Source organism: Eucalyptus grandis, chromosome 5, assembly GCF_016545825.1.
Source record: "Eucalyptus grandis isolate ANBG69807.140 chromosome 5, ASM1654582v1, whole genome shotgun sequence".
In the NCBI taxonomy this organism is placed as follows: domain Eukaryota; kingdom Viridiplantae; phylum Streptophyta; class Magnoliopsida; order Myrtales; family Myrtaceae; genus Eucalyptus; species Eucalyptus grandis.
The window spans coordinates 24,356,294-24,428,382 of NC_052616.1; the positions used below are offsets into that span (position 1 = coordinate 24,356,294).

Sequence of the window (72,089 nt, forward strand, 5' to 3'; positions counted from 1 at the left end):
CCAACCGGCCATAAGAACCGGTCCGTAATTGGGTTCCTGCAATTTCCAGTTCCAAAAAAAGTGGATCAGTACTGTGCGGTTCAATTCCTAGTTTTTAGGTAAGAATTAAATCAAGGAAAATTATATAAAAAGTTCTAAATCTATTACGCTTTTGCCAATTGATCTTATTTCTTTCAATTTTACTAATTGAGTCATCAACATTTTCATGTTTTGCTAATTAAGTCCGTCTAACCAATTTTGGCCGGAATTTATTGATATGGACGTCAACTATATTACGTGACACAGCTGGTGTTGATGTAAACAAATTTTTTTTTTTTATGATATTTTAACAACTTTTCTATTTTTTTAGTTTTTAATCTTTAATTTTATTTTTCCCTTATCTTTTCTTTTCCTTCTTCATTTTTTTTACTAAGGTCAGCGAAGGTCATTGGGGCCAAGAGCCCTCGCCAGCCGTTTTCAAGGGCCGCAGTGCGTGCCGACCATGATGGAAGGAACTAGAAAATCAACTTGGATACATAATTAAAGGAACCACCAAAATCGATCTCACGTTGAAGGATGATGACTTAGAAGCCAAGAGCAACGAAATTCCTCTTGGGACACGAAGCAAGAGAAATCACCATTCGAGTAAGGTCATCGCACAAGTAAAGCGACGAGTTCATTGCCAACTGAATCTACTGAACCGAACTCAAGGGCCTATGGATAAAAGTCCTCTAAACCCGAGGGGTTGAAAACACCGGAGCCCACGTCCCTGTACAACCCACGTTTGGTCGTCCGGATTTCTAATCAGGATAGGACTGGATAAGATAGGAGATGAAATCCTGGGATGTTTTTATATCATGTTCATTGTTTGGTAAATTGTAGTATTAAAGTCGGATATACACATCATATCATGTATATTTTTTTGATATAAACGGCATATCATTATAAAGGTATATAAATGAACCTAAATGTTCATAAATGGAGATAGTGAAAATATCTCGTAACACTATTCCTTAATTTATTTTTATTTCTATTTCTATTTTATTTTTCCTCTTTTTTATATTATTTTCTTTATTATTTTTTCCCCTTTCATCATTCTTTAATAAAAATTTATCAAATAGTAAATTGTACTAACATACCTAAAATATAAAAATACCTAAAATATTTAATAAATATAAATTTATAGATTGAATGTTTATTATAAGATAGAATTAAAGTTGAATATATAAATTAAAATAAGATTAATTAAAAATAAATTTAATTTTTAATTTTTAGTTTCTTAAATTAGAATTCAAATATGATTTATATTGAAATATAATTTTAATTTTGTTAATTTAATAAGTTTGTTATTCGAGAAAAATAACTTTCCTATTATAGACATTAGAAATCCTATCCACATTTATCCCACCTCCCCATGGGATAATTTTATTTTGCCTATATCCCCCTTATATCCAACTTTATCATGTCCCCGAGAGAAGCACCAAACGTAGGATATGATAAATTATATCATATCCTGAATTTTATCCCGACCACCAAACGTAACCTTTGTTTCCCCATAACCTACCTTTGAAGTCCCTACTTCTACAAAACTAGCAAATCTGGGCAAGGAGCGGTTGGTGTGGTCGGGAGGGCTCAAGGCCCTTGCATATGGTTGGCGACCTTGCTGTCCAGGATATGGGGAAAAAAAGGAAGAAAAGAAAAGAAAAGAAAAGGAAAGGAAAGAAAAAGAAAACAATAAATAATTCAAATTCAATTTTTTTAAATATTATTAAAAATTATCCACCTTAGTGCCGATCGTGTCATGTAAGATAGCTGGCATCCATATCAGCAAATTCCGGCCAAAATTCGATGAATTGACTTAATTGACAAAATATGAAAATGTGTGGGACTCGATTAGGAAAAACATAAGGTTTATGACTCTCTTTTGATAAAAGTGTAATAAGTTTATGACTGTTTTAGATAATTTTCCCATCAAATCAAGAACCAAAGAACCGGATCGAGAATTGGGAACCAATTAACTAGAGATTGTATATTGTAAGTGATGTATATATCTTTTTATATTGTAAATCCTTTGTATTTCTAATGAGTGGATGTTTTATTTAATTTTTTCTAATGAGGAGATCATTATCGGTAAAGAGAGTTTATGAGCTAAAGTGTAATGAATATATGTGGTAAGAATTCCTACTAATAAATTTAACTTAATTAATAGTAATTTTAATTTAAAACTAATATCAAGTGATTGATTATGTTTGTTGTTTCTTTTGATTTCACATGGTTAGAATTTGAAGCAATTTTTTATGGATGATTGAGGGCAGAAGTTCTATAATTTAGGTTTTGTGTTACATATTTAAATTTTTTTATTGTTTATTTTATTTTACATGTTCATCTTTTATGAATTGTTGCTATTTACAAATGGAAATTTTTGTTATTGCGTTCACTTTCATTTTGTTTAACTAAAAATGAAACAAGAAAAAAGGAATAAATTGGCCGGTTCTTGGGTAGACTTTGGAATCGACTAGCAAGGTCAGTTCCTGATTCTAGAATATGCATAGTATGTTCCAAGTTCTAAAAACTGGGGAATTGATTCTAATAATGTAAGTTTCAAGTGGAACTTGGACCAACCGTAAAACCATTTATCCCTAATTTCATGTGCCGTAAAATATTAACAACAATTACTATTCAAGTGTCAATTACTATCAAACAACTTTCTATTTCTATTTGCGCACTCAAAAATAAGTATTGAAATTTTCGGAATTTAAATAAATTGTAAAGCTTTGTTATCTCCCTCTCTCTTTTCTCTATCATCGTCTTCAACTTTCAGCTAATGAGAATGGTTTGAGCTAGACTCACATTACCCTCCCTCTCTTGTTGATTTTGTTTGTGTTCTTTTTTTGTTCTTTTTCCTTCTGATCTTCCGATTTAATTCTAGATTTGAGAGTTTGCACTCTCCTAATCTAGTTTTAGATTTGGGAACTATTCTCTTTCGATCTAAATCCCATAGCATAATAAATATGCTTTTGTGATTTGATTCCCATAAATAGGATTATCAAATGGGTGGGTTGGGTCGAAATGATTCGACTCAAATTGACCAATTTAAACCATTCTGACCCATTTATATAAGTATAAATTCAGTGACCCATACCTAATCGACTTGCACCCAATCCATATCTAACCCATCCAACATTACTAAAACACATAAATATATAAAAATAAGAGCTTTTAAACTATGCATGTAGTGTGTAAAAGATAAATTTTTTTACTTGTTTTATAAGGTTCCAAATAAGATCTTCAATTTATTTGTGACTTTTTTTACTGCAAATTTTAGAGTTTCACAATGAAATATATTGCATCTCTTAAAATTAATAAGTCAATAAATATTGATATGTAAAATCATATACTAATTTTCATGATTTTCTAAAACTTGAGAGATCATAATTCTTTTACAATTTTTGAATTTTGCAAAAAAGAAAAGAAAAGGAAAGATCATAAATATAAGATGAAAATGGAAAATTAGTTTCCCCACTTGAAAACCTTCAATTGAAGCCTAAAGACAAGTGAAGAGGTAGTGCTGGTGGATTGGGCTTTAGACCAATTAAAAACCCACATTTTATTGGACTTTATTACTCAAGCCCATATCAACTTGTTTAGCAAAGTCTAGCTAACTCATATATGACCCAACCAATCATATATGGGTTAGTAAATGGGTCTTAAACCCATTTTGACAAATTTACCCTTATGCTCTATCCGTGTACAAGTTTTTTCCTCTAGCTTCAATAGTGATCCCATGAGCTCAAGTGTCTAGCTAAACCATGAAGATTGCTCTCCCAAATTTTAGATGTGTATTTGTTCAACTTGTTTTGATTGTCTCGCATGGTGATGATTTAAAGGAAGCTGAATCTAGATGCGCACCACTAGAGTTACTAGAGGAAGAATTTCTAGAGTGCGTTTATCACTAATGAAGATCTATTTTGCTTGATAGATTTGTTATTGTGGAACGAGCATGTGTTTAACCTTGTTGGTGCGCTGTTAATTTTCCGTTTCTTGAATTTGGATGTTTATTGTGGTATTTTGGACTTTACTCTATTCGATTCGCTTTGTTATGAAGTTTATGTACTTTTGATGTGTTCTTTTGAGTAATGAATAAACTTACTTTTTCAGTTTTATCAAATGAGCCCCTTTTTTCCTAAATTGAATGAGCTGAATTGAAAAAAAAAAAAAAAATTGAATTTTCAAGACCCTGATAGTGCTACATATATTATCTATATCTTTTATATGAAGATTGACAATTAAGACTACAACTTGTGCACGGGCATGAGGTCTAATTTAATTAATGTGAAGGTCAGTAGATAATTGAAGCCAAACTAAACTTACAAAAGGAAAAAAAAGCGCCGTCGTGCATCTTGCCAGCTATCACATCTTTAAAAAAAGACCTGGAGTTTACTTGATAAAGTCATAAGCTCCTAGTCCATTGACCGGCAAAAGCGTAGACTTCCAGCTATGTGCATTTTCGACCTTCGCAGAAAGCAAATATTCTAAGTTGACTGCAGATAGGCCCACATAATATCTTACAATTGAATTAGACATAACAGATTATGCTTTTAATCAACACATTATGGAGCACCCATGCGAGAACCGAATACATATGATTGGACATTTTAATGTTGACTTAAAGTTCACTAAGAAAATTGTCCAAAAAATTTAAACCTATTGCATGACCGTCAGTTCAATCATAAATTCTTTAATTGTGCTAATTTAGTAATAAACATTTTGACAATTTGCCAATGTAGTCATAAACAATTTTGATCGTGCCTATTTCGTTCTAAATCTTTTAATAATTTTTCAATTTAGTCTTAAACCTTTTAATAATTTATTAATTTAGTCATTCCAGCTAATTTTGACTAGAAACCGTTGACACGATGGTTTAGTCAATGCCGACCATCCTACATTGCACGATCGGCACTGACATGAAAATTTTTTGCAGTTTTTTTTTTTTTTTTACATTTTATGATATTTCTTTTTTACTTTTTTTTTTCTTTTTTCCCCTCATTGGCCATCATCGAATCTACTAGCCTTAGGCAAGGTTCGCCTTGGCTTGAGGCTGGCAATTGCTGACCATCGACGAGGCCCAACAGAGGGAAAAAGGGAAAAATAAAAATAAAAAAAGAAGAGAAAAAAGAAAAGAAAAGAAAAGGATAAAAATCATAAAATTACAAAAATTGTCTACGTCAGTATTGGTTGTTCTATGCTGTGTCACGTAAAATGGCCAACATTGATTAGACTGTTACGTTAGTGATTTTCAGTTAAAATTTGTCTAAAGAACTAAATTGATAAATTGTCAAATTGTTTAGGATTAGATTGATAAGTTGTCAAAATATTTAGGATTAAATTGACATAATTGAAAGGTTAAGAATTGAATTGGCTGTTGTACAATAAATTTAGAACTTTTTAGACAATTTTCCTAAATTTGGCTTTTAATTACCCTTGTCCCGTTAAACATTGCGATATTGTGGTTATTAGAGATCATCGATTTCAGCGTCAAAGGCTCTTGCCAACCCTCTGTTCGTGGTTGTCATCTTCATCATCTTCTTCTTCTCTTCTCTGTATCTCTTCCAAGTACATACAGTTACAAGCCTTACTTCTTTGCACAGCAGAGAAGGCTGAGTTGAGTGCAAGTCTCGCCTGCATTCAACTGAGATGGCTGCTTCCGAGGTGGCCATTTCACTCGTGATCAACAATTCGCTACATGTGCTCTCCGAGAGGAAACTTCTCTCTCGTGGATTATGCGATTGAATTAATGCGGCTATTAATGATCTCCAGAAAATCTTAATCACCTTGAGGTTACTGGAATCCGGCGTCGACAATGAGCAGCAAAGCAGTGACCATGGACTGCGCCTCCTGGAACGAGCTCGAGATGCTGGGGACTTTGCCGATGAGTTCCTCTTGGAAGCATTACAGCACTTGATGTCACACAAGGGCCGCTTCGCAAAAATTCGTGCATTAGTCCACTTCATGTCGCTCAGGATGCGCGCATGGGCCACTGAAAAGATGGCCCTCCGTTTCATCACCAGTCTTGAGGACTTGTCCACTCACCTTTCCCCAGTGCAAGATCTACCTCCTTGTGATCTGCTTAATCTTGATGAAAATGCTTCATCGAGGAATGTGCATCTAGGGAATGTACGTTGGAATGGAAATGTCGAGTCGGACATTGTGGGCCGTGAAGATGGAGAGCGTGAGCTCCTAGCTAGGTTGACCGTGCAAGATAATGATCAGGACACGTTGAGACTTCGCTTTGTTTCGGTGGTGGGAGAAGAAGCCATTGGCAAGACGGCTCTTGTGAGGAGTGTGTTCAACAGACTCGATATAGATCATAGCTTCCAATGTCGCGTCTGGGTTCATGTTCCCGAAGAATTCACCTTGAAAGATCTCTTGGTGCGGATACTCAAGCAAACACCTCAGCAAGAACTGAAGGATCTAGAGCACATAAAAGAAGAAAACCTAAAAGAGATCCTTCATAAGTCCTTGATGGAATTGAGGTATCTCATCGTGTTTGACAATTTGCATGAGGCCAATGTCATGGACGAGCTCATGATCCTCCTTGTAGACTCGAAGAATGGAAGCCGAGTCGTCATCACTACTCCAGTTCCTGAAATTCCATCCCTTATAGACCCCTGGGCTTCTCCTCTCAAATTGAACAAATTAGATGCAGACCAGAGCAAGCGCTTGTTGAGGCAATGTGGCCCTGTTGCCGAAGATCCAGGGCTCATGGCAGGGATTCTGAGCAAGTGCAGTGGCTCACCTCTGAGCATTTTGCTGCTTGGAGGAATCGCAGCGGCAAGCAATGATTCTTCTCCTGTCATGGAGGACCAGCACGCTGATAATCACACGCTCCATGATATCGTGTCCTTGAGCTACCACAAATTGCCTTCCCTGGTCAAGCCCTGTTTGCTTTCCTTGTGCCTCTTTCCCAAAGACATGGAGATCCCAACAAGGAGGCTCTTCCGGCTATGGCTAGCCAAAGGATTGGTTGAAGCGGTCGGGTTCACGGCCATAGCATGCTTTGAAGAATTGGTCGGTCGAAACTTGGTTCAGGTGGCGAGGCGTAGGAAGCTCAGTGGAAGGCCCAAATCGTGCCGCGTGCCTAGTTTCCTGCACGATTTCTTGTGCAAGATGGCAACGCAACTCAGACTTCTTCAAATCCATTCCGACACCCAGTGCACCAATCACAGCGAGGAATCCAAGGTTGTTAATGGATGCTCATCATGGATTGTGAAGTACCAAGATGATTATTATCACCAAGGATTTCAGAAGAGTGCTGAGACAGAGGATCATCAGCACAGCGGCATCCACCTCCAACACCTCCGTTCCTACGTGTCCTTCAAAACTCAGAAGCATGGTACGCGCTCGAGGGAAGTGGAAGAGTTGCTCCGGCCCTTGATTGCAAAGGCAGACTGTTGTCTGCTCAGGGTGCTTGATCTGGAGGGGGTTTACAAGCCATCGCTCCCGGCTGGACTTGGCAATGTACTGCTGAACTTGAGGTACTTGGGATTGCGATGGGCGGTCCTTGATTCGATCCCTGAATCAGTTGGGAACATGTCCCGCCTCGAGACGTTGGATCTGAAGCACACTAACGTTAGGAATTTGCCAAGTTCGATTTGGAAGGCGAAGTCCCTCCAGCACCTGTACATGAACGAGGTATGCTTCAATAAGTCCACCAATCATCGTGCACCGTTGGCAGAGTACCCGAACAATCTCCAAACCTTATGGGGGTTATATGTTGGAGCTGCTAAGAGTCCCATGCTCGACGTGCCTAGTAAATTGAGCAGTCTCGAGAAATTGGGACTGACCTGTAATTCTCCAGCGGTGAAGGAAGCCACCGAGTGCATGTTGAGGCTCACCATGCTTCGATCCCTGAAGCTGAGATCCAGGGATCTCTTCGGTCAGCCCTCGGATCTCAACTTAAGCAACATGACGGGACTCGAGTGGATTTCAGAGCTGTACTTGCTCGGGGGCTTGCCTGAAGCCAGCTTGGGGCACCTTCCTCGGAAGCTGAAAATCCTTACCTTGTCCCTGTCCGGACTAGATGTTGATCCGATGATGGTCCTAGGAAAGTTTGAGAGCTTGGAAATTCTCAACTTATTCGCGGGGTCTTATAACGGTCGAGTATTGGGGTGCTCTGCATCCTCGTTCCCACGCCTTCGCATCTTGAAATTGTGGAAGTTAGAGGGAGTGAAAGAAGCTTATGTAGACGAAACCGCTCTTTGCTGCCTGGAAGAGCTGGAGATCAAGAAATGTGGACGCCTAACTTCGATTCATTCATTGGATCATATTGAATCCCTGAAACAAATTCGTTTGATTGAAGTGAAGGAAAAATTGGCGAAGAACATCAAAGACGGATTGCCCCGACGAGTATTCATCAAAGAGGACCAATTGGTGATCTCTCGTTCGTCTGCGCAGGTAGTAGTATTTCATTGCTTTTAGGCTTTGCTTTTCGCATGCATTTCCTCGTTTACAAGCTCCGTTTTCGGTACCTAATCAAGTTTATCAAGAGGTAATTTTGCGACGTAGATGTGTAGGCGGATTGATAAATAAGAGACCGGAGAGAAATGAGAGACAGAGGATGCCCATGAAATGTCGCATATTCGATATTAACGTGACTATTCTTTTTCTTCAAAGTTAAGACGAATTTTCTATCCAAATATGCAGGCAACGCAAGATAATTGACGAAGAATGGACGTGGATCAGGATTGATCCTCTTTTCCAGGCATTGTTGTATTTACTTGGTATTTATATCCATTATGTGTCGTCGTGTATTGCAAATTAAGTTCGATATTTGAAGCGTTCCAAATTCTATAGTAGACACGTTCTATGTAAATTTTATTTACACAAGCTGTTTTAGATTAATGTTATTTATGAATTTGAATTCACAGCTGATTCTGCTTTCAAATGTATCTTAAGGATAAACATCACCTATATTCAAGGCAGCCTCTGCCAATCAAATTGTACACTAGCCATACAGGGGAGAAGTGTTAAAAAGTCCTAGACATTTTGCATTTGTGCCAATTTACTCAAAAACTTTTTTTTTTTTTTTTTGGTGCCAATTTATTAATTTCCAACCAATTTTGGCCGGATTTTGCTGATTGGACGCCGGTCGGCTAGAAAAGCCTCATCAGCGCTGACGTGGACAACTTTTAATAATATTTTAATATATTTGAATTTCTCTCTCTCTCTCTCTCTCTCCTTCCTCCAACCGAGTGCCGGACGGCCAGAGGTGATGGCCGGTGAGGTCGAGGTCGAGGTTGACCTCACCGGCCACCTTGCTAGTGGCCGCAAGGGTGGCCTCATGTTGCGTGGCGAGGCTCGCCCGGCCGGCGCTGCCATGGGCAAGGCTCGACCCTCGCCTGCCCGGGCCTCGAGGGCGGCCTCGCGCCGGCGGGCGAGGCTCACCATCGTCGGATCTGGTGAGGGCAAGCCTCGTCACCCAGTGCGAGGCCGCCCTCGCGGCCATTGGCGAGGTGGCCGATCGCCGAGGTCTGGCGACTGGCTGGAGGAAGGAGGAGAAGGAAAAAAGAAAAAGAAAAAAAGAAAAAAAGAAAAAAAATATTTAAATATTATTAAAAGTTGTCCACGTTAGTACCAATGAGGCCACGTCAACCGATCGGCATCTAATTAGCAAAATCCATCCAAAATTGGCCGAAAGGATTAAATTGGCACACTGTAAAAATATTTAGGACTAAATTGGCATAAAAAAAAGTTAGGACTAAATTGACACAAATACAAAAGGTTTAGGACTTTTTTTAACACTTTTACCTCCATACAAGTATGATTCATTTGCATGATTTAATAAGGCAATCCTTCATTGAAGCAATTAAGGTAGGCTACCAATATCACCTAGAGGGTGGTAAATACGTCATTTAAAAAAATCATTTGCGAAAATTAAGTATCATCGAACCTGATGTTACAACAATATTCACCCACAAAAAGCTCAAATATCTGAACATATTGCTACAAGATGGTTACACGTTGATATTGATGTCGACGACTTCATCCCATATAATTGGCATTTGCTATTGATAACTCCATAGATTGTTGATGCTCTTCAAGTTGTTGACATTTATCTAAAAGAGCTTAAATATCCACAAATATTGCTACTCATCAGGTTGTTGATTGTTCTTTTTGTTGATGACTTCTGCTATACACTAAATTCTACTCTCATCGACTAAGTTTATCACTTACTCGTAACAATGAAAAGGTGGTCATTTTTCTTGACATAACAGTAACACAAGTCTACATCAAAGCAAAAGTAGCCATGATGCATAAGCTAAGCCCAGTAGGCCCAAACATTAAAGGAAAACATGTTATCAAGTTAAAAATCAAGACCACTACTACTTTAGCTTTAAAAGTCATTATCTCCATCTTATCTTTTTCTATTCCTATAATTGATTGTTCTTTTACTTATTTAAAAAAATTTAGACTATTCAAAAAGCAATGCGATTTATGATATACTTGTTAGGAAAATGTCCCTATGAATTTTGATGATTACCAAATTGTCTCGGGTACTAATTTTTCAAGATGCATACAAATGGTAACTTTGAGTTATTAGTGGTTATTTTCCATCAGTAAAGATTAGAATCAAGCCTATAACTATTTAAGTGAACAAACACTGATTACCGACCAAAAAAAACAAAGAACAAGCACCGATTAGAATGGTTGGTCGGAGGTACTTCTATTGAGGAAAGTATTCTTGGAAGTCTTTGGATATTGATAGAAACAAAAGGATCAGTGGACCTGTCGAGACACGCCACTTTGGTTGTTATCATCATTGAAGATGTTCAACCAAGTCACTCACAATCTACACTTGCTGATGGTGAGGTATCGGATTGCGATGTTTGATGTATTGGCTTGATGATGGTAAGATAGACATAGAAGATGACTGTAGATAGTCCCGAAGATAGTTGTTGCGGTCTTGAATTGCGCAGTTGAAAACCAGGTAAAGCATAAGAAAAGCAGTTGACATTTTTTTTTTTTGGCGTAAAAGATAAGACAGGTCCAGTAGAAACCATTTTGAGAGACTTGTGTCGATCAGAGGAAGCGATTGTAGGATTAATCCTAATTCTAATCAAGCACTCCGATGACTCTCAAACGGCTAGATGATTGTTCTTGAAGGTTTCCAATGGATAAATTGAAGACCTCTGTATATAAAGAGTAGTGAAGCTGTGAAGAGGGTTAGCCATGAGTAATATTATTATTGTACTTTGAGCTTTAACATCATTTCTGATCTTGTTCAGAGTGTCTCTCTGAAGTTTTTAAGCAGTGTAATAATATCTAGGCAAGTGTACAAGTGTGAGTGCAAGTGTGTGTGTCTTAGTAGTGCGATCAATTGTGTTAAGTGAACAACACTAGTCAGTTGTAACTTGATTTGCTAATTATCAGTAGAATCCAACTGCTGTTAAGGCTATTAGTTGGAAATGGCCTAGCTTTATATATAAAGCCGAACCACTACATATCATTATATAATCTATCATTTTTACTCTGATTTACTTACTAGCATCACACATGTCGATCTATTTTTGTTGCCATCTAGAGTGCTCATACTTTGATATTCCACAAAAGTTTTTAAAATCCTCACTCGATCTATTCAACTTTCCCATTTAGAGTGCCTTGTTAGTCTCAACAATTAGTATCAAGGCTTCATTGCTTGTTTGTTGAAGTGCTATACTTCTAAGCATAAATATATGTTAATATGGCAAATCTTGGTATTTTCCTTGCTCCCGATTATCATGCTCCCAAGCCAACAAGTCTCTATATTTTGATGGAACCTTTGAGCAACTTGTGCTATGTTGTCTAGTTGTGATATATCTCGTATATAGAGGCTTTTTTATTAGTAGAACATTGGTGAAGCTGTGGTAACGGGCTTGTCAATATTGAACCTTTGGATCCCGAATGGTGTAGGGTAGCTATGACTCAAAATTGGGAGCCCTAAAGTTCAGAGGGAGTATTAATAAAAAAGAAAAGAAGAAAAAAAGCATCCATTCTCAACCGCCATTCAGGGACCAAGCACATTTACTTGTTGAATCTCGCGCCCACTTTGGGGCCACAATTCGGAAAGGCATTTGAAATTCACAGAACTACATGGCAACCTCCTTCAATTAAATTGTCGTGCCAACTTCCACGTCCTTTGTTAATGACCAAGACTTCACTCCTTTTTAAATATCAATCTACAATTTAGTTAGTGATCAATAATTTGGCAAAATGTTTATCTACGCGCACTTTAGCCCATGCATCAAAGAGCCTGCTCTTGATTCCGTGTTGACTTAGTTTAAATATAAGAAAATTACAGAAACAAATGAATTTTAAAAGCATGTGACACAACATGTAAAAATATATTGACTTAAAGTTGCCGTTGTTGTATAGCGACGACCTTACAATGTGCAACAATCAAGTTATAAACTTTCATTATTACGACTCTCAGTCATTAAAAATGATTGACTTCATCGGTCTCCTTTTTTGATATTCCTTTTGGTGAATTCATTATGTTTCCACTGGGCAACTAGACAGAGACAGAACTTATTTATGTGCATAAATTATACTTTCTCATGGAGCGTTCCTAGCCCTCAATATCTAACCTTTTGTCGCATACCTCAATATCATTCCTCTCTAACCCTCCTCCATAATCTCTCTCTCTCTCTCTCTCTCTCTCTCTCAAATGCACTAGAGATTCTTGTCCAACAGGAGACTGATGTTTCATTAAACCTTTGGAGCAACATTTTCACATCGAGTCATGATATTGCCAGTTATCGGTAAGTAAAGGACACTCGTTTCATCTCGGCTGCAGTGAACTTCGAGCTACATATAGTTTGTCATCGGTTGTGGATGTCCAAGTTTTTATTGGGCGTAGTAGACTTACACTCTGAGCAAAAGCAGATAACATCAAAAAGTAGGGGAAAAGAAGAAGAGAAAAACAACTGAATGTAGAATGAATGCGAGAATTTCCTTTTGTTCTCAAACGTATCAACTTAAGAAACTACATAACTTGTTAGGAGGCAAATATTCTAACGCAGCAAGCAAAGATCAATGGAGTTAATTGGATTTTCGAGGGCAACCGTTTAATTAGGTAACATCATTCATCATTTTTGCCCAATGCGCATTCAATGATGTTATTCTCTTTTTATAAGAGATGTACTTTCACAATTCTTTTGCTAATACAAGTGTTGCATCTCAGCTGCTCTAAGCAGTGGCATCGTCGTGAAGCAGATGAAGGTGATGCAGGTCTTCTCTTTGCGTTTCAAAGAGCTATGGGAAGAATGGGAGCTCCGCGGTGTCGTTTTCCTCAGCCTCACCCTCCAAATCCTGCTCATTTGTACAGGCAATCGCCGCAAATACATAAGCTTTGCCTCGTTCTGGGGGATCGTTTGGCTGGCCTACCTTATGGCTGATCCAATCGCTATCTATGCACTGGGCATAATCACAAACAAGCTCACGAAAATAAACAGCCAAAGTGTGGACGCAAACACTGAGCTGAATGCCTTCTGGGCGCCATTTCTCTTGTTACATTTAGGAGGCCCGGACACCATCACGGCATATGCCCTAGAAGACAATGAGCTCTGGTTGAGGCATCTGTTGTCACTAATTGTTAGGGAAATCCCTTATGATGTTTTGAAGATGACAAAATAAATCAAAGGCTACTAACATGTTTAATGGTTGAGTAATAGACCATGCAGATAATAGAACATGTAAAGGATATTATCAAAGTCAGAAGACGACCAGAAGACTGAACGAAACACATGTCCAAAGTATATTCTGAAGACTGCCAGACTTTAGTGTCAAAGTCTGTTCTACATCAGAAGTCTGCTCACTCTGACAAATTCCAAACTGAACGTGAATGCTGAACCGAGAAGACAGACTCTATGCTGAAGCTGAACTGGTACAGACCTTAAAGCTAAATCTGTTCAGAAGCAGATATGTTCAGACCCAGATTGTAAAGTCTACAGACTCAGATTGTAAAGTCTATTGCTCTCAGACTTTACATCCAGATTTAATGAATCGTAACTCAAGCCCAATCATATAACGGCTAGTGATCTGGTTTGGATTCCACATCAAGATTGATTTGATTGATTCAATCTATTTGATTGACGATTGGATCTTGAAGACAAGAACTTTCTATACGAAGAAGCTTTACTTATGGAAACCAAGATTTCGTTTGTATGGGCGATCGGAATCAATTTGGGATTTTACCTTTGTCACTCAACGGCTACCAAATCTTCTAGATACAGAGCTGTTCAATGGGTATATTGGAAGACGATTCTCGGGATACTGTCCAACGGGTAGTTTGGAAGTGGAGGAGTATTTAAGGAGATCATGGACCGATGAGCAAGTAAGAGACGGAGCGTAGAATTTATAATTCCAAAGTCTGAGCGACTTTAGATCATATACTTGTCTCTTGAGAGCTTAAACGTTTGTAATCGTGAGAGAAATACCAAAAGAGTGACTTAGTGAGATAGTGCGATCTACTACTAAGTGTTTGCACTCGAAGTTGTAATCTCTTGTTGATTGCATAGTGGAATCCAGCCAAGAAGGCTGTTATCGTGGGAGAGTGGACGTAGGCTTGGATTAAGCCGAACCACTATAAATCTTGTGTTCTTATTCTCTTCCCTAACTCCTTTATTTTGTTCATACTAGCACTCTCACTAATCACCCAAGCAGGAGTAACATTTTATATCTTCCTGATGGCGGGGACTGGCCTGAATATATCCATCTTTGCCATCGTGATGATTCTTGACGGGCTCGTCAAGTATGGCGAAAGGGTTTATGTGCTCTGGGCTGCCAGCAGTGAGCAGTTCAGGGACTCCATACCCGACCCACCTTCTAATTATTCGAAGATATTGGAGCAACATAAGTTGATGGAGGCTGAAGGCTACGACGTCATACCGCATGAAGTGATTGAGGTCCGTGATGTGATCGTGGAAAACAACGTGGATGGTGCTGATCTTTCGTCTCTGGAGGAAACACTTGATCCGGCGAAGCTTTATAAGCGTGGGCAAGGAGAATTACTTGCAGCCAGAGGCTTGGTCAAAATATTCCAACGCCTTTTGCAGATCTCCTGCTGAGTTTCGAGGATCGCGACACAAGTCGGTCAGTGCTCAAGGATAAGAATTTCCACGTGGCCTTCAAGATCATCGAGATTGAATTGGGAATGATGTATGATTTGCTCTACACGAAGGCCATGGCAATCCATACCAGTTGGGGCTTCGCTCGCCGCATAATTGGATTGGTTTCGACCTGCATCATATTGGTACTCTTCATCCTGATCAAGGATCAGCGATACTCAATAGCCGATCTTTGTATGACCTTTGTACTCCTAGGAGTGGCCATATTCCTGGAGATTTATGCTTTGGCTGTTCTTCTTTTCTCTGACAAGACGGCATGTTGGTTGATCAAGGAAAAGAAATTCGCTGTCTTGGATATCATCAATTGGTTGAAACCTCTGACTAAACGGCGCCGATGGTCGGATCACATGGCTCAATACAACCTACTGAGCTTTGCGCTCAAAGAGAAGCACCTCTTTTGCCATCGACTCCTCGGATATCTGCACATTGACGAGAAGGTCGAGAAGCTCCTTTACAAACATCACAAGAAAGTGACCAAAGATCTAAAGAGACTTCTAATGTCACATTTCACGGAAATGCAATCCCTGTGGACCACCAGAGGAAGCAGGGTGCTCCAAAAGTTCAACAGAATGGAGAGTTTGAAATGGAGCATTGAGTTGGAGTTCGACCAAAGCATCCTTATTTGGCATATCGCGACCGAATTGTGTTGCCACCCGGAAGACAAAGACAGTTTGAAAAATCCGCCTTACGACGAACCACATGTCAGAGAAAACATCACATCGAGATCCAAGATCGGCAAGTGCTTGTCTCGATACATGCTGTATATCCTTGTCATGTACCCTGTGATGCTGCCGACTGGGATTGGACGCATCAAGTTTCAAGAAACGTATGTCGAGGCCATGAAATTCTTCAATGAGTTCCGCGAGCCCAATGAAGAAAATGTTCGAGGTTATATGAAGTACGTGATGAAATGTGCAGGATTCTGCGCAAGTGCTTGGCAACATATCAAGAGAAGGAAGAAGCGCAAATTCGATATAACTGGTGCCTGCAACCAGCTGCGGGAGCAGGTGAAGACAAAGCTGAATTTGACGGTTGCAAAGGGAGACCGGAGCAAGTACGTGCTGTTCCATGGGTGTCGGCTCGCGTCGCAGCTGGACAAGATCGAGAGTCAAGAGGAGAAGTGGGAAATAATAAGCGAGGTGTGGGCTGAGATGTTGTGCTATGCAGCGAGCAAGTGCAAAGGGAGTTATCATGCACAGCAACTGAGGAGAGGAGGAGAGCTTCTGACTCATGTCTGGCTCATGGCTCATTTCGGCTTGACCGATCACTTCCAGATTCCACATGCCCCAGCTATAGCTGAGTTGATTATGAAGTAGGACAACACTTTCGGACGTCTTTTGGTTCCAATTTAGATGTAAAGAATTGTTGATGTCATTGTTTCCCCATGTTTCCATTGTAACACAAATTCGATGTTTGTCTATAAGATCCACATAGCGGCAACCGAGGAGCATATTTGTGCAACAACTCGTCTTATGGAATTAATAACATACATCAAATTTCCTTAAGGAATTACTCAAATTACTTATCATGTCGTTCTCGCGATGTTTGAGCGAAAATTTCCAAATACATCTTCACACACTCTTTCACGGCTTCGCTCGTGACGTGCCTGCCACTACCAGCGAGATCAAATGTAAATCCAAGCGTCTCGTGACCCGAGACATGGCCAGGGGCGAGTAGACTTCTAAAGTTTATCAGACTGTCAAGGTCTTGGCGGATGGCTCCAAAACTCGAACACCGCTGTGAAGGATTGCATTGAACGAGACTCCATAGGCGTGAAAATGATCCTCTCCAGCCGCATGTCCCACCAGGCGTGCCAAAATAAAGTTGTTGAACATAGATCTGCAAGTGCACTCAAAGACAAGTTGGTGGAAATTGACGTGCGCCGAGGCGAACCGACTTTAGATGTTTGGTGAGCAATTGAGATCGCTCCATGGATCCACACTAGCGTGCAAAGTGCATGGGACTTGGATGGAGTGACAAGTGTATGATTCTACGCCGCAACGGAAAGTGAAGTGTATTGGAATTGAGATTACGCAAAAACAAAGTACATTCAAACAAAATGTAAGACTGAAATTGAAATTACATTAAATATAACAAGTCTCTCCCAATTACTGTCATTCACTTTTTCTAGTTAAAGTTTTCACAGTGTACTTAAAAAAGTCACAAACCTATTGCATCTGTACTAATTCAATCATAAAATTTTTAATTGACCAATTTAGTCCTAGAATTTTTGACAACTTGCCAATGTAGTATTAAAATTTTCAATTGTGTCAATTTAGTCATAAACATATTCACGATTTACCAATTTAGTATTAAATATTTTAAATATTTATGACTAAATTGACATAATTGAAAGGTTTAGGACTGAACGGCAAATCGTCAAAAGGTTTAGAATTAAATTGGTTAAATTAAAACGTTTATGATTGAATTGACATAAGTCCAATAGGTATAAGGATGCGACCAAAAAAAAAAAAAATACCGTTTTTTTTTTTTGGTAATTTTCTCAGATAAAAAGTCTCTCCCAATTCCTGTCATTTTATTTTTATAGTTTACGTTCTTGCAGTGTACTTTATTTTTCCTCCGTGTTCGTTCGACTTTGAAGAACCCTCAACCCACGTTTGGCTCTTTTCATGGCCATGGATCGTCTGATCACTACAAGTACAACGATATTCGTTCATCCGATGACCTGCAGCACAATTTTGTGCGAACACCACCGTGGTGTGATGGTAGACAAGTATTTTTACAAACTCATACATTTTAGTCAAACATAGCAACATCTAGATAAGATAAACCAGAAAATTCATTCAGAGAAATTGGATCGACCAAGCACTTTCATCTTGATCAACAACAGAAACTTATTAAGTGTCAATCAATTCACTAGACAACACCTCTCGCTTTATCTTTTTCTCCAAGTGATGTTGCATACCCAAACTTTTTGACAGATTTGATTTCTAATCTTTCGGTCGAAGGACGACACCTTTGATGAGGAGTCCGGACTTGCAATGACCACCCGTTTCGGAGAAGGAAAAGCTTATCTCACCAACATTCTTCGGATTCGTCATGAATGTACCAGCGAGGATGTCTATCCATCCACCCTTCTGTTTCTCCTCCAAATTCTCGATACGTCCCTGCGCGGTTCCATCCGGTAGGGTGAGACTTAGGTTCACCGGAGCACGCCACCCTCCACTCTTTTCGTTCATTTTCACAACGAATGCGACCTCATATGTAGTCTTCGGAGAGAGCACGATTGTCTTAAACTTGCCCCGAATACTTAGCCAGCATACTTCCAACAGCTTTGCCGCGGGTATGTCTACTTCGCCGCTAAAACTGAGAGTCCAAATTTGAAACAATTTGCTCATTAATGATGAAACCTGTAGATAATTTTTCTTTTCCTTTTGTTCATAGAAAAAAGTCTTGGAAAAAATTAGTCATAATGGATGGAGCGCAAATAGAATTCGAATTCGATTACACGTCGGTAACTTCTATTCTCATCGTAATACATTATATAGTTATATATAGCTATGTATATTGGAGTTTGGAATATTAGGGGACTTGGTAGCCATCTCAAACAAGCTGAAATCAGAAACTTTGTTAGATCTCATAATCTATGTTGTGTTGGTATTGTGGAAACAAAGATTTCCCAGGGTGCCTTTAGTGCGATCTCTGCTGTTTTGTTGCCGGGTTGGAAGTGGGAAAACAACTATAATCATTCCTCGAAAGGAAGAATTTGGGTGGGGTGGAACCCCCGTGAAGTCTTGTTTGTTACGAACTCTTCTTCGGATCAAGCTATTCATGGAAAGTTATCTTGCTTAAATTCTGGTAAGGTTCTCTTCCTTACGGTGGTCTATGCTGAGCATAGTTTTGTGGCTAGACGTCCTCTTTGGGCTGACATTATTCAGACTAGCTCTCTCCTTTCGGGTTTCCCTTGGATACTAGCAGGAGACTTTAATGCAATTCGTGACCCTTCGGATAGATTGGGTGGTTCTAATGGTTGGATCCCAGCTTTTGATGAGCTGCGTGAGTGCCTCATACAAGCTGGTCTTGACGATCTCAGGTATACCGGGAATAGATTTACTTGGGCTACTTCCATGGGTGCCAACCGTAAGCAAAGAAAGATTGATCGTGTTCTCGTTAATTCTTGTTGGACTGCTGAATTTTCCTTTTCTGAGGCCTCTTTCTTGGCCTCTGGCATTTCAGATCATTCTCCAATGATTATTAAGATTATGCCTGCCCCTAAGTCTTGCAAGCCTTTCAAGTTCTTCAATTTCTGGTTTTCTCATCCGGATTTTACTGATGTGGTTTTGCAAGCTTGGAGTTCTCCCTTTGTGGGTTCTCCAATGTTTATTCTTTGCTCCAGGCTTCGGCTTCTCAAATGTAAGTTGAAACAGATCAACAAGGAGTCCTTCTCGGACTTGTCCTCTAGAACGGCTGAAGCAAGATGTGCATTGCTCCAAACCCAAGATGCTCTTCAGAATGACTATTCGAATATTCAACTTGCTGAATTGGAAAAACAACAGCTCCAATCCTACTCGAATTTGCGCCTTCAAGAGGAATCATTTTATAGACAAAAGTCTCGGGTGCGGTGGTTGAAAGAAGGTGATCTTAATACTAAATTTTTCCATAACTCGGTAAACAAGAGACAACTTCACAATAGAATTATCTCGCTCTCCGATGGGATTGTTTCTACCTCAAATCCCTCTGAAGTTCAAAACCTGTTTGTTGACCACTTCCGGGAGTTATTGGCCTTCTCTCCCCCTGCCGCGAGGCCTTCGGTGGAGGAAATGCGTGCGGTGTTGAAGCACACCCTTGATGTGGATCAGGTTTGCTTTATTTCTAGCCCAATCTCGGAGACTGAAATTAAAGATACTCTATTCTCTCTTGCGGTGGGTAAGGCCCCTGGCCCTGATGGATACAATGTGGAATTTTTTAAACATTCTTGGGAGATTGTTGGACCTTCTGTTATTCTGGCAGTGAAAGATTTCATTGAGACGGGCATATTGTTGCGGGAAATTAACACAACTATTTTGACCCTGGTCCCCAAAGTCCCGAATGCTTCCAATGTGAATGATTTTCGGCCAATTGCTTGCTGTAACACATTATACAAGTGTATTACCAAGCTTATTGCTAATCGGCTCTCTCAGGTGCTACCTTCTATCATTAGTCTGCCTCAAAATTCCTTTGTAAAAGGTAGACACATCAGTGACAATATTTTACTTGCTCAGGAGCTGTTTTGTGGTTTTCACAATGATCCTTACCGGCCTAAATGTGTTATTAAAGTTGATTTTAGGAAGGCCTACGATACGGTGGATTGGAGGTTTATTGAATTGTGTCTGCAGGCTTTTGGTTTCCCCCAGGAGTTCATTGCCCAGGTTATGATTTGCATTCGTACCCCCAAGTTCTCGGTTGCAATTAATGGGGAACTCCATGGGTTCTTTTCAAGTGGGAGGGGTATTCGTCAGGGTGATCCCATGTCGCCGTATATTTTTACTCTTGTGATGGAAGTCTTTACAAGTATTCTGGACATTCAAACTTCACATCCGGACTTTGGTTTTTTCTGGCGTTGCAAGCCCACCCGACTTTCTCATCTTTTCTTTGCTGATGATGTACTACTCTTTGCTGAAGCTAACTTATCGTCTATTGATCTTCTCAAGAATGGTATCGAGAAATTTTCTAGCTGGAGTGGGCTGATTCGAATCTTCGGAAGAGTGAAGTTTTCCTTTCGGAGGCTCCTCGACCTTCATGAGGATATCCTCAATAAGCTGGGCTATCAGTTGGGCACCTTTCCTTTCCGCTATCTAGGAGTACCGGTTATTTCAGCTAGATTAAGGAAAGCTGACTGTGTCTCCTTGGTTAATTCAATCACGGCTCGTGTTCAATCTTGGACCAATAGATTCCTCTCCTTTGCGGGGCGTCTTCAACTTATAAGGTCAGTGCTTTATTCTATACAAGTCTTTTGGGCTAATGTGTTCTTTCTGCCATGTTCAGTTCTAAATCGAATTGAGCAAATTTTCCGCCAATTCTTGTGGAGAGGCCCTGAGATGGGTGCAAGTGGTGCTAAAGTCTCGTGGTGTAATGTTTGCCTTCCCAAAAATGAAGGGGGCTTAGGTATTCGTACTCTAAGGGAGAACAACATTGCGTCCATGCTCAAACATATTTGGATTCTTTTCTCGGATAAAGAATCCATGTGGTGTAAGTGGATTCATTCCAATTTCCTGAAGCGGAAAATTTTTTGGGTGGTTCCTTGCCCTACTCATTGCTCTTGGGCCTAGAGGAAGTTATTAGATCTTCGTGATCAATTTCAGCAATATTTCAGATGGGACATTGGAAATGGGAGGTCGGTCTCCTTTTGGTTCGACCCTTGGCACCCAAATGGTCCTTTATACAAGATCTTTTCTAATCAGGATATTTATCGCTCGGGTATATCCCGCTCTGCTTCGGTTGCTGATGGTTTTGCTACTCCTATGGGCTGGTATATCATTAACATCATGGCTAATTGGTGGAATCCCCTTCCGGTATTCAACCAAGAGGAGGATCGGTTTTGGTGGCTTCCGCACCCATCCGGTCGCTTCTCCATTGCTTCGCCCGGGATTTGATCCGTCCGAAGCATAATGTCATCTCGTGGGCTTCTTTTGTTTGGAATACTGCCTTGCCTCCAAGATATCAAACGCATCTTTGGCTTATTTCGCGCAATCGGCTGCCAACTCAGGTTTTGCTCATCTCTTATGGTAGGATCCCCCCTACAAATTGCCCCCTTTGTTCATGCGGACTGATTCTATAGATCATTTGTTCTTTGCGTGCCGTGCTTTGGATAGTCTTATTTCATTTTGGGCGGCAAGATTCAACCTAGTGTGGCGAAACAAGCGTTAGGTGGATAATTTGGCACAGGCTTCCAAGCGGTTTATGGGGAAGAGTTTTATCGGATCTGGCTCGGTTTAGTTTTGGTGCAATGTGTTATATCATTTGGAAAGAGCGGAACAATGTGCTTTTTCGGAATCAGACTATCTTTCTTCCAGCGATGAAAATGCATCTTCAGAAGGCTATCAAAGATAAGGCTATGACCTTTAAGCATGTTCCCGATGTGCCCATGAATAGAAGACTTCAACGAAGCTGGAACATCCATCCTTCTATTTTTGATTGATGGAGGTTTTCTAGTTTTTGTTGTCCTTTGTTTCCTTTTGTTGTTGTTGCTCCTTTTTCTTGGAACCATGGCACCCTTACACTCGCTCTAGACTTTTGTCTTCTTGAGTGTCTGTTTTTGTTGGTGCCAGGCCTCCCTCTTGTCTTCTTTCTTGCAAAATCAATTTATTACTTACCTTTACCAAAAAAAAATAAAAATAGAATTCGATTATTCCGATTCAATTTGGTTTATTACTATGTTCTAATAGAGGTAATGTTTTCTGCTGGCTCTATCGATGTAAATCAGGTCTATCCGAGACTTTCAAAGACAAAAGTTGATTCTGTTATTTACATTTGGGTAGACAAAATTATTCATTGATCTTTCATATAATGGGAAAAGGACATCACAAGAATTACAACTTTCTTATGATACTTGAGTGCTATAATTTTCAGTTGATCACTTCAATTTCATAATTTTTAAAAACATTTATCCAAGTGCCGAATATCCTATATAACATGAGACTTCTGATAAATATTTAAGTAATCGATTGAAAAATTATATAATAATGAAAGACTTCTGATAAATATTTAAGTGATCGATTGAAAAGTTATATAATAATGAAATTATTTATAAAAAAAAAGTCATGGTGCTTAGTGAGTGTCATACATAATTTACTTTTCTCTCAATATTACACTTTCTTGTCTTTGGGCAAAACGTCCATATCAATCCAAAACTGAAACAACTCAATAAATTCGAAGTAAACCAAGTAGCGAAGAATACCTTTTCAGATGAAACTATGAATTGATATCAGTCATTGTTTTCTTCTATCGCTCATTTTTACAATACAAACACGCATTTCAAGAAATACTGAGATCCACGGTGGATGCTACTAAAACAAACAAGTACCGACAGGATTTCGACCATGTAAATGATTCTGCGTTCACAATGAAGAGCAAGTATAGTTACCATTTTTCCTTCTGGTCGATCCAACCCCAATATTGCTCATTGTCGATCCAAGAGATGGATAACTCTTGAGCAAGCAACAAGAAGCAGTGCTTTTCGAGATCTTGGTCGACCCAGAACTTCTACAGTTTTACACCAAAAGTGAATGGAATATTTATTTCATAGATTCAAATCTGCTACACGTTTCTTACGTCTAAATTAAATAATTATAAAAGTCACAGTTTCTACAATATTTGTTTTTCCTGATAAAAAAAAAAAAAATCATTCAGAGAGTTGAATTACCAGTTTGTTAGGATTCATGAACACCCCACCGTAGATCCGATTGCACAATTCTTCGATGCCGATAGTGGAATCCGAGTTCGCCGCTTTTCTAACAAAAGTTAGGGCGAGGAGAGGAGGCCTTCTCTCCCCTCTTCTCTCTTCTTGCGTGGCTTCTGCATCTGGCCTCATCGAAACTTCCCTTCCTTCCTGTATATCTTCCGCCCTTTGTTTTCTCTTCCATGTTCTCCCCATTGAGTTTCTTGCAGCGGACTTCACCTGTTTCAATTCAAGAAGATGTCTCGACACTCACAATATTGTGAGAAAGGATGAGAAGAGAAGGGATGCCTGTCGAAGGTAGACTTTGCGGTCTTTCATTATGGGTGGTTGACTTTTCAGTCTTAAATAAAAACCACAGGGTGTTCATTTTATTTTAATTTGCGAATGCACACTAGAATGAGTTAGGTAAAATCCTGCTGCCGGTTTCCAATCAACCAAAATCATGATCTAATGAATTGCAAGACCAAATCGATACTAGTCTCATTCATTTCCCTAATAATTTTCCCTAGCTTCTTTATTTGAATACAGTATAAAAAGTATATAAAAACCAATCTCTTAATTGTGTATGCGTGACTTTTTCTTAATTAAATTGTTATATAACTAGTTTTTAATCCGTGGTAACAGATTTTATATGACAAAACATGTTATAAAGAAACTCATTTAGAGACTCTAAATTTAACTATGTACAATTAAAATGAAAATTTCTTTGTAATCTCGTGGCACGTGAAGAGTTTGAGAAATCCAACAATGAAAGCTGTTTTTTTTTTTTTTTTTTTTGGTCGAAAAAGCGGACTGATTTCATTAACAAAGTAAAGAAGTGAGGCCCGGAAGATGGGCGTCATTACATAACAGATCTAGCAAAGTTGTAGGAGGAGATGCGGCCCAATTCAGAGGCAAATAGCCATGTTTATGGGCTTTAACTACCCAATCTGCTACTTGGTTGGCTTCTCTAAGGCAATGGACTATCTGCACATGTCTGAAGGCCCGCATTTTATCTTTGCACTTACTGACAAGAGATTGAGTTTCCCAACTCAACACTTCCTAACTATTTATCGCTTGTACCAGTTGTAAGCTGTCTGACTCAATGATCATCTGTTCGTGTCTTCTAGAAAAGAAAACATTTAAGGCCTCCCATAGAGCTAGGGTTTCAGCCATTAAAGGGGAAGATGCTCGGATTGAAACAGCTGCTCCTCCAACCATTCTTCCTCCCGAGTCCCTGCATATGCAAGCTGCGAAATTTTCCTTTGAACCAGGTGTGTATGATCCATCTATATTCAACTTGTATGCTCCTTTCGGCGGAGGGTTCCAGATCTGGGGAGATTCAGCATCTGTATTTTGATTTCTTTCATCTTCAGCAAGCTCCAGTCGTCCAGATCTACCCCTTTCATGGACATACAAGCGTTCAGCGGACCGAAGGAGAGGTTTTTTGTTCCGAGCTCGCTGAACATCCTTTTCAGATCTGCTGCGCAACCCATCCTCTGCTTCGGCTACCGGCGATTTTTTGAACAATGAAAGCTGTTAATCACAGAAAAAAAGAAAGATTAAGAGAACTTACTCATCTAGGAAAAATCTGAAAGCATCCCATAGTACAAATCACAGCGATAGGTTCTCGTAATCCATCGCCAAACACTGAATTGAAAGCTCAAGCTATCCACCATTCGACAATTCAAATGAACGAAACTGAAACCCCTATATAATCACGACGATTACCCCCACTGCACCGCGAGGGACTCGTAATCCCAATACTCCTCGGGCCCGATCACGTTGACGTCGGCGTAAACCCGGGCTTTGGACATGCTTCCGAGGTCGCTCCGGCGCGAGATCTTGTGATCGCAGCGGCCGCCGTGGCGAGGGGCAGGGATGGAGCCGCCGCCGGCGGGGGTGCCCTCGACGGGGAGGTGCACGACCGGCGCACGCAGGGCGATGAGGGTGAGTGCGCGCAGGAGGTGGAGGTGGAAGGAGACGGCGCGCGGTGGCGGGATGCTCTCATGAACCGATGGACCACCGCCGGGAGCCCATTCGCCTGCGACTTCTCGGAACGTCCTTATGCTCCTTCCGCTTCGCGACGAGGGCAGGAAGATCGACGACGACGCTGTCGAGACTTTAGGATTTGATGTCAATATGAATTGAATTAAAAAATTACCTTATTAATTTTAGATCTCTTTTATTTCGCCAAAAAAATAAATATTTTAAAAAGATATTTTTAAAATAGTTCATATAATTTATAAAAATAAATGAATAAAAAATATTTTCATAATCTACTAAATTATTTAAATATATCGACTAATTATCTCGATACAAAAATTATTTTTAAAAAATTGTATTCAAATATTTTATTAATTTTCCTCCTATCTAATCATATAGTGCATTTTTAATATGTACATGCAAGTGTTTATTCTATTTTCACAATAGAACGATTATTCACTTCTTTTTCTCCTTTTCATCATAACTCAATCAAAATGTATCAAATTCTCTTAATCTTTAGGACGTATTCCTTGATTCTTCGATAACCCTTCAAAAAATAGAGAAAAATAGATGAAAGATGAAAAACACGAAAAAAATTGGGTGGGGGTGATAGGGATTTTATCTATCTATTTCACCCTGTAAAGCCAATTCTTTTGCCAATGCTATTTCCTTACTGGAAGGAACAATTTCTTCTCAGATTTTGGAAATATTTCGTAACATTCCATTTCATGATTGTCGCAAGACAATCACCAAGCTTTTCACATGCGCATAACATCTGCAAAAACACTAATCATTATATAATAACTCTCCTTACAAATGCCAATATCTTTGTTGCAAGAACTAGAAAAAGTGCATTGCGTGTATGCAAAAAAAATTACGATAAAAAAAAATTGCAATGTCAACTTATTAAGCAATATTTAGATTGTTAGTCGACGAGAAAGATACTACGAACTTTTCTGGTAAGGTTACTTTATAAGATAGAAAATATTCAAAATTTGAAATTATGATACATGAAAGAAAATATTTAAGTTATTAATTTACACATTCGTCCATTCGTCAATCAATTTGCATAATTAAATGAGGATAACGTGACAAGGAAAAAAATTGCATTTCTCTAAAAGTAAGCCGTCCTCTTTGCTTTATCTAATAGTGTGATGATCATTAAAAAGTTATTCTTGTTGCGAGAATATTTATCAATTTATGTGAATTCAAAGTATGAAATTTGGAAAAGTGATTAGGAAACAAAAATGATTTATGGGAAAAGCTCAAATTTTTTGAAGGTGCCATGATGTCACATCAAGTTTTTGGCAACCTAATGAGGCATCCTAAGTGGATAGTACTAGTAAATTATCCTAATTTGGGTCATTCACTCCAATCTCTCCCGGTATGTATGGCTTATATGAATAATTATCTATACTCAATCAGTTTATGATGAAACAACTATTTTTTTTTTTTAACAAATTACACTTCGAATAATTAAAGTATAATTTATAATAGAAGTAATAAATTTTAGAGAATATGAATATGTTAAAAAAGTATATAAACTTGTACTTAATTAATAAAACAAGATATTGAATACAGATATCATTGATATTTAATTCTATCTAATCAGACACGCACTGCCAGCCTTCAAATTTGGTTCTACTCGCAAAAGTCCATAATAGTCTAGACAATTATTGGTCTTTTCAGGCAAGAAAAGGAATTACCTATGATGCTTTTAATAGAAGAGAATAACAAAATGGCAATTTCTATTGCTTTGAGGGGAATGGGGATTGTAGGGGTTTGGTTTTGATCTGTTATTATCCTAAAGAAAAACACTAACAACCTGAACCGGCGAACTACTTGAAACCCTTTACCTATTTTTCCTTACAAATAGACTCACTTCACTCTTGACGAAGGTGATGCACCATAAAATAGATGAAATTATTTATAATAGCTCTACTTCCTGTCGAAAGATGAAGATCTACTAAAAATGAGGTCTGTCCTATTTTTTATGAATGCGATTTGTGAAAAATAAGCTCTTTGACCAGCTGCTTGAAATTAATGACCTCATAAGCCCCCTCTCGTGCCGTACATCCTCAGCACAGTCTTGGACAACCAAATCGAGCATTCTAGAAGTGAGTCCCCATTAGCTGCTGCGATTATTAGCTACGTTCTCCATGGAGACGAACTATGATTGGTTTGGAAGATACGTACAATGTGATTGCAGCCATGGTGCCTCTCTACGTCGCCCTGATGCTTGGGTACGGCTCTGTGAAGTGGTGGAGCATGTTCAGACCGCCTGGTCTACTATTTCATAATCCCCTTTTCATCTTTGGATTCACGGCCGCACATGCCAATCTCTCCGAGATGAATTACTCCATCATAGGGGCGAACGTTATCTCGACATTCCTTGCTTTCCTGATGCTTGTGTTGTGTGCCGAATGCAGCAGCAAAGTGGACTTTAGCAGAAGCATCACCACCTTTTCCTCGCTTACCTTGGCTAATCTCCTAGTTACTGGGATACCGATAGTGAGAACAATGCATGATCAGGTAGGTGTGGATCTTGGGGTTCAATCATCGGTTGTACAAGTCACTCTGTGGGTTCCGCTTCTGTTATGTTTTCTCGAGTTTTGGAACATAGGGATAAACTTTTCTCCAACGAGCGCGAGAAAGGGTGATTCAGTGCCGATCGAGAAAGATGCTGAGGGATTGGCCGAGGCCGTGGAGAGCAAGAACATGAAACCGAGACTGTGGATCGCCGTCAAAATCGGACTGGCTTTGAATCCTAGCGTGCATGCTTGCGTTCTTGGCGTCGCTTGGGCAGTAATAGCTCACAGGTTTGGAATTCAAGAGAAGCCTTTTGATTTAGCGAGCAATGTCAGATTGTCACCGAAGGTCCATCAACTCACATAACTATTTCTCTTTTAAGGTTCAAAGTGAAAATGCCGGGCATTATAGAAGGATCCATACAGATTCTATCTCGAGCTGGGTAAGGAACTGCTATGTTCAACTGCGGTAAGTAAGGATATAGCTTGAATTAGAAACATGAGTAGGCAAGTTACAAGAAGGTTTGGTCCACGTCTAGGAGAAACTATACCGAGTAACTTTCATTTAAAAGAGCAGAATTTTATATTTGCTTATTTCATTTGGGTGCAGGTACATTCATGGTAATGCAGTTAAAGGTGATGGCTTGAGGCATGAAAAAGACATTTTTGGGAATCATCTTGAGGTTTATTGCTGGACCAGCTCTAGTGGCCGTGAGTTCCCTCGTCATGGGATTGTGCGGCGACGTTCTCAAAATCGTTGTCATACAGGTAATGAGATTAAGTCCATTGCGCATCTTCAACCACGTGATTCTATTAGATTCATTTCACATTATGAACTCAAACAATCAATAGCTCATATTCTAAACCCACCAACATAGACCTCTATTAAGCCTAGTCATACGATTTTCAAACTATAGCTCTGCTCCTTATTAAATGTATTTAACTACTATTGATCAAGAAAAGTGATTTGCAATTTCCCTTTTGCAAACAGAACTGCAACAGCTGCCTACAACTTTCGTCTTTGCGAAAGAATACGAATTACATCCCAAGTGTTCTCAGCACCTTGTCTGTTCTCTGAATTCATTCAATTGAGTTCCATTCATAATGGTCACCAATATAAACTTTCAATTGTCTAAGGAAGTCATCTACACTTAATTATTGTAGGGTGGTATATGGTACATTGGCATCCCTTCCACTGTTGATAGCCTATTATGCTGCTTTAGAGGTCATATGAAAGCTGACCCACATCCAAAGATTAGGCAAGAATCATTTAAAGAGAGGGAATAAATGATCCATGCAAGTGCAATCGAGAAAATTTGGTGGTGATTATCTCATGATTTTTGTAACATCATGAGCAAAATACAACTCAATGATGATTTACGCCCGAAATTCCCTTAGATCATAGACAACAATCACACGAGAAAAGAAATTTCATAGGGAATTTAATTGTAAACTCAACCAAAATCAAATGTGGGCAATGTCCATATTGAAACTTACCAAGTTCAGGAATTGAAATGTGCTCTTTCAATGCTTTGATCAGGAATATTGCAGAATCCAGGCTTAATCTGTTCTACGTACCTTATTGCAATTTGAGCTACGAGGTCCATGTTGTATCTCATAGCTCCTGGTTTTATCCATGTTCCTTTTTTCAGCTGTAATCAATGCCAGGCTAACCTGAGTCAGGCCTCTGACCAAAAAAACAAAAACCTGAGTCAGGCCGGGCTCTTCAATATGCACCACTTTTACTAGTGTACCCACATTGAGGCCCAATTAACTTAAGAGTCCTCACAAGCGAATCTATCACTAAGATAATAACGGGGGCTCCCTTCGAGGTCCTTATTTTTCTTTCAAGTATAAAAAAAATTTCCTTTTTGTGAAAAGAGATGAGTGTTTCCATCTATAAATGTTAGAGACAAGAGCATTTCAAAAGTTCTTATACTTGCAATAGTGAATAGAGGTGGTTCACTTCTTAGGTGCGCAGCAACTTCGTAGCTGTAGAAGCTCCCCTTCTAATTTATGATACCTTACTGCAACCATGTGTATTCCTATATATCTTGGTAAACATACAATCTAGCATAGTAACACAAATTATGACCCAGGAATATGATCCGATCTTAACGATTCAGAACATCTAAGGGTAGGCTTTTATGGTCCGCTGACCGTACCTCATCATAAGGTAAGGGAATTTACATCAAATAGCAGCTCGAAAGGTTTTTTTTTTTTTTTTGAAATTTTTGTAACAAATCATATCAAAAGTAAACTAGACCTAATTTTTAGGAGATCGTCTTTCAAAAAGAAAATGAAAATTCTTGTGTAAAAAAATATAGTCATTATAAGAAACTTCATTTATTTTGTGACATTTCACCTCTATAAAGTAGTTTGTTCATAACTTTCTAAAAGAGTTAGTGTCAAATACATATTGTTAAAACAAGTTATCCATCACCTGATTTCGCAGTATTTTGTTGGTAACTTACCAACAATTTTATTAAATGTGATTCATATATAAATCAACAATGAAAGACAATGTGATATATGACAAGTTATCCATCTCCTGAAGAGAAGTTATGGCTTCAAACCTAGTTCGAATAGGAGAAGAACACCATGCTAATGTGCCTTGAATGATCCAAGTCTCAAGATCAAGTTTGTCACTGAGTGAATATAAATACTTCATTTCCAGTTCAAACAAGCTTAATTTCGTATACGATTGCCTTTTATGTCAATAAACAAGGTTCATGAGCCAAAAATAGCTCATATTGGAGTCTATTTGTAGCAAAAAAATTTCCCTCACAATTAGTCATACATGTCATTGTAGCACCTTGAACTTGCAAACTGGGCTTCGCCAGCTAGTAGCACCTAGGCTCCTGGCATCTTCCTATACCTAGATTCAGGTAATCTAGGGGACACAAAATTGATCATGAAGTTAAATATCATATTAGAGACCAATAATAAGTTCAGAAGAACAAAGTCGATTGGATACCTAAGGGATTAAGCAGTGATGAGAAAGTCGACGACCTAAATACATTGAAGGAAACCGGTCTACAAAAGAAATTAGATCTTAGGTTCGGAGGTTTGGTTACGTGTGGGACGAATTAACATTACACGACGCCCTCTTGGTATCAATGCCCATTCTTTTTTCCCCAGGTCATTCATCATCCGAGGCGTTTTTGCAGATGGTATCCTTCCCTCTGTTGCAGATGGTTGTGCGGTGCTAGCAGGAGTGGATCCTCCAGTTTCTTTGACTTGTTGGGTTAGAGAACGCTTTCACTTGCTGACGCCTCAGGAAGTTGAGTAAGATCAACTTCATATGGCCCTTTTGGAGAGCAAGAAAGAATAGTGGCAGTTCGTGTTGATTTGTATACTCCAGTTACCTTAAGAGTACTTCGTGATGCTTTGGGAGCCATTACTCTCAGAGGATGAAGAAGGAGATGACGATTGAGAATCTGATATCGAGAGAGATCCATCGATTGAGCTTACTTAAACGGACGAGAACATTATCAAATTCTATGCCAAGATTTTTTGTTTTTGTTTGAACAGACGAATCAAGAAATTTTTATTCACTGTTTCTATATATCCTTAAACTTCATCCTTTAGATGTGTTCTTGTCTAGACAAATTGGTGGACTTTCATGGATACAAGTCGTTAAAAAAAGAAGAAGAAGAAGAAGAAGAGAACTATCAATAAGAGAAGATTTGATGTAACAAGTCTCTCATGGTTCCTATCAATCACTTTTTGTAGTTCACGTTTCTTAGGGTCCGTTTGATAATACTTATGTTTTGGGAAATAATTTCTTTTTAGAAATAGTCTCTTTCTATTTTTATTCATCGGAACAATTTTTGAGTAAAAAACGTTTTTTTGTAACTACACAAAAATTTTATTCTCAAAATGGAAAAAGTACATGAATGTGTTTGGTACCACTGACCGTTGCAGTTTTCGTCGCCATCGCCACAGGCCAATTGTAGTAGTCGGCAACGGTCGGCGATCGGTAGTCATTGGCAGCCGGCGATCAATGGTCGGTGGTCAACGGCGGCCAGCAAGGGGCAGCGGCGGCCAAGGAAGAAGAAAGAAAAAAAAAACTTATTTCTAGAAATTGTTTCCGAGAACAAGAAATTACTTTTTTCTACTTCTTATTTATGTTTCAAATCTATTAACCGCCATTTTTTATTCCGGAGAATAGAAAAATTAATTGACGTTATCAAACGGATTTCCATTATTTTCTATTCCGGAGAAAAAAAACAAACAGAAAAACAAAAGGATAAAAACGTTAACAAACAGCCCTCAGTCGTTAGTTCAACCTCAGAGAACCCAAAGGGCCACAGCTCAAGTTTGGTTCTTTTCCGGGACGTAGATCGTTTGATGACAATCTGTGCGAACGACAGCATGTTGTGGCGGCAGACAAATATTTCTACGTAACTCACACTCCTCAGTCAAGCATAGCTACAGTTAGATAAGACAAACCAGAACATTCATTTATCAGAGAAATCGCTTCCACCAAGCACTTCATCTTGATGAAACAAAAGAAACATGTGGAGTACTAAAGAGTTCACTAGACAACACACCTTTCGTTGTTTTCTCTTTTCCAAGGAATGTTGCATATCCAAGCTTTTTGACGGATTCGATGCTTAATCTTGTGGTCGAAGGACAACACCTTTGACAAGGAGTCCGGACTTCCAATGGTCATCCGTTTCGGAGAAGGAAAATCTTATCTCGCCAACATTCTCCGGAGAAGTCATGAATGTACCAACAGGGATGTCTATCCATTCACCCTTCGGCTTCACCAACAAATTCTCAATGCGTCCCTGCGTGGTTTTATCCGGTAGAGTGAGGTTTAAGTTCACCGGAACGTTCCACCCACTGCTATCTACACTCCTTTTCACCACGAAGGCAACCTCATATGTGGTCTTTGGAGAGAGCTTGACTGTCCTAAACGTGCCTGAAATTTGTAGCCAGCATACACTCAACAGCTTCGCCACGGGTATGTCTTCTTCGCCATTGTAACTGAAAGTCCAAATTTGGAACAATATGCTAGTTAATGATGACATGAAAACTGAAGATAATTTTTCTTCTCTCTTCATGGAGCGCAGGTAGAATTTCGTTATTCGGATCCAATTTGGTCTATTAGTATGTTCTATAGAAGTAATGTTTTCTGCAAGTTCTATCTAAGTAAATCAAGTCGATCTGATACTTCAAAGAGCAAAGGTTGATTCTGTTTTTCACATTCAACTAGAGTATAGTTGATTGATCATCCATATCATATCGGCTGCTTTTTGCGACCAAATCGTCCATATCAATCGAAGACTTCAAAACAAACCAATTAACTCCAAGTAAATCAAGCAGCGATGAGTACCCTTTTAAACGAAATTACGAAGACATAATCATCATTGCTTTTTTGTATTGCTAATTCTACTGGACAAACACACGTTTCAAGAAGTTACCATTAAAACAAACAAGTACCCGCGTTTTCTTCCTTGTAATAGCCTAATGTGTCCACAATTGAAGAGTGAATATAGTTACCATTCTTCCGCCTCGTTGATCCAACCCCAGTATTGCTTATTTTCGATCCAAATGATGGATAACTTTTTAGCAAGCAACAAGAAGCAATTCTTTTGGAGAACTTCGTCGACCCAGAACTTCTACAATTTCAAACCAAAAGTGAATGGGACATTCATATCATCGATTCAAGTTTGCTACACATTTCTCGTGTCTAAATTAAATAATTACAAAGTGGAATACCTGTTTGTAATCCTGTTTTTTATTCTTTATGATCACTCCACCGTAGACCCGATTGCACAACTCTTCGACGCCGATCGAGGAATCCGCGTTCGTCACTCTTCGAACAAGCGTTACGGCGAGGAGAGGAGGCCTTCTCGCTTCAGCTGGTCTTACTGGTGCTGAGCCTTCCTTAGTTTTCTCTTCCATTTTTTCACCATTGAGTGTCTCGCAGCAGGCTGTTCCAATTGAAAAGAAGTCTCGACACTCAAAATTTTGGGAGGAAGGATGGGAAGAGAAGGGGTGACTGTAGTTGGCTTTCCGGTCTTAACTAATAATCAAAAGGTCTTTTTTTTTTAAAATATTAATCTGCGAATGCACCCGGAATTGAGTTAGGTAAAACCCTGCTGCCGGTTTCAGAAGATCAACATATTAAGCCACGAAATCAGGATCAATATAAGCCGCATAACCCTTGCGCTTTTTCTCAATTCAGGGCTTTTCTTTTTCCTTTCATGCGTTTCGATTCTGATTATTTCATAAGCAAATGTGAACCAAAAAAAAAAAAAAATAGCTTGAACTGTAAAATCGGGCTTTTTTCGGCTTTGAGCTTGTTTGGTTTAATTAATCAAGGAAAAACATGATCTAATAAATCGAAAGGCCAAACTGAACCAATAAGTCCAATTGAAAGCCCTCCCTCGGAGCAGTTGTCTCATACCTTTTCTTAGGAAGGATTTTTCTCCTGTTTTATTTTACGATAGCTCCCAGCTTCTTAGTCTATTTTGTCAAAGAACTAGAAAAAAATCCCGGAGATCTCAAGGATAATTTCGGGATATGAAATTATTTTGTTTCCATTTATTTTATTTCTGAATCCTTGGAATTAGGAAGTAAATCGCTTGAAGTAGGACGTAGGAAATCTGTTCCCATCTCTTGCTATTTTCTAGTAATCCTAGGCTTTATTTATATTTTATGTTCTATGTAATAATATATGCAATAAAAAAAAAAATAGGTTCTTCTTTGAAATCCACATAGTTTATATATTGGAATGGTCCTCTAACCCTTTTGCCTGATGAAAATGAATGGCATTACTGATCCCTTGCTTAATTACCATCACTATATTTTTTAGTGATTTACATCCGTGGGAAACACTAATGCACAACTAATCAAATATAGTGATGGTAATTAAGCAAGGGATTCTCTCTTTTGGATGGGGCCTACTCATCAATTTACACACTCCAGTACCAACAATAAATGTGCCTTTTCTTTCGTGACTATGATTACCATAGGTGAAGCTTACATGTGCTGCAGACACATCCTTTGAAAGGAAAATCTCACCCTGCTCTTCTCTATCATGTGCAAGACCGTGCAGTAAGCAATGGGAAAGCCAACCAATGATGTAAATCCACCTCAACCGTTCGCCCGGGACAATCACGACTTTTTGCTCGGCAAAGTCATAGGGATGTAAACTCATTCGTGTTACTTTCGACCAAAAAAAAAAAAAACTTAATTGGTGTTACTTTCTTGTCTCGTCCTCTTCGAAAGATCATGTCACGTGACTTTTCTCCCAACAATTTATGGAGGTTTATTGTCGTTTGCTTAATCTTCGCTTCTCTTTAGCTCAATAATTCCTCTTAAACTTTTTACGTGTCGAACTTTTGCCCCATCTTTTTAAGTTACTAATTTTGCTTACTTTGATAAGATTTATATTCCTCACCTTTACTTAGCCCAGGCCAGGCTCCTTCCGAGAAGGCATGGCCCTTCTCGCCTGGCCCCAAATTTTTGGGCCTTAACAAATGCAGAAAAGAAGGGTGCTAATAGGCATTTCGAGTAGCCTCAGGATGAGGCGGGTTTGCCTTGTTTTGAGACTCACGCACCTCGAGTTGAGACCCGCTCTTTCCGAACCTATATCTTCTCCATCCAAGATCCAATTTGTGTCACATTTGCTTTGTTGAAACGTTCACATCGAGAGCCCTCCAACAAGACCTATATCACTAGGTAGAATTATAAATCACAGGCCTGATATATAACTTAGAAATTCAGAAAGTTTCGTTCCATTCCAAGACCTCTAGGGATGATTCTGGACTCTGGGATCTTTCTTTCGGCATCAAAGTGTTTGGCCCCTCATTAATCCCTTCTTCAATATTGGTTCAACTTGATTTTGGTCGGGCTGGGATTCTTGCAAAATCGAGAAATCGCAAACTGCTTGCACTGTGAAATACAGGGGACCAGTCCTTAATCAATCAGAGTCATCGACGAGCATAGCCATAAACACAAGTTACTTGCAATCAGTATGGCCATTGATAAAGGCTTTGGTACTAGTGTCTCGCCAATGGTCACATTTTGAATCGGTATTATGCTGATAACTTAACTAAATTTTGGTGTAAACAAACTCATCTTTTAATTTAAAGTATTCATTGGGCCTCATATCCCGCCGGTCAATCCTTGATCAATTTTAGATTAAACTTAATGATTTTACAAAAATGAGAGCATAATTTGAAGCGACTACACCCATAACACTAATGTCAAGTGAAGAAATATCGATAAACTAGGCTATGATAGATTTGTTTTTGTTACACAAATAAAAAAATTGTAATTTCTATCTTATTCAAGGGCTAAATTCCACGAAACCAACATTTTATTCCGCAAAAAGTACTACAGCTCTCACAGATTTAATTGGCCTCACGTTCACGGGAGCGTACGTGTTCTCTTTAATTGCGTAGCAGTCCCTGCCCAACAGAGAGAAAATCATCTGCGTTCACGTGGGAATGTCGGATTCATATTGAGAAGTTGATTTCGTGCGGAAAAGTATGTACTTTCACATGGGATTGTCGGATTCATACCGAGAAGTTGTTTGGTGAGGAAAAATGACACAAATAAGCAATGAATAAATTTTTAATTTATTTAATACGATACTGGTATAAAACTATTTAAGACTATCATAAAATTTGAATTAATTTTAAGATAATATTAAAATTTATATAATTTAAGGATTAAAGTGAATATGTATAAAAATCCCGAAAATATATCACATGAATAAAATTAAAAATTATATTAAATAAATTAAAAATTTAAATATGATATTATCTATTAAATTAAATTTTAAAGATTATTAATATCATCATTGCCTTTCGCTCTTCTCTAATGTGAATCTATTTTTCTTTTGGAAAGTATGGCATCGTGTCATATCGCATCAATCCTCGAGAAAACGTACGTTACAGAGTGTCTAATCAACCAGAAAAGTAAAACTTGTAGCAGCTGTGCCCCATTTCCTTATCATAGATGGTCGTTTTGAAAGTATGGCATCGTGTCATATCACATCAATTCTTGAGAAAACGTAAGTTGCAGAGTGTCTAATCAACCAGAAAAGTAAAACATGTGGCAGCTGTGCCTCATTTCCTTATCATTGATGGTCGTTTTGAAAGTATGGCATTGTGTCATATCACATTAATTCTTGAGAAAACGTACCTTGCAGAGTGTCTAATCAACCAGAAAAGTAAAACTTGTGGCGGCTGTGCCCCATTTCCTTATCATTGATGGTCATTTTGAAAGTATGGCATCGTGTCATATCACATCAATTCTTGAGAAAACGTACCTTGCAGAGTGTCTAATCAACCAGAAAAGTAAAACTTGTGGCGGCTGTGCCCCATTTCCTTATCATTGATGGTCATTTTGAAAGTATGGCATCGTGTCATATCACATCAATTCTTGAGAAAACGTACCTTGCAGAGTGTCTAATCAACCAGAAAAGTAAAACATGTGGCAGTTGTGCCTCATTTCCTTATCATTGATGATCGTTTTGAAAGTATGGCATCGTGTCATATCACATAAATTCTTGAGAAAACGTACCTTGCAGAGTGTCTAATCAACCAGAAAAGTAAAACTTGTGGCGGCTGTGCCCCATTTCCTTATCATTGATGGTCATTTTGAAAGTATGGCATCATGTCATATCACATCAATTCTTGAGAAAACGTATATTGCAGAGTGTCTAATCAACCAGAAAAGTAAAACATGTGGCAGCTGTGCCTCATTTCCTTATCATTGATGATCATTTTGAAAGTATGGCATCGTGTCATATCACATCAATTCTTGAGAAAACATACGTTGCAGAGTGTCTAATCAACCAGAAAAGTAAAACTTGTGGCAACTGTGCCCCATTTCCTTATCATTGATGGTCATTTTGAAAGTATGGCATCGTGTCATATCACATCAATTCTTGAGAAAACATACGTTGCAGAGTGTCTAATCAACCAGAAAAGTAAAACATGTGGCAACTGTGCCTCATTTCCTTATCATTGACGGTCGTTTTGAAAGTATGGCATCGTGTCATATCACATCAATTATTGAGAAAACGTACATTGCAGTGTCTAATCAACCAGAAAAGTAAAACTTGTAGCAGCTGTGCCTCATTTCCTTATCATTGATGGTCATTTTGAAAGTATGGTATCGTGTCATATCACATCAATTCTTGAGAAAACGTACATTGCAGAGTGTCTAATCAACCAGAAAAGTAAAACATGTGGCAGTTGTGCCCCATTTCCTTATCATTGATGGTCGTTTTGAAAGTATGGCATCGTGTCATATCACATCAATTCTTGAGAAAACGTACGTTGCAGAGTGTCTAACCAACTAGAAAAGTAAAACTTGTGGCAGTTGTGCTCCATTTCCTTATCATTGATGGTCGTTTTGAAAGTATGGCATCGTGTCATATCACATCAATTCTTGAGAAAACGTACGTTGCAGAGTGTCTAATCAACCAGAAAAGTAAAACTTGTGGCAGCTGTGCCCTATTTCCTTATCATTGATGGTCGTTTTGAAAGTATGGCATCGTGTCATATCACATCAATTCTTGAGAAAACGTATGTTGGGGAGTGTCTAATCAACCAGAAAAGTAAAACTTGTGGTAGTTGTGCCTCATTTCCTTATCATTGATGGTCGTTTTGAAAGTATGGCATCGTGTCATATCACATAAATTCTTGAGAAAACGTATGTTGCGAAGTGTCTAATCAACCAGGAAAGTAAAACATGTGGTAGTTGTGCCTCATTTCCTTATCATTGATGGTCATTTTGAAAATATGGCATCGTGTCATATCACATAAATTCTTGAGAAAACGTACGTTGCGAGTGTTTAATCAACCAGAAAAGTAAAACTTGTGGCAGCTGTGCCCATTTCCTTATCATTGATGGTTGTTTTGAAAGTATGGTATCGTGTCATATCACATCAATTCTTGAGAAAACGTATGTTGATGCCTTAATTTTATTTAGGTTTTATTTTATTAATTAAGTTTTCGAATAATAAAAAAAACAAACAAAAAAACAAAAACAAAAAGAAAAGCGAAAGCAAAGCAGCCTTTTGGGCTGGGTCAACAAGCCCACCCCTTCCTTTTATTTTCTCTCGCGCAGGCCCCCACCGGCCTAGCCCGCGCGACTTAGCCCAGCCCCTTCTCCTATTTGTCTTCTTCTTCCTGCTGTCGTCTTCTCCAATTGGATAAGCAGCACGCGCCGGAGACGAGGACTCGTGCGACGCCGGAATAGAGAGGGAGATGGCAACGTACAATGGAGTGGACACATCTTCAATGCAAGGCGGCCTAGCTAGAGCCACCTTGGCGGATGGGACGCCAGTTCGGCCGGTGGAAGCCGTTCGGTGTGCGAAGACCGGCGGTCGAAGCTCCATTGACCGGCCGCTCCCTCGCCTATAAATAGGCTTCTCCTGACGATCGCAAAGCACGACGAACTCAGAGATTTCCCTTGAGAGACTTCAGGGGAGATCAAAGAGTGAGCACGCGAGAGAAATCGCGTCGCGAGTTCGAATGACCTCCCTCCGAGAGATTTCGGGGAGGCCGGAGGCAAGCGAGCCCGAAGGGGGAGAGATCTGACGTAGGGGTTAAGCGAGAGAGAAAGCAAAGAAGGAGGTCAGATCTGGAACTCTAAGAGAAGGAGAGGCCGTCTGGACGTCAGATCTGGAAGGGGGAGACTTGCGGTCGCCGTGCCGGACTCCCGCTGCGTCGCCACAGCCTAGCGAGCGAATCGCTGCAGCCGGGCCAAGTCGTGCCCCGACGCCGCTGCTGCCCCAGATCCCGCCGTGCTTCCGCTATGAAGCCCTCTGGTTCGACACCTCGCCGCTGCTGTTCCCTCAACACTGCTGCTGCTGTTCCCAGACGTCCTACCGCAACCCCCCAACGCCGTTCTCGACGACTCACCGAGACCCCCTGCCGTGTTGGGTCGCCGTCACTGTCACGCCCCGAACCCCGAGACACGTGAACAACCCGCCATGGTCATGCAAATGCGACATTCCCAGGTAGTGTCGCCGACCCCAATTTACCATTTTAAAGCGCAAGCGGAACGTACTAAGAAACCCCTTACAAAAGCGTACGGGATAGGACAGCAGGAACATAAACTCAAAATCAAACAACATACTTTCATATATCATCAACAATCCAGGGCTTACATACATCAACCGGATCCAGGGCCTATACACCAAAAATGGGTCAGAGTCTATGTGCATCAAAAGAGGGTTAGCCTACACAACAAGGATCAGCCCACCAAAAAGAAGAACGGTCCGGTAATTACTAATTGGACTCGTTCGACGATCCCACATCCTCCATGTCTGACGGCGCAGGGTCCGGAGATGATGGGTTGTCCACCCTACCATCGGGAAGGTCAGCCACACCCTCTCCTAGAAGAGCATCCATCACAACCGGGGAAGGTCAAAAGCGTCAAGCGGACCAATCCTAAAACCATTGGCCCCAAAACGGAACCAAGCCCTATACCTATGGGGCACCCTAACATCTTCAGTCTCCTGGATCCACACGGTAGCCCTGATCAGCTCATAAACCCAATGGCTCCCAGGATCAAGGGCGCTGCGCACCTACTCGATGATCTGCATTGGGAGGCCATTCTTCTCTGGGGGTCCCGCCATCTACGGTCCTGTAATGTTTTTCCCCAAACCGGGATGAGACTTTGTCTCGGCAAGTTCACCCCTCCTAAACCCCTATTAGAAAGTAAATACGCCCGAAGTAGCTTAGCCACAACATCAAGAAGACTTACCTCGGCTTAGCCCTCATCGCGGAGTTAGCACAATTTATATAATTCAACCACGTGAAATTTTAGTAACTCAACAACGAAGGCACAATCACATCATCATAACAATTCAACCACTTGGATCGTCTCAGCGATCAATCGACTCGGCCGATTACATGTCATTCTAGCAAATCAATCATTGCTCTCAATCCCGGCCTTATAGGAAGGTTTAACAATCAGTGGCAATCACGGCCCCACTCGGCACGACCTGTAATCAGGTGGTAATTCACGGCCTCATCAAGCACGACCTCTAATAGGTGGTTTATCACGGCCTCACTGGGCACGACCTCTCATAGGTGGTTTATCACGGCCTCACCGGGCACGACCTCTCATAGGTGGTTTATCACGGCCTCACTGGGCACGACCTCTCATAGGTAGTTTCTCACGGCCTCATCGGGCACGACCTTTTCTAGGTGGTACATCACGGCCTCACTGGGCACGACCTCTAATAGGTGGTCAATCACAGCCAAACTCCCATCAATTTCTACACTTAGGATTTCATAAATAATCCCTATAAATCGCAATCACACTCAATTCATCACAACCAATCATCAATTTCAAATTCTAAATGCACGGCGGCCGATCGGCACGAAATTCCGAGCAAATAAGGTCAAAATAAATTTTCGAGTTTTTTTTTAAAATAATATTTTAATGAATTTCGGAATAAGATATATTATTAAATAATCCAACAATTTCGAAGCATTTATTTAAATCATAAATAAACTCCTTTAAGTCACATCAAGGTTTATTTTAAAAATAAACATACTTAACCATCAAACTAAACACACTTTACCATAATTAATCACCTTAATATAACCCACAACTAATTAAGCCAATCTATCCACCTAATCTCAATCAACTTAAGCTAAACATACTTAGGGCATCATTATCTCGCTAATCGCGGATTAGTGAGGTAAACTCACCGGAATCGCTTTCCGACGGGTCTCCGGTGAAGAGCACGACGACGCCGACGACAAACCTACATGGATCAAGACCAAATGAGCACTAGAAGGGGACCAAAACGAGCTCGGAAGGAACTAGATCTTGCTGGTTTTTCCAGCACTAACCGAGCTTGAGACATGGTGGAACAGCGGTTGAACGGTCGGGGAAAAGGCGGAGAATGACCGGCGGAGGAAGCTAGGGTTCGGGCGGTAGCTTACGGCGACGGAGCTTTGGCGACGACGAGCAGCAGGCGGCTTGGAGCTGCGACGGTCGGGACTCGCGGCGGAGACGGAGGCAAGGCGGCTCGGCGCGAAACGGAACGGCGAGCGGTCGCGCACGGGCGAGCGGCGACGGCAAACTCCGGCGGCGAGTGACGAACGGCGACGACGTGCGGGCGATGGGGCGGACGAAGCTCGGCGGTTCCGCTGGTCTCTCCTTCGGTTTTTCCCTCCCAATCTCTCTCCTCTCAAGCTTGAAGATGATGGAGACAAAGGGGAAGTGACATCCCCACTTTTGGTGAGCCAATTGGCTTGTGACACTTGTCAAGCTCTCCTTGAATTTGGCCTCCACCATGACATCACCTGCGATGTCATTTTCCACTAATTCAAATCCTCCATAACATCTTCCAATAGGTTCAATTTCCTTTTCCGCCGGGGTCCAAGTCCTTGTACATTCCATTACTTCAATTTCCATCAATTCTCTTCTAATTGAGTCCAAATTAAAGTCCACAAAAATTATCCCATGATCCTAATAAGATGTGTGACATGACCGAACTTCCGACTTCTAAATTCAATCCCAATTTTTACGGCTGAATTCAATCCGGTGCGATTTCAGCGCGCCTAATCCACCGAGTAGCTTTTGGGAAATTTTCTTGCATCCAACCCGAGGGTGATCAGTCCCCAAGTTTGATGCGATAAAATTCCTTAATTACTTCACTCAATAGACTAGTTCCCTCATGAGTGGCCAACTCCGAGAGACAAACTACATGCACAGATGAATTGCCCGACTCAATTGGTTGAAAATGAAACTGAGAAAAACCGGGATGTCACAACTCTTCCCCTCTTATAAAAATTTCGTCCTCGAAATTTAAATCATTACACATCTGAAGCGAAAAGGTAGGGGTACAATTCTCTCATCGAATCTTCGGTCTCCCATGTTGCTCCTTCGGTGCCGTGGTATTGCTGACCACTTTGACCAATGGAATGGTCTTGGTGCGTAAAACCTGCTCCTTGCGATCCACTATCGAACCGGGCTTTCAACGGACGACACTTTGTCATCCACGTCTAATTCCTCGAAATTTAGAACGTGTGCCGGATCGGTTCATACTTCCTTAACATCGACACGTGAAAGACGTCATGCACTTGTGCCAACCTCGGCGGTAGTGCAAGACGATACGTCAGAGTCCTTATTCTTTCCAAAATCTCAAAGGGACCTACGTACCTCAGACTCAGCTTCCCCTTTTCGCCAAAGCGAGAAGTACCTCTCATCGGTGACACCTTCAGAAAGACGTGCTCACCAACTTGGAACTCCAATGGCCTTCGACGCTTATCGGCATAACTTTTCTGTCGGCTCTGAGCGGTTTTCAATCTATTTCTGATAACTGCAACTGCCTCTACTGACTGCTGAACCAACTCTGGGCCGGTGATCTTTCTTTCTCCGACCTCATCCCAACACACTGGCGTTCTGCATGCTCTACCATACAATGCTTCAAAAGGAGCCATTTGAATACTCTGCTGATAACTGTTGTTGTAAGCAAATTCGACCAGGTGAAGTTGTTCCTCCCAGCTTCCTTTGAAGTCCAAGACGCAAGCTCGCGGCATGTCCTCGAGAGTCTGGTGTCCTCTCGGACTGGCCATCGTCCGTGGGTGATAGGCTGTCTTGTCTTGCAGCTTCGTTCCTAAAGCGGTGCAAGCTCTTCCAAAAGCGGCGGTGAACCTCGGGTCTCGTTCGAAGTAATTATCGGCACTCCATGCATACGAACCACTTGATGTACATATAGATCTACAAGTCTATCCAAACTCAAGTCTTTTCGAATTGCAATGAAGTGAGCCGACTTTGTTAGTCTGTCGACCACTACCCAAATCGAATCGTTCCCTCTCTGGCTCCTCGGTAGACCCGTCACGAAGTCCATCGTGATATGTTCCCATTTCCACTCTGGGATCTCAAGGGGTCGCAAAAGTCCTCCCGGTTTGCAATGCTGAGCTTTCACCTGCTGACACGTCAAACACTTGGCGACATGCTTGGCGATATCCGCCTTCATGCCACACCACCAGTAGTGTTGACGCAGATTCTAATACATTTTGGTACTACCCGGGATGAATCTTTGAATCGCTACGATGCGCTTCTAGTAGAATCTCTTCTCTAAGCTCCACATCGTCAGGTACAACCAATCGTCCTTGGAACCTGAATGTTCCATCTTCAGAAATCTGAAAGTCAGCCTTTCTTTTCTCTGCATCCTCTTGCAGGATTTTTTGAACATCTAGATCCGTCTGCTGAAGCGTTCTTATTCTGACCTGGACTTCTGGTTCAATTCTAAGGGCGGCCACAAGGTTCGAAAGGTGGCCTACTTCAAACTTGAAATCTGAATCCCGGGCTCTTTCAATTAAGCCCCATTCCTTGAGTACCATCGGGCAGGCGAAGACTTCCTACTCGGTGCATCGGCAACTTTATTCGCCTTTCCGGGGTGATACAAAATCTCGCAGTCGTAGTCCTTTAAGAGCTCCATCCACCGATTTGTCTCATATTCAACTCCTTCGAGAGAATAGGTACTTGAGACTCGATGATCGAGTGAAGATCTGAAATCTTTCCCCACACAAATAATGCCTCCAAATCTTGGGGCAAAGATGATCGCTAGCTCTAAGTCATGCGTCGGGTAATTCAGCTCGTGAAGTCTCAACTGACGGGACGCATACGCAACAACCCTACCATGCTGCATCAACACACAACCTAATCCCTTAAATGACGCATCACTGTAGATCTCAAACCCTCCTGGACCGGATGGAATAGTAAGCACAGGTGCGGTAGTTAGCTTATGCTTAAGCTCTTGGAAACTACTCTCGCACTTATCCGTCCACACAAATTTCTCTTCCTTCTTCAAAAGTCTCGTCATTGGCGATGCTAACCTTGAAAACCCTTCTACAAACCGTCTGTAATACCCTACTAAACCCAGAAAACTTCTAATTTCTGTCACTATCGTAGGTCTCGGCCACTTGATCACTGCCTCAATCTTTGCGGGGTCCACTGAGATTCCTTCTCCAGAGATGACATGACCTAGGAAAGCCACACGAGTCAGCCAAAACTCGCACTTACTAAACTTGGCGTACAGTTCGTGATCTCTTAAGGTCTGAAGCACTATCCTTAAGTGCTTTTCATGATCCTCAGTACTCCTTGAATACACCAGGATGTCGTCGATGAAAACAATTACAAACTAATCTAAGTACTCTTTGAACACCCGATTCATCAAGTCCATGAAAGCAGCCGGGGGCGTTTGTCAACCCAAACGGCATCACAGTAAACTCATAATGGCCGTATCGAGTGCGAAATGCCGACTTCGGGATATCTTCCTTCTTGATTCTTAGCTGATGATACCCCGTCCTCAAGTCGATCTTAGAAAATATCGACGCTCCTTGAAGCGATCAAACAAATCATCAATCCTTGGCAATGAGATACTTGTTCTTAATTGTCACTGGTTGAGCTGTCGGTAATCAATGCACAAGCGTAATGAACCATCTTTCTTCTTCACAAACAATACCGGTGCTCCCCAAGGTGATGCACTCGGACGTATAAATCCTTTATCCAACAACTCTTGCAATTGCACATTTAGTTCCTTAAGCTCTGACAAGGCCATTCGGTAAGGAGCTTTAGAGATCGGCTCTGTCCCAGGGGCTAATTCAATCACAAACTCTATCTCTCTCTCTGGTGGTAAACCCGATAATTCTTTCGGAAACACGTCTGGGAACTCTCGTACCACTGCGATATCTTCAATCTTTAACTCCTCTACTGTCGTGTCTACGACAGTTGCTAGGTAACCTTGGCAACCCTTGCCTAACAAGCGGGTTGCTTCGAGCGATGAGATTAAGGAAACCGAGGGCCCTCCTCGACTCCCAATAAATTCGAAGCTCTCACCCCCTAACGGGTTAAACTGAATCGCCTTGCGATAATAGTCCATTTTAGCTCGATGCTTGGTGAGCCAGTCCATGCCAATTATTACATCAAAATCATACATGGCTAGGACTATCAGGTCTATCCTCCCCTCTCGCTCACCAATCACTAATTTGCAACCAAGGCAACCTACCGTAGCTAACACTTTATCTTTCAACGGGGTAGATATACTAATCACAGACTCCAACAATTCAGGAATTAATTCTACCAATTTAACAAATCTTTCAGCTATAAATGAATGCGAAGCTCCAGGATCAAACAAAGCATAAGCAGGTTGGTCGTTCAGCAAGACCATACAGCGTGACCACATTAGGCGCATCCTCCGCCTGTCCTGCGGTGAGCGCATAAGTCCTTCCCCGAGCGGGAGGTCGGTTCGATCCACCGGCGGCATGATCCGCGGTGCGAATCCTCTCGTTCCGGCCGGTGGTGGCGGCGGTGGCAGCGAGGCCGCCTCGCAAGTCTCGGGGACACTCCCTAACACGGTGACCCTGCTGGCCACACTCAAAGCAGGCACCTGTCCTAAGAGGGCACGAGGCTGAGCCATGTCGCCTCCCACACAGGCGACATGCTTCATTGAAGCTCGATGACGGCTTCCCCACCCCACCCTTCCTGGTGGGTGGAACATGGTACCTTCCTCCAGGCATCGGCCTCTTCCCAAACCGATTATCACCTCTGCTTGAATTAAACCGCGACCCAGATGCGGCAGCTTTCTCATTCTGGTCCTTCTCAATCAGCTGGGCCCGCTTGTAAAGATCCTTGTACTCCTTCAGATCTAACGGAACCAAAAAGCTCCTCACTTCCGATCTAAGCCCATCTCTAAACCTTCGAATTCGGTCTGCCGGTTTCTGGACTAATTCAGGGGCATACTGCGACAGTTCAGCAAACTTCGCCTCATACCGATCGATTGTCATTGTACCTTGACGAAGGCGTTGGAACTCGCCATCTTCAACTCCTTAGCACAATCAGAAAAGTACTTCTCATTGAAGGCCTCTAGAAACGCATTCCACTCTCGAGCTACACCATCGGGGAACACTATCCCTTTATTAGTCTTCCACCATGTGGTGCGGTCCCCCTCAGCCCCGATAGGCCGCAAAGACGACCTTCTCTCCTTCGGTGCACAACGGCTCAAAGGCATTCTCTAGTTCCGAATCCATAGTCTTTGCAGCTTCGGGATTTCCCGCTCCCGTGAACGTTGGTGGGTTCAATCTCGAAAGTCTTTGTACCAACTTCTGCCTAGGCCTCCCAGCGGCCACATCCTCAAGTGGAATTTCCTCAAGTTCCTCTTCTGGTTCTGGCTCAGCAACCGGTGCAGCGGCAGCAGCAGCGGCGGCATTAGCGGCAACAGCTGCATTGGCGGCATTAGCGGCATTGGTGGCAAGCGATAGCGGCGGGCTAAGCGGCGGCCGCTAGTCCATCATTACCCATCATCTCAAGCATCTCGCATGATCCCAACAAACCTCGGATCCTCGGGCCGCCTTTGCATCCTCTGGAGGCGACACCGCACCACTCGCACCGGCCTCGGCCTCGTGCTCTTCCCAACGGCACCTCGGGCACCAACTCTCATCGGCGGCCCACCCCGAAACACGGGGCCTCTGCTCTCTTCCTAGCGGCTATCGGCACTCGGTCACTCATGCTACGAGCTCAATATAGATGCCTATTTGCAATTCCAATATAACATTAGAATCTAAGTGACCTCACAACAAGTTAACAAACAACTAACAATCACTTGCATTAGAATAAGAAAAGTTCTTCCTACTAACTATCCCATGACTCCCACGCACCTTATCACTCCAAACATGAACCATGCTCTGATACCACTTAAACGAGGTTCTACACTTAGGATTTCATAAAGAATCCCTATAAATCGCAATCACACTCAATTCATCACAACCAATCATCAATTTCAAATTCTAAATGCACAGCAGCGATCAGCACGAAATTCTGAGCAAATAAGGTCAAAATAAATTTTCGAGTTTTTTTTTAAATAATATTTTAATGAATTTCGGAATAAGATATATTATTAAATAATCCAACAATTTGAAGCATTTATTTAAATCATAAATAAACTCCTTTAAGTCACATCAAGGTTTATTTTAAAAATAAACATACTTAACCATCAAACTAAACACACTTTACCATAATTAATCACCTTAATATAACCCACAACTAATTAAGCCAATCTATCCACCTAATCTCAATCAACTTAAGCTAAACATACTTAGGGCATCATTATCTCGCTAATCGCGGATTAGTGAGGTAAACTCACGGAATCGCTTTCCGACGGGTCTCCGGCGAAGAGCACGACGACACCGACGACAAACCTACACGGATCAAGACCAAATGAGCACTAGAAGGGGACCAAAACGAGCTCGGAAGGAACTAGATCTTGCTGGTTTTTCCAGCACTAACCGAGCTTGAGACATGGTGGAACGGCGGTTGAACGGTCGGGGAAAAGGCGGAGAATGACCGGCGGAGGAAGCTAGGGTTCGGGCGGTAGCTTACGGCGACGGACGGCGGCGACGGAGCTTTGGCGACGATGAGTAGCAGGCGGCTTGGAGCTGCGACGGTTGAGACTCGCGGCGGAGACGGAGGCAAGGCGGCTCGGCGCGAAACGGAACGGCGAGCGGTCGCGCACGGGCGAGCGGCGACGGCGAACTCCGGCGGCGAGTGACGAACGGCGACGACGTGCGGGCAACGGGGCGGATGAAGCTCGACAGTTCCGCTGGTCTCTCCTTCGGTTTTTCCCTCCCAATCTCTCTCCTCTCAAGCTTGAAGATGATGGAGACAAAAGGGGAAGTGACATCCCCACTTTTGGTGAGCCAATTGGCTTGTGACACTTGTCAAGCTCTCCTTGAATTTGGCCTCCACCATGACATCACCTGCTGATGTCATTCTCCACTAATTCAAATCCTCCATAACATCTTCCAATAGGTTCAATTTCCTTTTCCGCCGGGGTCCAAGTCCTTGTACATTCCATTACTTCAATTTCCATCAATTCTCTTCTAATTGAGTCCAAATTAAAGTCCACAAAAATTATCCCATGATCCTAATAAGATGTGTGACATGACCGAACTTCCAACTTCTAAATTCAATCCCAATTTTTACGGTTGAATTCAATCCGGTGCGATTTCAGCGCGCCTAATCCACCGAGTAGCTTTTGGGAAATTTTCTTGCATCCAACCCGAGGGTGATCAGTCCCCAAGTTTGACGCGATAAAATTCGTTAATTACTTCACTCAATAGACTAGTTCCCTCGTGAGTGGCCAACTCCGAGAGACGAACTACATGCACAGATGAATTGCCCGACTCAATTGGTTGAAAATGAAACTGAGAAAAACCGGGATGTCACAGTCACACCTCACACTGCCACTGTGCCGTCCCCTGCTGCGTCACCTCCGTCACCGTGTCGCCGTTCTGCGACGTCCCGACCATCCTTCATCGGCGCCATCAAGAGGTAAGGAGAAGGAGAGCCTTGAATTCGGGTCAGCCAAGTCGGACGAAAGCCTCCATCGGGTAGGGTTTTAGCCGAAAGCCGGGTCGGGCGCACCTCACTGGGTAGGGTTTCGGCCGGCTTGGGCTATTCGCGCATGGGCCGACTATTCCTTGGGCCGGACCCTTTTTAGAAAATAGGGCTATTTGGGCTAGGCTTGTTTTTAAAAGAACAAAAAAAAAGGAAATCAAAGCAAAACAAAAATCCCGGGTCGGGCCGCAACGGGTCTTGGGCGAACGGCCGGGTCGGACCCAACCCACGAATTCAACCCGGTTTCGGTTTTATAATATATAATAATATAAAATAATATTTTAATAAATAAAATAAAAAATAATTTATTTTCCAGGAAATCAAAATAATCAAAAATCTCCATATTTTCCCAAAAAAAGTCAGAAAAAACCAAAAAATGATTTATATTTCCAGAAAAAATAAAAAAAGTCCAAAAATGCTTTTTATGTAAAAAAAAATGAGAAAATGATCCAAAAATAATATTTTTCCTCTACAAATCATGGAAAACCCTCAAAAATCCAAAAAGCCTTAGGGTTTGAACAAGATTAGGTACCGAAAAGGCATTAGTGATTAACTAGTGTAATCAAGTCCCCGATCCTAATTTCTCTGGATGCGCAGGAGCGAGTATTTCTCCCAATACTTCGCATGGGTTTCTAATCAACCTACCCCAAATCGATTAATGGCGACTCCGTTTTAAAAATTAACTTGCAGGTTAAAAACTTAGACTATTAAAGTCGTGAATTGGTGGACTTAGAAGAGTCCGGGCTAAAATAAACCTAGCCGAACCATTAGCCTCCGAAGGCACCCGCTCCAATCGGGCGTCGAAAAAAAGAAGAGGTCGCGACAGCTTAGCGACTCCGCTAGGGATATTTGAAGACTTAGGCCATTTTATCTTGTTTAATTACTTTACTATCTTGTTTTGTTTTGTTTTTTTTTTTTATGCAAGTCAGTAGCTTATAAGTTTATCTTAATTTTGGTTAAAATAAAATGTTTTGTGATTATAAACTGTTGTGCATGTTTTATTGTTTTAACATTACACATGGCACACACAACCCACCCGGACTGGGCCGCTATAGAATATTTAGGATAGTGTCAAGAGAGATACGGCTTCAAACGCGAGACTGCGTTGTAGAGGTTGCATTTCTTTTCCCCGAATTTCTCTAGTCGAGATTAGGAGGGTATACTGCTAACGCGAGACTGCGACGGGCGGATATCCTTTTAATTTCAACAAACCTTCTTAGTTAGAAATCGAGCCGCGCATATCATGCGTATGTCTATGTGATTGTCATCAATTTTCTCGCGTGATGTAAGTTTTTTTCGTGTACTTTGCAATTTACTTACCTTCATGCATATATTGATTGGTCCATGATTAGTCTAGGATTTGATACCACGATCAATTAAATTTGGAAGTAATTGTCATAAAGTTAAAAAAAAAAACTTTTGCAAAAGAAATTACTTTCAGTTAATGTTTTTATTCTCAAGCATGTTAAAAAGTTCTTTTTCACAAGAATTTTCATTTGCCTAAAAAAGGGATAGAAATCTTTTTCAAAATTTGTTGCAATTCATGCTTTTTTCGCCTTTCAAATTAAATATCTTTTTAGCCCATGCTAACATATCACATGACCTTTTTCAATCCATGCTTAGGAAATCGTCTATCTTCTCATGAATAAACGAAATGAGTAAGATTAGGTCGTCATCATGGACTGACTCTCTATTTACGCCCTGTCTTCAGACATGCTTAATTATTCATGGTCAGGTAATCACAGAACATCAACGTTCGCCGATCCAAACTTGCTCAAAAGCAAGAGCAAGAATGGCCGAAGAGAATGTACAAAGCCGTGTTGCGGTCATGGAAAATGAAATGAAGCAAGTCTTCAATGTGCTTCAACAACTTTCAAAGCAGATAGACTCCATCCAGGGCAAACTTACTCCCGCCCCGACCTTAGTCGAGGTATTGTTGCCACAATCATCTACTAGGGGTGATCAAAGCGGAGATACTGACGATAATATGCCTGAATTAGAGGATGATCCGCACCAAACCGCGATTGAGAAAGCGAAGCCAAGTAGTTTGTCTAAAACTGAGCATGACAAATGCCTTGAAATGCTTGAGGAGAGACTAAAACAACTGCAAGGCCTCCAAGATCCTACTTTGACGGACCTCTCCATTTATTCCAATGTCAAAATGCCGGAAAATTCAAAATGCTTGAGTTTGAGAAGTACAATGGCACGACTTGCCCTAAGGCTCATTTGCAAATGTACTTGGTTCGAATGACCCAATACGTTAATAATGCACTATTAATGATCCAGTTGTTCCAATCAAGTCTAATAGGCCATGCCCTGAGGTGGTACATTACAAAGAACATGAATCTCCTCGAAACATGGAGCGAAGTGAGTGAGGCATTCCTCAAGCAATATAAGTTCATACTGGACATTACCCCTTCTCGTGAGGATCTTGAGCGTACCGAAAAGAAAAAGCATGAATCGTTCAAAGAATATACTATTAGATGGAGGAATCTAGCTGCCCAAATTAGTCCTGAACCAACTGATTTCGAGTTGAGAAAGATGTTTATCAAAACCCTCCCTTGAGTATCGCAATCGAATGGTAACCACGATCGCCGAATCATTTAATCAACTTATTCCAGTAGGGGAGCAAATTGAGATAAGGTTGAGGGATGGTTGGTTCACTGAACCTGCATCCACAAGCAGGTTCAGCATGAAGAAAGATAAAGAACCCCTGGTAAATGTCAATGCAACCTACAATCATTCTCCAACAATTCAGACAATTGCAAGACAGCAACAGACGACTAGCCGTCAGCCATCCCAGCGTTACAACAACAAGAGACAATTTACTCCTCTTCCTGGATCTCCGTCACAAGTACTGGCAATCCTCTAGAAGAAGAACCTCCTTTCAATTGAGCCAAAACGACCCAACGCTAAAAGTTTTTCCAACTATGACCCGTAAAAAATATGCAACTATCACATGGAAGAAGTGGGGCATTCGACTAATGAGTGCTTCGCCCTCAAGAGTCGAATCCAGAACCTATTAGATACTAAAGCTTTCTCATTCCAGAGCAATTCGCTCCTTGATCATACCGACAAAGTAAACGTGGTATTTAGTTCTGAAGACAGTCAAAGTAGAAATGTTGAAGCACATACTGCTGACATCTATCAAGGGTTGGTAGAGGCCAGGTATTATTCGGGCAATGAAGTGCCACCGTTAGTAATAGAGAAAGAAGAGCCAGATGACATTACCACCATGTTTAGAGACCTTTTCATGGACACCATCAACGAAGGACCATAAGGGGAAATGGGTGTAGGCCCACTCAAGTAGAACCCTTTTTAATTTCCTCACGTACTCCCCAACGTGGGAACCTGTACATCTTTCTTACGTCTGGCTTGTTTTATTTTCAACATCAGTTCTGCTTGAGGAATTAACTTTTGAAATCACTCTTCCAAAATGTAAATTCACCTATTAAATAAAGTTGAAAATATTTCAAAAGCATGAGGCGGTATCCCAAACCAGCTCAGTGATGCTATCCAACCATGAAAAGAAAATATCATCCAAGGAGAATACTGAGGGCTAGGCTTCCTCATGCTTTCTTCCCCTCAAAGATATATACTTTTGAAAACAAAAAATGTTTCATTACCAAAAGCTTTCGTCAAAACAAGATGTTAAATTTGATCATGTCTGTCTTTCTAACTCACTCACTTCGTGTCTCAGAAGATCATTCCCATTCCCTTTGACTTAATGTGACAGGGGGCATTTGAACCTGGCACATCATGTGAACTTGCCGAGTTCAAAGACACTTTTCCAAGAAAGCAGGGGCAAACAGAAAAGATCCCATTTCAAAAGGGTAAGTCCTATTCCATGAACATAATGTCGAAAATGATGTCCTCTCTCTTTTATCTACAGGAGACAAAGGATGGGACGTAATAGGCACAGAGCATACTATCGAACTTGAAGCATGCATAACATGATAGCTCAAGGCGGGATCTTTGTGGTTTCATCAATGGGATTTCCAGCTTTGACAAGCCAAGAAGCACAAGAAATGGATCTTTTCTCTTTCTTTGAATTGGCTATTGTCAACAAGGAGAAAATCCAAACAGTTGAAATGATCTCTAGCCATTATTCAGACGATGACTTAGGGCTTAGAAACCTCACTTTGTGCTCTAGACGCATGCTCTCTTAAGAAGTAATTGCCATTAGAGAATTGGAGATTTTGATTGTCCATCTTAGATTCCATAGAAGCTTGAGGTACATGACTTTGTCCAATGGTCATATAGCCAAAGATAGAAGAAAAATTCCACAGAAGGAAGGCGTTGAAGATAAATCGACAACCATTAATCATGCATACATGGCCATGAGTGAGGAAGGCCAATCAAAAGAAATGTTAAACTGTGCCAAGATGAAAAGGCTGTCATCGACATTCAAATATCCCTAGGAGTCAGCATATACAAACTTTGGAGAAGAGTAATTTGGTATCGTTTCCAATACTTCCAGTGTCTGAACTCACTTTTGACATATTTTCTCCTATTGACAGGAAGTATAGGATTCAAGAAACAAGCTTAATGGTTATTTTGGACAAATCAAATGACCCATATCGATTTACCTAACTTGGTATGAAAGGACGTGTCATCCAGAATCCGGTTCGTTTAAATGAAAAAAGAAACGCCCTAAGGACACCACCAGCGCCTTAGCCTAAATGGAGAATAATTGACCTAACTAAGCAAGAGACATAGGACTTTGTGTCCCCCTCTCACTTCAGGTTCACCCAATCATCTGCAAACCAGTGAAGGGTAATGTTGTATCACTTCCAAGTTGTTCGACTCTTGAAAGAGCTTCTGACTAACATGATCCCTTTTATCTATTGCAGGATCACTTGGCCATAAAAAATGCGGATAACAAATCAAGGAAAGACATGTCAAACTCTGATAGGCTCTCCTAAGCGAGATGGCGTCCTGAGTAATCATCAAAGCAAATGACAGAAAATCTTCAGGCCTCAACTCACATTTGATTTTGGCTAGACTAATTGATCTACTTGTACATCTTCTCTTCTGCAGAGGCAAAAGCAGAGATGCCTGATCAGATTCCAAATCCTTGGCTAATCCTTCTTGTGCCATATCCCTAATCAATAGGGACAACCATCGACACCCATTTGCGAATAACCCTTTTTGATGTTCAAAATTTAACATATTTGGAAACACCATTATGTTAGCCCCTAAAGTTATCAGTAGGGTCTTTTTCAAGTCAAAACCATTCATTTGTTTTGAGAGTACAAACTCTATCACATTTAAACACACATATTCCAAATGGATTTTGCATGATAATTTTGTCTGTCTAAATCACTGATTCTACAAGGATTATTAGAATAGACAACTAAGTGAAGAATACAAGATTAATTGAGCATGTTGGATGAGGTGTGTCAAGATGATGAAAGGCAAGCCACATCCTACACATAGCCCCCCCATCTATACACTTGTGAGATGAGTGCAGAAGATTCCATGGCTGCAAGGTAAAGAGTTCTCTCGCGAATGGTATGATAACCAAAATAGTGAGAGGCATTCCATCGCTCACCCCATTGAGCCCCATACACTAGTGAAATTTCTATCCTACCCCCGTCAAGAACCACCCCACACTTTGGGGTAAGTCGAAGGCAAGTCAACATCACGAGGTAAGAAAAGGGATAGAATTTCTCTTGCTTGCACTTGCATCAATCTTCGAGTGTCTTTATTGCATATGAACACTTGCGTTAATTCAAGTGCCCTAGAGTCATGAAGAGCAATTCTTTCTTTACGCACTTGTATCCATTGTACAACTTAATTAAGTCTGTAAATTCACCCTCACATGGAGGCAAAGCAGAAGCTACTGCCGTTTGAGTAGCATAATCAGAAGCATCGGCAAAAGATGAAGACTCAATAGTATAACAAAGGTGTTTGCTTGAACTTGTCAAGATCAGCTCTTAAGCAACAAGAACAAAATAGGGGCATAAAAAAGCGGTGTACTTGGTAAAAGTAAGGTTAATGCCCGTGGATGAAAAACAAAAGCAAAAACTATGGATATAAAAAAGCAGTGTGCTTGGTAAAAGCAAGGCCAATGTCTCCAAACAAAAAATACAACTGTTTGTATTCCCGAGAGAAGTTGCTGTTGTGGTTCGATTAATGGAACCTTCATCTAACTGTGAGAAGAAAGACCGGTGACAAATGCCAAGGCGATCGCCAACTCTTACCTTTTTACACATGAGTTAAGCTTACATTTCATCCCACTGTAAAAAGTCTCTTCAGACTAGGGGCACTTCAATTAACGTAGGATTTCATATGTTTATAAGCATCGCTCGAAGAAGTACGAGCAAGATTATTCTATCTCTTTTCGCAGGATTCTTGACTTGCAAACGGAGATGAGCGTGCGACATCTTTTCACAGAGCCATGACCTTGTTGGTCCCCTTTGATAAGCCATTGACCAAGCCTTCATCACAATTTCAACAAAGACCTCTCACATTGGTAAAGTCGTACTACTCGCGAGAATACTCAGACCCTTGCTGACATGATGACAGTGAGATAATGTGGTCCTTATAAATCCTGCATCAATGGTCATGATAAAACAGCCTTTCCCATGAGAGTAAGTGAAAAGTCCTTTTAGACTGAAAGTCCCCCATTTGGCATGCTCAAGACATCTACATTCTAAATGAAGGTTGTCTTTCAAAATCTTCCCCAGTGGAATTTGAATGATACAAAACTGACAAGATTGTCATGCATAAATCACATTTGAACTCATGAATTTACAGCATAAACGATCATGTGTGCTTATTGTCCAAATAGTAGACATACTCTCAGAGATCAGAGATATTGCGAAGTAAGCATATCCCTATCCCCATTTGTCTTAAAGTACCTACCACTGTCTAGGTACTCTTCTTGACGCTCGACCTATTCGAGTCATCCCTTGAGTTTGGGTGCTCGCAACTGTCTTAGTATCCCATTGTCTTTGAGTACCCACCACTTACCGGGTACTCCCTCTTATCGACACTCGACCTATTCGAGCCGTCCCCAGAGTATTGATACTTATGACTGACCAAGTATCCTTTTATCGTTGAATACCTACTGCTGTCTAGGTATCCCCATTATCTTTGAGTATTGGCCACCATTCAGATACTCTCTTTCCCTGACACTTGACTTGTTCAAGTTGTCCCCAAAGTATTGATACTTGTGACTAACCAAGTATCCCTTTATCTTTGAATACCTACTGCTGTCTAGGTATCCTCATATCGTCAAGTACCCACCACCATCCAGGTACTCCATTTTCATGACACTCAGCTTGCCTGAGTTGTCCCCAAATAATAGCAGCTGTTCAAGCATTCCATTGCTTTGTGTGCTTGCGCCTACCCAGGTATGCTTTCTTACACTTGGACCAGCTGAGTGGTCCTAGGTCGTATCATTAAATACTTGTGTTCATCTAAGTGTTCTAGTACTTTGTACACCTACGGCTACCCAGGTGTTCCACCCCTTTTAAGTGCCTGTGGCAATCCAGGTAAGCCTCATACCACATTCAAGTTTATAATGCCAGGAGGTGGGAGACCTTCACGAATATCTCAGGTACACCATCGATATTCTCAATTACTAGGAGGTGAGAGACTTTCACGAATATGTGAGGCGCGCCTTCGATATTCTCCATGAATGGACCTAGACTTAGAACCAGGGAGGACCAAGAAAATCTTCTGCAGGTATGCCTTCCCACAGTGGGCGAACAACTCCCATTCAAGCCCTTCAGGGACAGCCTTTTAACAAAAAACCACTCAGCCCTTTAGTTCAGAGCTTAGAGACACCCAGGGATGCCAGGTTGGAAACGTTTCTGACCTACCCAAGCTGCATTTCTTGGAGGATCCTACCAGGCTGGAGAAGAAGAGGGATTTAGAAAGCCATGAGAGATTTTTCAAAGCACACACTTTACTTCAGGGGACTCTGCCTAACACATTACACCCTCCTCGCCTTTTATAGACGATAAGAGGTCAGAAAGACACACACAGGGACCAGGCTCACGGGTCCAGAAACAAACAGAGGCACCGGAAACTTCCGGGAGGGAATTATTCGCACACTATATGAACGAATGGCTGCTGTGAGCACCTTCCTAGCCTAGTGCTACAGTAAAAGTGAACAGTACTTGTTACAGTGAAATTGTACGGACTCAACGATCTCGTTCGTCACGAGCATTGTAGCTACAGACTGAGTCATCAGAGCTGTCTTGTAGGAGATGTGCCTCGCATTTTTGTTCAAGTGCTTCAAGGTCTTTAGGTGAGAGGATTTGGCTTAGCCTTCGTGATGAGGATGCTTCTTCATGAGCCCAATGGGATTCTTCTTCTTCAGCCCAGTTTGTGTTGTCATCTTCTTGAGTGTTGGCAGGGATACTCGGCTGAGGCCAGTTGGATGGCTGTGCATAAAAGGATGTGTCCAAATTTTGGAATAGGGACGAAGGTCCTTGTTCGTAGGGATCCTGGGACAGAGGACCTCCAAAGCGTGCATAGGAGTCCTGAGTGGATTGGACAATATCATCTGTTCTTGTCATTTCATGATCTTGAGACGATGCGGCTTGTTTGTATTGCTCGAGTGCTTCCTTAGCTTCTGGTGCTAGGTCATAATGATCCCACGTAGTGGGTACATTATTCCAAACATTTTCAGGAATAGTTTTGTTTTCCTGGCACAAGATTCTCTGGAGTTCTCGGTACTGGTGTTCACAAAATCTAACAGATCTTGGATAAGATTTGTGAATCCAGGCTTCTCTGCTATTTAGATGGGGTTTGTAAGATGTGGTCCCTATTTCCTGTGGATTATCGATGATGATGCCATTATTTGTGAAAAAAATGCCATGGACGTCGGAAAAACAGGATGGTATGGACTTCAGAATTTGGAGTCGTGGTTCTCAGTTCTTTTTCCAAGAGTTGTTTCCAGTGAGTAGGATGATATAACCAGTTTAGAAAGTCTAAGAGATTCTTATCACTTTCTTTTTCAACATTTCTTCCAAGTAAAAATATCCTGGTGAGGTTGGCAATGAATCTTCTGGTTGGAATTTCAATGGCTATTAAGTACTTATTGGTTAAGTACCATAATAACATCTTGAGTTGATCAGGGAAATCATCTTCCTTCCAAATAAGGGGATGAATGAATGGATAATTCAAATTTAACCCAAAAGGATAAAGAATTGAACCTCCATTGAATCTGAACAGATCTGTGTGACATTGCCACATGAGATTTTCTAGGTTTTCAACAAGATTGTCATTTTGGAGGTGTTGAACAATCTCCTGGGGATATTTCCAGCTTGACAAGTCTTTGATCTTCTCAATCTTGTATTTTACACCATAATTGAGCATATGGAAGGCAGGTCTCTTGATGTACATGTTGATTTCGGCTGGTGCTTTGGGTCTTAACAAAAAAATCAGCAAGTACATTCTTTTTGCCAGGAATGTGTTTGGTTTCAAAAGAGTATTTCGAAAACCATTCAGCCCATCGAAGCAGCTGAGAATTTGGAATCTGCTTCTGTTTAAACTTAGTCATCTGAGGAAAAGATGCCATGTCTAATTCTACCAAGAAGTGATGGCCGATGAGATGGAATTCGAACTTTTTATTCCATTTTCTTGCCGGGATTTCTTTAAAAGTGGAGTGGTAATGCATTTCAGCTTGAGAAAACTTTCCACTTTTGTGAGCACAGAGGTGTCTCTTACCATTAATTTCTTCGAACAAGATGGCTGCCTAGTTTTCATCACTGGCGTCAGTTTGAAGAATTCTTCTTCCTGTTGATGGTATTTGCAGTGGTGAGAGATTCTGCATAATCTCCTTAAGCTCAGCGACTGCTTTAGTCTGGAGTTTTCCCCAAGGTGGGGGATTCTTCTTCAGCATGGATTGCAAAGGAATCATGAGCTTTGCAATATTTGGGACAAAATCCCTGAGATAATTGATTATCCCAAGAAATTGCTGAACTTGTTTTGTGGTGAAGTTGTCTTCAGGAAACTTCAATAATTCTTGAGCAATATGTGGCCCCGGGTAGTATGTACCTTTGTTAAGGTGCATACAAGAAATTCAATTTCTGTCTGGGCGATATTCATCTTTCTTTGAGAAAGCATGATACCATGTTTCTTCACAATTTCTGCAAATTGCTCAAGGAGTTGACAATGTGACTGCTCATCAGGACTGTAGAGCAGGATGTCATCGATGTATATGGTTGCACTTGACAGGATTGGTTGGAAAATACGACACATGGCCTTTTGGAAAAGGGATGGTGCTACCTTTAGGCCAAAAGGGAGAACTTTCCACTGGAAGTGTTGGTTCGGGATACAGAATCCTGTTTTGGATCTGTCTTCAGGGTGGATGCCTAATTGCCAAAATCCGGCTTTGAAGTCGAATTTGGAATAGATATGGGCCTTGGTTAGACCAGCAAAGAGAGAGTCTCTGGATGGTAAAGGAAACTTATCATCATGGAGAAAAAGATTGAGAGGCTGGTAATTGATTACCAGTCTCATTTTTCCCCTGTTTTGCTCAGCACGTTTATTGACATAAAAGGCTTCGCAAGCCCATTGAGAATTGAAGATTTCAATAAGACCTTGTTGCAATAATTCTGAGCATTCCCTTTGGGCTAAAGCCAGATGTTCTGGATTCATTTCCGTATGACTCGCCTTGGTTGGATTTATATCTTCATTTTTCTTGAAAGGAAGGCGAACAAAGAACTCTGGATTTTTCCATAAAGGATGGGAACATTTCTGAGCGAATTCCGAATGGGACTCCGAACAAGACTCTAATAACATTTGCATGATTGGGTCTAGTAGACTCATCTGAATGGAAAAGAGTCTCTGAATGTTGACAAACTCAGAGAATTGGTCTTTATATCTAAGACCTTTTCCAGGAATGATGCGAAGTTGGGAGATTTGAGTCATAATGTCCCACCCAATTATCAGATCCTTATTGGGGAGGTTTGATCCAAAGATTTTTGCGGTTATAGAACACTGAGGAAAGAACTTGACAATTACTAGAGTGGTTCTGACATTTGTGGAGAAGGTATCTCCAGAAGCCGAGTTAAAATATCGGATATAAGGAGTCCAGAATTCTTCAGGAAGAACTTTGGTGTCCAATATTAAACAACTTGCTCCTGTGTCAATGAGAGCAATAACAGTGATGGGTTTGGCAAACTTTGAAATGAGGATTTTGACAGGGAAATGGGGACAGTGAGTCTGACTTGAAAATATGTCAAGGTTTGGTTCTGAGGATGAGGATGATATATGAAATATATCTTCAGACTCTGAGTCTGATTTAGTCTCACTGGGAGTTTGGTAAAAGGGGATGACACAAAGAGTTTGTTCAGATGGTTCTTCGTCAGCAGAGAATAAGGATTCAATATCATCATTTTCAAGAGAAATACCTGTTTCATTCTCAATGTGATGAATTAGATGATTATGACCTTTTATTGCTTGAGGAAATTTTTTGGCAAAATGTCCTTTCTGGTTGCAGATGTAGCAATGGTTTGATTTCTTGTGGCCTATGCGATCCTTTCTTTTGCGTAGGTATCGCCATTTCTTCTTTTTCCGGAAATGCTTGGAGCCATGTTTGGATTTGTTTATCCAGAACTTCTTGTAATGCTTCTTTTTTTCCGAAATACTTGCCACAAGTACCATCACAGTCTTGCTTGGAACATTTGTTTTTTAACTTTTGGCGAGAGCAAGCTGATTCAAGGCGCTTGTCATCTGTGATATAGGTACTAACCATCTGGCGCTTTAAGCATAATTCTTCTAGGCATAGATGGACTTCTTGCTGTATTTCTCCCAAGGGAATATCTTGTACTCTCCTTTGTTTTCCAAAGAAAGATCTTTCAACCATCTGGGATAATTCTTTCGGGATGGAAGTAAGGAAAACATGCTTTAAATTTGGGTTTGCACCAATTTGATAAAAAAGCTGAAGCATCACTCGATAATGCTTATCTAGATGCTTCTTCTGAAGGGAGCAGCATTTTCTTTCAAAAAACTCTCTTCTTTTAATCTCTATGAGATCAGTGGGGTTTCCTACAAAGACATGGTATAAGAGAGTGATGGCATGGCCGAAATTAGGTGACATTAGGAAATGAATCTGATCCTGTTTAGAAATTGATTGCCACCAGAGCTTGAGACTGCTTGTGAATCTTGTGACAAAGTTGTAAAGGACATCATTCATATCATGGTTGGTAATGGACTGGGTATTCAACCAAGTATGAAAGTCTTCAAGTCTTTCTGGCCATTTATGATAAGGAATATCATCAATGGTGAAGAATTGCTTTGATGCTATAGACACCTGCCGAGCAGGGCTGCTTATCTGACCGTTTTCTGGGTCAGAATAGTTTGATTCCATTTCATCATCTGGAGGATCAGCCATGAATATTGATGAAGTTACTGGCACAATAGGGAGGGAATCAACTGTAGGAATTGAGAAGGATGAAGAGGAAGAAAGAGATACTAAATCTGATTCAGTATCAGGAGAAGTTTGTTCCACTGGGAACAAAGTTTGCTTTTCTGGAATGGCAGAATCTGGTTGTTGGATGACAGGGTTCGGTTCCTGAGTACCCAAATCCTTTAGAAATGATTCCAATGGATTTGATAACATCATATGATCTGGCCTTTCTTTTATAACAATCGAACCCGATTCTGCAGGCGGCATTTTTTCTTTTCCTTTGTCCTTCTGCAGGGCCTTGAGGCGATTTCGTATTTCTGCCATGTCTGGTTCTCTTCTGTAGGGATCTTCTGGAATGGTGGCAAAAATAGACGTCTGTGGTGGTGGAGGTAAATACCCAGTTCTGACAGAAGGTGCTAGTAGATCGAAAGGTCTAAACCTTCCTTCTTCTAGGAGTTGGATTTGCCTCTTAAGCTTTTCTATCTCTGGTTTTGGGCTTTCAAGATAATGATACCCAAGATGTTGTCCTGATTCCAAGGCATGAAGCCTTTTTTGGAATTCAGAAAGTATCTTTTTGGTACTTTCATCATACCTTCGGAGATCTTGTTGCACATTTCCAATCTTGGAATCAATTGCCTTGAAGGCATTGTTTTATGCTAACAGAGTCTCTATTTGCCAATTTAGAACAGCTTCAGCAGCAGAAGTCTTTCTCTGTCTCCCATGTTCATCCACATCAATGGGGGTTGCTATTTTCGGAACATGACGGTATCTGTTTTGTGGATCAATGAATTCCTCTAGAGCAAGAAACGAGAGTTTTGAACTTTCTTTGACAAGAGGAGGAAAATCTGTATCATGGAATATAGCAATGCAAGAAGTGGTCTTTATTCTTCTTTGAAACCTCAAGTGGGTAAGAATGCTTCTTAGCCCATTTTAGGATTGGCTTGTAAAATGGGGAGAGGGCTTGCTTTTTTCGAGGAGGAGATGGTGGAGGTGATTTCGGTGGATCTGGTGAAACTTGGGGTGTAGTGTTGAACTCTGGTGGTGGAGGCGAAGCATAAGAAACCATGTGCTGGTATTTGTCACACTCACCAAGAGTATCAACGGAGGGATCTCCGTTTAAGTATCTTTGGTACACCTTATTCTTTGACTTTTCTGTCAAGGTGGAGATCTTGCTAAAGGATCTACCTCGTCAGGGGAATTTGTGCAATATGAACATTGGCAAAAAGGATCCTAAAAACAATGACCATAATTGTCTTTATAGTAATGGACAGGATGTCCGTCACCATCAAAATGTCGAACAAGCTTTTTTGGATCTTGCTCGGAAATTGATTGAGGAACACATGGTTCAATCATGAAGAGGGTCTGGAAGATAGAGGGACTTTCTTCCTTTTCCTTGCCAAATTTGATGGAAACAGTTCCATCTTTTTTTCGAACGAACTCGAGTCCGTGGACCGGAAAGGCTTGTTATGCTGGTGTAGCTTTTTGTAGTTGATGATCCAAGTCTCTGGAAGGAGCTTGGCCAACGTATCCTTTGGGATCTATCTAGGAACATGGATGCATGATGCCTGATCATTTTGCATGGAGATAAAAAAACCATCTTCATTACCATTATTGAAGTTGAGATCAAGGGCATGGTTCTGCACTCGATAAACCATCTGGTAATGAAGTGTTGCGGCAACAGATTCGGCGGTTTGAGGGGCTCCGGTGAGTGGACTTGAACTTTTAGAAAGGAGAGCAGGCGAGGGTGCGAAAGGGCGATGTTGAAGTTTGGATACAAAGTCACAAAGACTGTTAGGCATTCAAAGTGGTTTGGACAGTACCGATGCAGGCATGCTGGTATTGTAGAAACCTGGTATCCAATAATGCTATTCTCGCCACAATTGGCAAACCTTTACGACCATGAAATGTGAGAGCAAGACGAACAACGCCATAATGGACATGAGTATATCCCTGTTGAGCCCATTATCTGGGGAACTCTGGAGGGATTTGAAGAGTGACAAAGTACTCTTTTTTCTGTGGCAGGAATAGGATGCTGGTCGAATTTGGAGGACTAGACGTACTCTTTTACTTGCTTTGGGGTTTGGTGAATAAGTTGGCGGATGGAGCGGATGGGTGAGAAGGAGGTGTGTGGTTTGGCAAAGGCGGAGTAAGGATTCATGAGGGGAAGTTGGGTCTCAGAGATCTTGGTTTCATCACTAAGAGAGACTTCATAGAGATAGTCTATCTTAGAAACGTTGGAAACACGAAATTCTGGAGAGGTTGAAGATGAAGGAGAAGAAGTAAGAGAAACAGGTGCTTCAAGAATTTCTGGTTCTGTAGACATGATGGGAAGAGATCTTCTCAGCATTGGATTCACCTACCAAGTGCATGGAATGGATAACGTTAAAAACGAAACCATGGTAAGAGACCTTCATGAATATACCAGGAGGTGAGAGACCTTCATGAATATGCAAGGCACGTCCTCAATATTCCCAATTACTAGGAGGTAAGAGACCTTCATGAATATCCAAGGTACGTCCTCGATATTCCAACTACCAGGAGGTGAGAGACTTTCATGAATATACAAGGCACGTCCTCAATATTCCCAATTACCAAGAGGTGAGAGACCTTCATGAATATCCAAGGTACATCCTCGATATTCCAACTACCAGGAGGTGAGAGACCTTCATGAATATGCGAGACCCATCATCGATATTTCTACATATCAGGAGGTGAGAGACCTTCACGAATATCTCAAGTACACCCTTGATTCCATCTACCAAGAGTTAGTACTTGTGATCCTCCAGGTACCCCTTCGATACCTGCGAATGTCTAGGTATCCTCCAAGAGTTCGTACTTGTGATAATTCAAGTACCCATTCAATACCTGTAATCATCCAGGTACTCCTTCAACGCTTGCGAACATCTAGGCACCCTCTAGAATTCGTACTTGTAATCATCCAAGTACTCTTTCGACACCTGTAATCATCCAGGTACTCCTTCAACGCCTGCTAACATCCGGGCACCCTCCAGAATTCACACTTGTGATCATCTAAGTACCCATTCGACGCCTGTAAAGGCCCAAATATCCTTCAAGTTAGTACTTGTGAAAATCTAGGTACTCTTTGATATGCCTGTGAATGTCTAGGTATCTTCCAGAATCGATGCCTTGAGAAAGGTTGGCGCATCCTCCCGAGAAAGGTCGGGTTCCAACTGGTGTCTTTAATAGAAGTCAGACACCCCACAAATTGATGCCCTGAGAAAGGTCGGCGCATCTCCCGAGAAAAGTTGGGTACCAACTGGTGTCTTTGACAGAAGTCAGACACCCCAACAAATATGATGCCCTGAGAAAGGTCGGATACCAATTGGTATCATCAATACAGATCAGGCACCCACAAATAGATGCCCTGAGAAAGGTCGGCACATCTCCTATCACAGCGACCGAAGAAAGGTTCGGGTCCGAGACAAACCACTTACTGCTCTGACAAGCGACCGAAGAATGGTTCGGGCCATGGAAAAGCATTTTACCGTCACGGCGACTGAAGAAAGGTTCGGGTCCGAGGAAAATCACTTATTGCTCTAACAGGCGATCAAAGAATGGTTCGGGTCCTAGAAATGCAATTTCCGTCAAGGCGACCGAAGAGAGGTTCGAGTCTTAGACAAATTATTGATTGTTTTAATAGGCGACCGAAGAATGATTCAAGTCTTGGAAAAGCAACCTCCTCATATCACCAGGTAAGATGATGCCTTGATACTTGCTAAACTCGGGGTTCACACCCTATCTCACTCACTCTCGATAAGTAACTACAGGTATCTTCTTATCTATCTTAGTATATGTAAAGTTATATTGCTCTTTTTCCGCATAGAATAATAAGTCCCAAATAAAATATAATCTGTTGTGCATGCTAGATAAAATTTAGGCATTAGTTTGTCTTTGAATGCAACCTCTGAGACTCACCTTCAAAGAGGGGCATTTGTTGATGCTTAATTTTATTTAGGTTTTATTTTATTAATTAAGTTTTCGGATAATAAAAAACAAACAAAAAAACAAAAACAAAAGAAAAGCAAAACAAAGCCTTCTAGGCCGGGTCAACAAGCCCAGCCCCTTCCTTTTATTTTCTCTCGCGTAGGCCCCCACCAGCCCAGCCCGCGCGACTCAGCCCAACCCCTTCTCCTATTTGTCTTCTTCTTCCTGCTGTCGTCTTCTCCAATCGGATAAGCAGCATGCCCCGGAGACGAGGACGCGCGTGACGCCGGAATGGAGAGGGAGACAGCACCGTACAATGGAGTGGACGCGTCTTCAATGTAAAGCGGCCTAGCTAGAGCCACCTCGGCAGATGGGACGCCGGTTTGGCAGGCGGAAGCCGTTCGGCGTGCGAAGACCGGCGGTCGAAGCTCCGTTGACCGGCCGCCCCCTCGCCTATAAATAGGTTTCTCCCGACGATGGAAAAGCACGGCGAACTCGGAGATTTCCCTTGAGAGACTTCAGGGGAGATCAAAGAGCGAGCACGCGAGAGAAATCGGGTCACGAGTTCGAACGATTTCACTCCGAGAGACTTCGGGGGAGGCCAGAGGCAAGCGAGCCCTGTGGCATCCCGAACCCTTCGTAGGTCGCCACAGGCACCAACATTACACCTTATTACCTTTCTTCTTAGAAGAGGCGTCGTAATTAGTAGACACATTTTTTTTTTAATAAAACGGTCCCAGCGCGACTCATTAGCGGAAGCAAAATAAAATATCACCATCTCTCCCTCCAACGACCATGATACAAATACACACCACTAATCATCATGATTAAAAGACGAGCCACGACACTTTATTTACATATATTTTCAAGATGGGCTTTCTTTGGGTCGGTACATCAAAAGGAAAAGCCAGGACTCAGCCACGTCCGGCCTAAAACCCCAAAAAGAACCCTCGACCCACTACATCTCACGTGTACAATCCCCATCATCAGTGTCGGCTAACTATCCCCAAAAAGATCCAGCTCCTACTCGTCACGCATGGGCCCTCACACCCAACCCGGTGCATCAGGCGGTGGCAACGGCAACATCCCTCGCATCAAACCGTCGCGACGAATGTGGATGGAGATGAACTCCTGGACAACCGGGCCCCCAGCCAAGCCTACATCGTACATGACTAAACAGCACACTCGAATATACGTCAATCCAGGAACAGAAGGACAACCAAACTCCTCGCACTCGACCTCTACATCGGATGGTAGACCGTAAAACACACCCCGCGTAACGGCAGGAAGCGGCATACTGCTAATCTGAAATGTTGGTTCCCAAAGGGGTGAGTACAACCACTCAGCAGGTAAATGAATCCAATAACTACTCAATGCATCATACAAGTCATACATGCATTCCATGCATTACTAACCTTAGAGCCATGCATATACTATCATGCATCATCTCCACAATCATAACACATACATGCATATCATCATGTCATACTCATATCATCGTCATCATGGCATCATCATATCACACACATGTTGTTGACACCTAAATTTTGGCGACCCGATTAGTCATTTATTACATAGAAAATTATGAGTTAATTTTGTCCCTGAAAAAGAATATTAATTGCATAGCATATAAATTTAGGTGCATTTGTTTTTAATTTGCATTTTTTACATTTGTTTACTGGACCGGTGGCGGATGGGTCAAATTGGTGTTTTTGAGTTTTAAATTAACAGGTCGGACTAAGACCATGAAGAGTACAAATTGGCACAAGTCCATTTTCTGAAATTGAGATTTGAAATGAGGATTTTTGGAATTTAAGAAAATCGGGGTTATAATCTTATCTTTAAAAATCAGTAGAAAATATTTAGGAGATAAGGAGAATAAAAATATTTTGGTGATCAGGAAGTTATTCGTCGGATGAAATATTCACAAAAGGATTGCATTTTGTTTTGGCCTATAAAAGGGTGTGTACGTAAGGCTTTTGAGGGGGGCTTCTCTCGGTTCGAAGAAAAAGAAATCAAAAAGTCAAAAAGTGAAAGAGAGAAAGAAAAGAAAAGGGGGATTTTGACCGGTTTTGCAGGAGGAAAAGCGAGACGTCCAGCAGAGGGGAGGAACAGTGAAGAGACGTCAGGAGACAAGAGGAGAGAGGGAGCAGTGATAGTGACGTAAGAAGAAGCAAAAAGCAGGAAAATAAAGGCAGCAGAGGAGAGAGAAGACACAGTAAAGTTAATTTACTGTGCTTCTTCTACGGTGAACTTTCGCCGCCTGAGTCGGCCGCTCGCCAGCCGCTGTCGCCCTGCCATCACCGGCCGTCGCTCCACCCGCGGCGACACAACACCAACAATCACCGATCGCCTCCTCGCGACGACCCGAGCTCGAGTCGAGCCGCTATGCCACCGCAACCCCCCTTGCGACCGACGTTGCAATCTGCAGCAACCCGAACCTCTGCCCTAGCGCCAGTGCTCCGCCTCCACCCGAGCGACCCCTGAGCCGAATCTGTGCCCTGCTGCCCGGAGTTTCTGCCGACGTCGATCCGCCCAAGGCTGATCCTGCTCGATCCGCGACTCCCCGCACCCGGAGCCCCTGCCGTACCCGATCTCGCCATCGCTCCGCTCCTCCTGCTGCTCGAATCTTCACGAGCAGCAGATCGGTGACTCGACGAGTAGGTGCCCCGTCCGTGACGCCCGTGAAGCTCCACATCGCACCACCGTCGCGCTCGTTCGCCACCAACGACTCGCGACGCCCAAGCCTACCTCGCCCACACCGCCGAGCACCGACGCCGATCCACCCAACGCCGGCCCTGCCCGTCCGGACCCGAGCTTCCCTAGCTCCGCTCCTGTGTTGTTGCCGTCGCCGGTTCACCTTGGCCGGAGCCTCCTTTGCCGAGCCGATTCGCCGGTTCCCCTTGGAGATCCACGAACGGTGCTTGGAAAAGAAGAAAAAACAGAAAAACAAAAAACAAAAAAAAAAGGAAAAGGGAATTAGGTAGATTTTTATTATTATTATTGCTTATCTAGTTATAGTTTTTTTATTTTCATTTATATCTGGTTTTGTTTAGTGGAATTGTTCCTCTTAAATGTATGATTGAGATTCCAACATGAAAGTGCCCCTCAAATTAGGGATTGACAGTCCGATTTTCGCGCCGAAATCCACTCGCAATCTCTTATAAAATTGACAATCCAATCTCAAACCCGAGATTCGATTCGCGATTTAATTTAAAATTGGCCAACCCGATCTCATGCGCGAGATATGGTTCGTCAATTTTCGGATATCAATCTCATCTTGTTTGATTTGCTTGTCGTCAAGTTGGTTGAGTCAATCGAATTTTTTAAAAGAAAAATCCAAAAAATATTTGAGTTAGGATTAGATTTGCTTTAGAATATTTCCTGTTTAGGGTTAACATTGCAATCTTATTTTGAATTTTAAATAAGAAAATAAAAAATCTGAATAAGGATTAGGTTTGTTTTTATATTTAGGATTGCAATTTTATTTCGAATTTTTAAATAAAAAATCCAAAAAAGAAAGTGCATTTATTTAGATTGTTAGTTTTTATTTGAATTGCATGTTAGTTATGTATTAGTTTTAATTTCGAAATTAATATAAAAAACACACAAAAATCATTGTGCATATTAGATTAGAATTGCATGTTTCATTTTAAATTTAGATCCTCTTTTTTAGATAAATTGCATTTTAGATTTAGATAATGTCTTAGTTTAAATTAGGATTTAATATGACTTAATCCCTAGTTTAAATTAGATAGAATCTTAATCTAGCTAGATCATTTCAAATTTCATAAAATTTGTCTTAGGATAAATTAGTTGCAATTTCTAGGATAGATTGCATTTTTAAAATAAAAAAATGTCATTTGCATGTCATATAGAATTAGGTTCATGAAATGCATGTCATTTTAGTGATTATTGTTAATAGATCCATTTAATTAGAAATTGCATGTCATTAGAGTTATGTCATGTCATGTTAAATTAATAGCATTGCATTGCATATGGACTATATTTTCATTGAAAAAGAGAAAACAAAAAGAAAGAAATTGTGTGTTAATTAGAAACCATATCTAGGATTGTTGATGTGGATTTTAATTTAACACCGCGAATCTTTCGTTGCTTTGAGGTAAGTCCTGCATTATTTAATTGCTTTCTTGGGTGTTAAATTGGTGGTTTGCGCACCTGCATGAACACCTCATATGTTAGGGAAATAGATTTAAAATCAATCCAAATTGCTTGCCAAACATTTTTTTTCAAAATAAAAAGAAAGGTACCGAAAGGGCGTTAGAGAAATCTAACGTAACCAAGTCCCCGTACCCTTAGTCTCTGGTTCGTAGGAGTAAAGTAAATCTCCCGTTACTTTACTAGGGTTTCTAATCGACCCACCAAAAATAGATTAATGGCGACTCCTAATTAAAAATCAATTGCATGTTAAGAAATTTAAACCTAAGTCGCGAATTGGTATGGACTTGGGAGAGCCCGAGTTAAGTCTAGGCTTAACAATCCATTAGCCAAAACCCTAGATGATTTACACCCGAAAATTTGGTCGCGACACATGTCATCATCATCATGACATCATCATATCATACACATGACATCATCATATCATACACATGTCATCATCATCATGACATCATCATATCATACACATGTCATCATGCCATAGGTGATCGTCATCATATCATAACATATATGCATGTCATCATGCCATAGGTGATCATATCATATCATATCATATCATGCATGTCTCAATTTCCACTTTTAACTTTCAATTTGATCACCACATCACCCTTCCTCGGATCACCACTTTCATCTCATATTTTACACTCGCACCCCATCCTGGCATCGCGAGAAAAACCTCCGGCATTCAGCCATTCAAGGCCACCGGGCATCCGAGCCCCCACATTCCAGGCATCTCGCATCCCAACTGGCATCACGAGACATCCCCTCGGGCAAAGACCTCCGAAGCTTCCGGCATTTACACTCTCTGGCCGGGCATCCCGCACCCCTACTGGCATCGCGAGGCATCCCCCTGGGCACAAACCTTCAGGGCTTCCGGCACCCCCAACTTTCCGGGCATCCTGAAACTCCAAGGGTCATCCGGCAATGTATCTCTATACATTCCGGGCATTATCATCCGCCACAACAATCTCCTCATTTAACATTATTCATGTTCACCAATTTTCGGTCTCAATTTAGCATGGCATATGATGTAATGGCAAACAAAATCATATTCAGCATTGAATTCACACATGCATCTCAATTCATTGTCATGCATACATCAAGACCTCATCATACATGCAACATGGTACAATTATTCATAAAATAAAATTTATGGAATTTATGCCAACTAAAATAATCCATTTATCATGCCCTTTTTACATTTATTTAAATTCCAGCTTGTGCCACTTTCAAAAATATTAAATTTAAATATCTATATAATTCTCAAAAATCATAAAAATTAAGGCAAGTAATAAACAAGACAATAGGATAATGATTTCATGCAAAATACATGGCCAAATGGAATTCCACACAAATCCATAATTCACACAAAACAGCATGTAATTTTCGGATGAAATCAGAATGCACAGTTTCTGAAATAATTCGATTAAAATATCCATACGACCTCCCAAAATTACGAAATTTTACCAAGCTATAGCCGAGACACTAAAGTACATTTTTTATGAAGACTTCCAAGTCAGATTATTTTTATATTATTTTCTACAGTCACACGAAGCTTCTGGATCTAACACCGAATCGTCCAGTGCATGCTTCTCCGAAATACTGAGTTTTTACCTACCTATTCTTCTTCATTTCCTCTGAAATTTGGATATATTTTACATCAATATGTTCTCTACAAGTTTCCTGAAGAGATCTAAGTCAAATAGCCAGAGTAAAGTCGTCATTTAGGTCCATGAAGTCTCGGGTGTCCTGTATCACGTCTCCAGAATTTCCGTCTTCAAGATTTAGTCGATTTACTAGGTTATACTTGTTAATTTTGCTTCAAATTTTAGTATGTTGTAGTTTAAGATGTCCCCTACAACTTTCATGAATAAATTGAAGAGAGATTCTTAGCACAAATCAACATGCAACCACAAATCCATCAAAAGGTCAGTGAAATCGTTCCAGATCTGAGGTCTCCGTAGAATGAGAGTTTAACCCCTTAAATCTCCATAATTTTCCATTAAAGTTTATTATGTTGTAGTGTAAGATGTTAGCTACAACTTTAATGAAGAGATCAAAGCCAAAATCGAACTCGAAACATGCATGCAAGCTCTCACAAAATTCTGACTCGGGCGGATTCAAACGAAAACAGCAACATCACTCAAGAACAAGTC

General features: G+C 41.0%; 4 protein-coding genes across 4 annotated transcripts; 2 read left to right on the forward strand and 2 right to left on the reverse strand.

Annotated features, from left to right (window-relative positions):
• The first annotated feature begins 5,673 nt into the window (after positions 1-5,673).
• On the forward strand, positions 5,674-8,457 carry LOC120293758 (putative disease resistance RPP13-like protein 2). The gene is made up of 2 exons (XM_039313494.1): positions 5,674-5,688; positions 5,797-8,457. The coding sequence occupies exons 1-2, from the start codon at positions 5,674-5,676 to the stop codon at positions 8,455-8,457; spliced, it is 2,676 nt and encodes an 891-aa protein (XP_039169428.1).
• A 6,245-nt stretch (positions 8,458-14,702) lies between these two features.
• On the forward strand, positions 14,703-16,459 carry LOC120293759. Its single transcript, XM_039313495.1, has 2 exons — positions 14,703-15,009; positions 15,072-16,459. Exons 1-2 carry the CDS (start codon positions 14,703-14,705, stop codon positions 16,457-16,459), a joined length of 1,695 nt encoding a protein of 564 aa, XP_039169429.1.
• Positions 16,460-24,325: 7,866 nt separating this feature from the next.
• Positions 24,326-27,719, reverse strand: LOC120293760 (casein kinase II subunit alpha-1-like). Its single transcript, XM_039313496.1, has 3 exons — positions 27,659-27,719; positions 25,252-25,633; positions 24,326-25,056 (listed from the first exon to the last, which is right to left on the reverse strand). The coding sequence occupies exons 1-3, from the start codon at positions 27,717-27,719 to the stop codon at positions 25,029-25,031; spliced, it is 471 nt and encodes a 156-aa protein (XP_039169430.1). The 3' UTR covers positions 24,326-25,028.
• Positions 27,720-32,584: 4,865 nt separating this feature from the next.
• Positions 32,585-44,481, reverse strand: LOC120293761 (uncharacterized protein PHLOEM PROTEIN 2-LIKE A4-like). The gene is made up of 5 exons (XM_039313497.1): positions 44,381-44,481; positions 41,738-41,793; positions 33,765-33,979; positions 33,546-33,664; positions 32,585-33,029 (listed from the first exon to the last, which is right to left on the reverse strand). Exons 1-5 carry the CDS (start codon positions 44,479-44,481, stop codon positions 32,654-32,656), a joined length of 867 nt encoding a protein of 288 aa, XP_039169431.1. The 3' UTR covers positions 32,585-32,653.
• Positions 44,482-72,089: the final 27,608 nt, after the last annotated feature.

Coding starts and splice junctions, on each gene's coding strand:
- LOC120293759 (XM_039313495.1), top strand. CDS start 14,703: ATGGCGGGGACTGGCCTGAATATATCCATCTTTGCCATCGTGATGATT. Junction 15,010..15,071: donor TCCGGCGAAGCTTTATAAGC/GTGGGCAAGGAG, acceptor CGCCTTTTGCAG/ATCTCCTGCTGAGTTTCGAG.
- LOC120293760 (XM_039313496.1), bottom strand. CDS start 27,719: ATGGCTGCAATCACATTGTACGTATCTTCCAAACCAATCATAGTTCGT. Junction 25,634..27,658: donor AGTTCGTCTCCATGGAGAAC/GTAGCTAATAAT, acceptor AAGTCTCGACAG/CGTCGTCGTCGATCTTCCTG. Junction 25,057..25,251: donor TCCCTCGCGGTGCAGTGGGG/GTAATCGTCGTG, acceptor TGTGATTAACAG/CTTTCATTGTTCAAAAAATC.
- LOC120293761 (XM_039313497.1), bottom strand. CDS start 44,481: ATGGAGCTCTTAAAGGACTACGACTGCGAGATTTTGTATCACCCCGGA. Junction 41,794..44,380: donor AAGTCTTCGCCTGCCCGATG/GTACTCAAGGAA, acceptor TGATCCATGTAG/GTTTGTCGTCGGCGTCGTCG. Junction 33,665..33,764: donor AAAAACAGGATTACAAACAG/GTATTCCACTTT, acceptor TTGAAATTGTAG/AAGTTCTGGGTCGACGAAGT.